The following is a 69,783-nucleotide window of genomic DNA, read 5'->3' on the forward strand; positions in this document are numbered from 1 at the left end:
TATATATATATATATATATATATATATATATATATCTGTCTATTTGCTCTGTCTTGGAAGATTAATCACCCATAAAAACTGGCACTAGAACCAATAACACGGCGGTACAGCCAGCTGCCTCTGGCCTTGGAAAACATTTATTATTTGAGTAAAGAAATTAAAATTGTCCCTGAACTGATTTATTCTCTTCTTCTTCCTGTGAAGCTGGTTCCTCGTGTCGAGTTAGAGGTTAAACCAGAGTGTATTTTAAAGGGGAGGAAGAGGGAGGAAGAGGGAGGAAGACGTCTCGGGCCGCCTGCCAGGGAGATGAAACCTTTTATTGTGTTTGAAAAATGAGTGAATTTGGCCCGGAAAGGTTTACGCGGGGTGTTCGTGCAGAATGAAAAAGAAAATACACAACACCTGGACAAGGAATGTGAAGGAAGCCCCGAAGTCGAGCCGCCGAGGTTCAAGTGTCTCGGCCACCAGAACCTCTGGGACTTGAACCCAGAAGAGACGTCCAGAACCGTTAGAGGTCAGAACCGTCACCGTTTGTGAAGCTTTAAACTCAACTTTCTGTCCAGATTTAAACCAGAAGCATCATCTGAGAAACTCATACGAGAAGAAACGTGCACTTTGTAATGTAAAGTAACACAAAGTACGGCTTCAATACACTGTGCGTACAACAATTACACAACAATACAAGCTCTCACTGATATATTGATCCACAAATCAATGTCCTCTAAACAATAGAGTGATATGTACACATTATAGTTGGTGGCTGAGGGACATTCACAGTACACATTAGGACTGAAACTAACAATGTTTTTCTTTATTGATTAATGTAATTATAAGTTTGATTAATGTATGAATGACAGATGCACATTAGTGTGTAAAACCCTGATGAACAAACACGATTCCTCTCAGCTCACAACGGTGATCGAGCTCAGAAAAACACATCTGAAGAATCTTATTCAACACAAACAGCGGAGCAGGAGACATGAACCTGTCATAGTTCAGCTTTAAACATTTGCTCACCGGCTTCTTTTTTTACTGTGTGTGCACATGATGGAGAATGAGCTCCTTGTCCAGGTGTGTATTGGTGTGTGTTCCCAGAGACGATGAAGGCAAAATGACTTCCATCCTCTACCTCGTGCCAGAGGAACTGTCTCCAGATAAAAAGAGCTCGTTCCCAGAGCTCCCATTGAAACTACTGCAAAGGACTCGAGTTAAAAGACATCACCGCCGCGTGTCTCACACAGACTGTGTGTGTGTGAGGAGGCTTGTAGGACGCTGAGGGTCTGATGCGTGGACATACATGGGCTGTCCCACTGGAGGGTGCTGCGGTGTGGACGGACACTGAATGGCTATGAGGCGTGGACCACCAGCCACGCTTTCCCAGAAGGCCGCGGGGCGGACACTGAGGCCGACTTATCAAGTCACAGGTGTTTATTTACTGGAACAAAACAAACGGAACAAACCGGTAGCTAGAAAGCGTGTTTCCTTCCACATGGTTCAAACCTCAGAGCCTGAGACACTTAAACTTCTGTGATGATGGAGGACGACACATAACTCACACGCTCGTGTGTATAAGCTCAGACACATGCACACAAACAACGCTACAGGGATGGAAAACACTTGCTCATTTAGTCACTGCCTGACACACACACACACACACACACACACACACACACACACACAGAGAGACACACACACACACACAGACACACACACACAGGCTTCTACTGTCTGCATAAGCAAAGCTACATTGCTTATGTTTAACTTGTCTGAGGTATAAAAAAAAGTCATTGGAACACATTTTAACTACTTTATAAATTGTTCATGAAATCTGTAAAAATGCCACATTTCATATGAGTTCATACATCATATGTTTTATGTGCAGTCAGTCACACAGTAATTAGGGTAAATGTAATGTGTAAGGTTACCTGAAAAAGAAATCGACGTAGTGACACTAACATTGTAACGTCACCCTAACACTGAACCACGTCTTCATCCTAAAACATCATTATTTATGTATTTATTAATGAGGATTTGTCCCCAAAAGGAAGGTGAGTCAATGTGTGTCCTCACAAGACAGTACAAATGCAATCACACACACATGGATATGCATTTCAAATCCATCATCTTTAAAAAAAAAAGTTCCTTAAACACACAATCCTGCTACAATCCCTCAAAATCCATGCAGAAGGAAAATAGTGATTTATTGGCAGTGATTTGTACTTATGTGCCCTATACTGCCCCCCAGTGGAGAGGGTCGTCAGTGCACATTTTACTCTCACAGACAAAATATATTATCTTTAAAATGACTAACAAGTCAGCAATAACTGCAATAGCAACACATTTAATGCAAAGTATTCCAAGTCAGTGATGTTGTCAATGCTGTCTGTAAAGATCATCTGCTCCTGAGGGATTATTATTGGGATTAAACCAGTGAGCGTCCCGCAGTCAGAGCTCCCTCCGGCTCTTGACCCGTCGGTCGCTGTCACAACCTCGGCTGGATTCTTTAAAGTCCGATCCTCTCTTTACAGCTGAGTGTGTTGGAATACCAATCAGGTGTCTGCTGCATCTGTTGACCTTCTCCAGCTGACCGCTCACAAACTCGCTGACACGAGAAACATTTGCTGGGAATTCCATTAATTTCTCGCAACAACAGATAATAATATATAACCTTGTGCCGTCCAGGCCTTGGTTGTGTCCTTCCAATGTGGCCACGCTGCGTCCATTTCTATGGAAAAGAGGGATTGTTTCTGACAGCGTTTCATCGTTCGACTCAAAGGTAAAGCCTGTTTTCATGTGTTAACTCATCCGAGAGCAAAGATGTTGGGATTAAATGGTAGAGATTATATAGAAGGAAAGGTGAACGAGAGCCTTTGATGTGGAAGATGTTGCAAAGCTTCTAACAGTAACTTCAGAGCCTCTTATACATAATGCATATGTGTAGTTTAAATTCTTAATATACAGAATGCTACAACATAATAGTCATGTTATTGTATGTTCAATGAACAGTGCATTTTGTTTAATATTAAATGAGGGTTGTGCATGTTTCTATACATTAATATTGCTTTGCACTAATGTTTGCTGTCCGATAAATAACTGTCATTGTACAATCAGTACCAGTTATAGCCTTTAGTCTCCATTCGTCAGTTTATTTTATTATATTGTAATTTAATATGTCTTTTATTCTATTTTAGTTTTGGCCTTTTATACTTCTTCCTGTTTGTGATCCATGTGAGGCAGCTGCTTCACTTCACTGTTCCCTTTTGCCATAATTACGTCCTGAAGGTGTTGAGATGCCCCACCTCCACAGGTACATTTGGTTGTGCCCATTGCTTCCTGTTTTTGGATCAGCAGGTACGGACATGACCTCGGCGTGTGATGACTAAGCTCCTAACCGACTGTTTTCCTCCAAAAGGTCGAGCCAAGCCTTTACCAAATCACCCGTCATGGGAAGCGACAGAAGACACTTGTTCAAACTCAACAACCGTCACTATAAACTCCACAGACAGTTTGTTGGACGTGCTAATCACTGCAACAGGAAACGACGTTGTGTGCAATGTGTGGTGTAACTTAATGATGGAGGGACAGTCGCCAACTTGGTGTAATACTGCGTGACCACCGAGGGGCTCAACCTGGTGTCTGCAGGCTTTTCTCAGAGCTTTCCAGCAGAGGTCCTCCTGCAGCAGCAGATCACAGTCTTCATGATGACAACTGCTCATCATTCAGTAGCCTGAATCATCAAATTAACCGTTCATAAATAATAGAGCAGCCCCAAAACTAAACAATGTCTTAGTCGTGGCAGACGTGTGTTAGATGATGTGAAGAAGTACTGAAGTGATGTTAAAATCCTGAGCCATCAGATCTATTCATCTGTTAATCCACAATCTAATGCAATGTTTACAGAAACCATGACGATTATTACTTTTTATAAACATCTACGTGCATAATGTTGGATATTTCCTGAAGAAACAGCACCATGTTATTGACTCCACAACACCTTAACTAAGACCACATAACCAAATGATCCTATTTACAGCTGGACAACACCTGTCCCTCATATTCTACCTCTAATCATCACTATAGCAGCTCCACAAACACATGTTTTTACACTGAAGGCATGTTTTAGAGGAACACGTGTCACATGGTGAAATAAAGGGATCTTCACCGGGCCATTAAGTCTACTTTTATAATGTCTTTAATGTTCAGTTTCTTTTGACAGTGACACAGAGGTGTTAACTCAGAATGTTTAAACGTTGAAGTCATGTATGTTCACCTTTAACTATGAGCTCATATACATTGATGTACACATTCCTGCCGATGTCCACACACAGTGAACTTTGAGTGGCATCAGGAGTCGACTGAGTGGATTTTTTTCATGCATTTATAGTCCATATAAACATGAATTATTTCCCTGTTTGGTGCAATAATGCATTAGTCACTTCTGTATTGTGTCTCCTCTACATGTGCAGGCATGTGTCAGCACTTTGATCCTGGGCTTTAATAAAGTAACACCCAAAAGACGAACACACACATTTGAATAGGAAAATACAGGTTAACTGTTTTGTTTCCTTTTATAACCTCAACCTCAATCAACGAGGACGTAAAGCAAACGTCGAGAAACACACACGTTATCAAAAACTGTCTTTGGAAATGTACAATTAGATGCCGGGATCTTCCAGTGGATTCCATCAGATTGAATAATGGTAACCTACATAATAGTATGTTATCTATATTGGACGTTTATGAGAATTTGGAAGAATGCCCCTCAGGGAGGCTTCTTCTTGATAAGCCCATCGCTGTGAATACAGTGGAGTTCCCCTTGAACCCTTGAGCAAACGTGTCATACAAGTACAGAGAGGGGTGCAGAAACAGGCGCAGGGTGTGTATTGGAGAGAATGTACAAGTGGACAGTTTCAGCATGAGAGACTATTTGGCTGCTTCTCTGAACACTTTCTTACACCCTCATGGACATCTGCCTACAGTCTGCACACAGATGTAGAAACACACACACACAGACACACACAGACACACAACTCTGGATCATCCGACACATTACTCACAGGCTACAGGCTAAAACTGTGTTTGTTGCTACGTGTTACTATTGGTTACTCTTGGCGTTTGCATCACAGTGAAGCTCTTTGCCAAGCGAGGGTGTATAGAAGAACAATAATAAGTGTCTTCACGCAAATATACTGCTCGGCTCTTTAGAAACGTGCAGCTGCAGCTTGGACATACGTGCCCGATCAGATGGAATGGCCTTACTGTCCAGTCTCACTGTAACGAGCTGCAGGTCGACCTCTAACCGCCGTGTTATAGGTTTGTTGGAGGAAGAGGCTCACAGCTGAAGGGACACACCAATGGAATAATAAAGGGCGGATGGGATAATATATGTATTAGCTCATACAGACCTTTAAAAAACAGCCAAATTCCCGGAACACACTGGAGTCATTACATAAGTCCCAGTAAATGACCAACACAATGGTTCAGTTGATTTCACTGCTTAGACATCCACTCATCCAGCAATGCATTACGACTGAAGTACTGTTTTATTTTATACTTTTACTTGTTAACATTAGAGGGGGGATGTAAAAATAACAACTTTGTATTATGTTTGCTCCTTTGCATTCATCAGATGCTTGGATATATGATATATAAGGGATATAATCCAATATCATGCACACACACTCGATATAATCACATTGGTTTTCTTTCTTTCTTTTGTTGTCTATTTTATGCATTTTTCATTTCATGTTGTAATTTTGTAAATTGTAAATGTTATACAGATAAAGGTTTCAAATAAGCCCAGTTGGCGTGTTGTCTCTTCCTGCACTGTGATATTCATTTATCTCAGTTGTGATTGTTTATTGTTTGAATTGTGCAAATCAAAATAAAAGAAGTAAGTAGTACTACTTGTAGTAGGCTACATTGTGTACTTTCACTAAAGTCACACTTTAAAAGCTTGTACTAGTACCAGAGTATTTGCACACGGTATTTATTACTGCTTTAGCTCCACAGCAGAGGAGCGAGCCGGAGCAGCGCCGGTGGATCCGGACCGTCCAGCCCGCTTGGGGGACTCGGTCTCCCGGCGCCGGATCAGGGGGCGGAGCCTCGGTGGAGGAAGTAGCTCGCACCGCTTGGACGTGTGTGTGCGTGTGTGTGTGTGTCTGTATGTGTGTGTGAGGAGCAGTTACCTCCATAGTGAGAGTGTCGCTAACCACTGGAGTGTTAAAACGACCACGCAAAAGACAACCTCGGGACGAAAACCACGCGCGGAGTCGCTCTCGAGCGTCAGGTTTTTTTTTTTTTTGACGCGTGCGCGCGTGTGTGTGTGAGAGTGTGTGTGAGTGTGTGTGTGTCCCTCCAACCCCGCGGTACAGGTTGAAGCGGTGCAGCTGGTCCAGAAGCGAGCACTACCATGCATTCGGACTGCAGGCTGCTATGGGCAGAGCGGTAATGGCGGGCCGGCAGCCGACAGGCGCCGGGGGTCTCGTCCTGTCGATCCTCGTCATCCTCACCGCGGAGCGCTGCGCGGCGCAGAAAGGTTGGTGCCCCGCAGCAGCGCTGACAACCCGGGGGGAGCGGAGCGGGGCGACCGCGGCCATGCTGGCTGTGAAATACCAACAAAAAAACAAAGTGTGAACGCGGAGCTTTTTCCTCCCCCCGTGGGGTTGTTTCGAGATGTGCTTTGAAGCAACGGCTCATCGTTTGTGTCTTCCCAAAACTTTATAAAAACAGCCCGTACCTGACATGGCCGCTGGCTTCACGCCGCCCGTCGTGGTGAAAGACGGCTGGAGAGAAACCAGGAAAACTGGTTCTGGAGAGGAACAAGAAGAGGCGTTTGTAATGTAATAAAGACTGCGGGTTGCTTGCCGAATTGACGTGTAGCTTATACTGCTTTTGTTAAACGTTTAAAATCCCTTTATTGGCTTCCCCCGATAAGCTAGCTACCTCATTTGTTGTTTAATTGCTTGTTTTTTTGATGGAGTCTGGGTGCAAGGACTCTGTGTACGAAGACAGCACGTTTAGGAGCGTGTGGCCTTGTTTCTGGTGCCAGGTAGCCCACTTTAAAGCCAGTACACCGTGATCTTTACTCCTGCTTGTGACTGTTGTGACTGCGGTCGGTTTACTCGACACTGTGTTGGACCCGAAAGAGGAATATTTAGTAGGTTTTCCCGTGAGAGCCCGCAGCCAGCCTCAGGTGGCCGGGGGATGGGGGTGGGGTGACGGTAGCAGTGTGTGGGGGTTTCTCTGCACACACGTGGACACGGTTTGTCACGACTCTGGATCTCATATGAACTTTAAAAAAAAGAGAGTAGTTCCACCTTAATCTCCTGAGTAGATGTTTTGTGATCTCTGAGCATGAGGGGTGACTTCAGGAAGGTCATCTGACCTCTTGCAGAGGGCCATGCGCACTGTGTTCAGTGTCTGGTTCAGTGTTTTGAGAGTCAGGAGTTGAGGGAAGCAGCTTTTGTTTTCGTTCATCTGGATAGTGTCCACTGAGAGGCTCTTGCATAACTCCGGGCTCACAGAACATCCACTTAGCACCACGAGGCGTGACTGAGTGTTATCACAAGAGCTCTGTTCCTGCTTTCTGACAGCTGGGAAACAAACCTGTCCTTAAAAACTCTGAAAGGCCCAAATACAATGCATCATCGCTACGTCTTAAATTGTGTGGTTTCCGTCAGTTTTTCTTTTCTGCAGGACAGCCAGATGTTTGTGATGTTGAAGAAGGGCTTTGGGAATATTCTCCATCGATTGTTAAGTCACTTAAAAGCCCCATTTTAGTGAAGGCCCACAACATTTATACTGTAATACTTGTGTTAAGCAACACAAACAAATCCCTGAATGTACAAAGCTGTGTAAATAAATGTTTGTGTTTATTACACTGCCTAATCCCGTTCTGTGTGCTGAAGGGAACGATTGCTGCTGATTTATAGACGTACAAAAACATGCAATGTGCTCTTAAGTCCTCAACTTCTGGGAGTCTCAGTGGGAAAATACAATAAAATAGATCATTTAGATGAAGGTGGTGTTTGTTATTTTTCTTATTACCAAATCCAATGAAATCTGACACATTTGCATTGAGTTTGTCTGGTTTGGGAATTCAGTGTACAAGACATGAGTTTAACATGTGGAACTGAAGGTTTACTTTATGTCCTTAACAGCTGCTCACTGTAGTGTATCAAAAGCAAACCGAAGGAGCATTTGTTGGTGGTCAGCATATCAATAATACAACATTTGAAATCCTCATCTGCTTTGAACCGATCCTCTCAGGGCGCGTGAATAACTCGTTGTTTAAATTCCCATCGGCGCAGCGCTTTGGCCTCAGAAAGACTAAATAACAACAACGTGAGGCTTCAGTTTTAAAATCAAACACGATGTCTCTTTGCTGTCATGACGTCCTGCAGACAGCGACTATTCTCAGACAATTATTTGGTTGATTTTACATTTTTTTTCTATAGATGCATGAAGCCCAAACAAAAAGAAATCTATAAGCAGATCCAGGTCATTGTTGTGCGTTCCCCCTGAACCTTGTGTTTGTGTTTGTGTGTCAGGTGATGGCTGTGGCCCCACTGTGCTGGGCCCCAGCAGCGGGACTCTGTCCTCTCTGGGTTACCCCGGGACGTACCCCAACGACACGGTGTGCGAGTGGGAGATCAGCGTGCCGCGCGGCAGCAGGGTCCACTTCCGCTTCGCCGAGCTGGACTTTGAAAACAGCAACTGCCAAGCCAACTACCTCCGCCTGTACAACGGGTTCGGAACCGAGAGGCGCGAGATCGGTGAGCATGACGTGAGGATGCCGGGCTGATTTGGGGAGGACAATAAGCAATAGTTCCTACCAAACGTTAGCTCGTAGCTAGCACTCGTTAGCTTCTTCTCTGTCTGTTTGCACGCACAGTTAAAGTGAGGCTCTGTAAATGAATAAAGAGCGATATGACTGCAGCCGGAAGAGATACTTAACATAAAGTTAAACTGTCAGCATTATTCAGTCTGCAGTTATAAACCTTTGGACGCCTCAGAGCAGGAGGACTTTTGTGTTTTCTTTTTTTTGCAGTCAAAATATTGCATACAAGGCCAGAGCTAATCTTTGCACCGTGATCCTGCAAATATCAAAGTATTTGTTTGCATAATTATCAAGACAGCAAGCTGCCACAGAAGGAGAAGAAGAAGCCAGTCGCAGGTAACTGCAGGGCGTGTAAACGTGATGAAGCCGACAGCAGCAATTGTTCTCACGCCAGAGGACTGCAGGGCTTCTAATGAAGGCTGCTGCTAATTAGATTTAAGCGAAGCAGTAGATCAATAGATGTATATTCTCTCTGGTGTGCCATTAGCTCAGCTCGTTGCATCCACTGAACACAGATTCCTGCAGCATGAACGTGTCGTATCGGGTTTTATTTGTTAAACTAAAGTTTCCTTGACTCTGTCCTGTGTTGCTCCTCAGTGAAGTACTGCGGCTTAAGTGTGAAGGTCAAAGAGCTGATCGAGTCCTCTGGGAACCAGGTCACGGTCCAGTTCATGAGCGGGACCCATCACACCGGACGGGGCTTCTACCTGTCCTACTCCACCACCGAGCACACAGGTAACGCCGTGCTGCTTGTCACCTGGAGCTCTGAGACGTTCGAGTCGACGCGCTGTTCGCTGAGTTATTCTCCTAAACGCAGGAACCCGTCGACTGGAGGCGAAACCGCCCAAAGTCTGTAAACTCAACCTCCACAACGAGGAAGAGTTGTAATTATCTGTAACCTCACAGCTCACATTCATGGATACTTTATGGCCTTTGTGCCATGTGGAGTGTTAAAAGCAGTGTAGAGGAACAAAGGTTGAATAACCTGCGAACAATTTGATTTGGCAAAGTATTGATTCAAGTGTAGATGTTTAATACTTCCTGTTTCTGAAAAATTATGTACTTGGGTGAATTCGGTTCCATTGGATTCGAGATCCTTTAGATAATTACTTTTTATGCAGTTTAGATTGCAGTTATTTTATGAATCGTTACCTGTGAGGATTTCAAACACAGTTAAGGAAACGCAACATGACGAGTCTTTTTATAAAAATGCTGTTTACTGTTTAGTTGATGTGTTGTGTCCAGGAGCTTCATCACTGGAGCAAAGGAATGATGAACGTTTCCAATCATCCTGTTGGCAAACAGTGTGCAGCTCATAAATAGAAGAGAGTGACGGTCAAAGAGTTGAATGGAGAACTGCGTCTGCAGATTTGTGTCTGCAGATTTGTGTCTGCAGCTTTGTGTCTGCATCTTTGTGTCTGCATCATTGTGTCTGCAGCGTCGCGTCTGCAGCTTTGCGTCTGCAGCTTTGCGTCTGCAGCTTTGCGTCTGCAGCGTCGCGTCTGCAGCGTCGCGTCTGCAGCGCCGCGTCTGCAGCGTCGCGTCTGCAGCGCCGCGTCTGCAGCGTCGCGTCTGCAGCGTCGCGTCTGCAGCGCCGCGTCTGCAGCTTTGTGTCTGCAGCGCCGCGTCTGCAGCTTCACAGCCCTCCAAGTGCAAACTACAGTTTTATCAGATTGTGTTTGTGGTTTTTAGTGATGGAGACGGTGGCTGAGGGGGGTGAAAGGAGAACGTGGACATGAGAGGACATTTAAGAAAACAGGAACAGGGGAAGAGGAAGTGAGAGTGATTGAGGGAAATGGAAAGCAATAATCGTTTGTGGTTTTATATTAAGACTCCCCGCTTGTTGGAAGCTGTTTAACCTTTCTCTAATGTGATGTCATTACAGAGGAAGTGTGTTAACGAGCCCCTTTCAGACCCCCCCCTTCAGCTGATCTGATGGTAATATAACGATGGTCTCGCGGCTGTCAGAGCACTTTGAAGTAGAAGTCCTGAAGCAGCGTCACCAGCTCGGGTCCAGTAATGTTTCTGTATCTTTCATCACAGTTTCTGTGTTTTGCTTTCTGAGATCACTGTGAAGCATTCACCATCTCATCTTTAGTTAACGGCAGAATGTGCAATCTGACGATGTTAAAGGATGTGATCCTGAAAAAAAGTCTTAATTAATATTTAAATCATTGTCTAAATAAATAAAAGCCTCCCCGTGATGTGTTCAAACAGCACTGACATGTGATTGAGGATCTTCTTCAACATCCAGAAGTCTGTTAGGTTCAGTAAATGTGGCGAAGATCTTTCTACTTATATTCTTATATTATATATTATACTTATATTCATATTTCAAACAAAAGAAAAAGACAATAACTGAACGAGCTGATGTTTCATGAGCTGAATAACTGAACTCTGGATAATCACGGATGTCAAAGTCGTTTCCGTCGATCCACAAATAGTTTTACAACCTTTAGCATCAATTGCAGAATAATATTTTGTGAGTTTTAGCATTAAAACAAAGCGGTGATGATGACTGGTGCTTATGATCATCTGATGGAGGAATACTGTCGCAACTCAAAGCTTTTCTCCTCCATCCCAACGCGGTCGTGACTGTACTCGTGGAAACTGCAGATAACTGAAGCCACAAGAAGATGGCCGTGTGTGTGTGTGTGTGTGTGTGTTAGGGTGTGCTAGTGTGTGTGTGTTTGGTGGCGTGGGAGGACAGCGAGCTCGGCTTTAAGTGAATCCGTCATCGTGGTGGTCGGAGGGGAACGGTCGGTCTGAGTCACCGCTCGGTTTCCCAGATAAACTGTTTTGTATTTCATCTGTTGGAGACTCACCGCGGCCGACCACCAGCGGGGGTTTGCGCGGCGCTGCGGCGTCGGCGTCCACACGCGGCGAGCCTGGTGGCTAAAGGACACTCGTCAAACACACACATCTGTTTTGTGCCGTGTCACTCCGTCGGGTTGAGCTCCACGTACGGCCGTGGACGTGGTGTTGCTTCTCTCTCGAGAAATCTCCATGTTTAGGAACTCATTGGGCTCCGAGGTTGAGGGTCGTCTCTTTGGGTTGAAATGAACCATTTCTGCAGGATGTCAGCGAGTTGTTCTGATCTGTTGTGTGAAAGCGTCGCGTTCGTTCTCCCGAGAGGATCGGGAAGAGACAGAAGGAGGTGACGGGTCAGGAGGGCACAGAAAGCCGCCATGACGCTGTGTTTGTCTTCTGCAGATCTCATCACCTGCCTGGACAAAGGGACCAATTTCCCCGAGGCAGAGTTCAGGTAAACAACGTTAGCTTTGTGTAGATGTTTGTGCTGTGACCTCCGTTCAATGTTCATCGTGTGTGTCTCTCTGCTTCTTCTTAGTAAATACTGTCCGGCTGGCTGCTTGACATCCAACGAGGAGATTTCTGGGACTATACCGAATGGATACAGAGAGGTGAGGACGTGCAGATGGGTTTTGTGTGTTTTTGTGTGTGTTTTTGTGGTGTCCAAGGCGTCACTCCTGCAGGTGAGTCACGGTGTCCTGTGGTCTCTCACAGGATCCACCAGGCTGTCCTCTGCTGACTCACAGACCCGAGGCGCTGCTCGCTGTTTGTGTGTTTGTTTTTGTCTCTTCGCCGCCGTCCATTACCGTGCTGCAGTCTGCACGCCGCTCCGTTTGATTCCCCTCTTTCTTCCCCTCTTTCTTCCCCTCTTTCTTCCCCTCTTTCTTCCCCTCTGCTCCGCGGTATGCGAGTCCTGCACTGATGACCTCACAGCACCCCCGCAGCGCGTGAGGTCATGGGCGCCGAGTCTCTGGCTGATGACTTCATGCTCGGAGCTCGGGGGTTTAGTTGAAAGGGGGAGGAGGGGGGAGGGGTGTTGCCGGCATAATGGGAGGACAGGGAGGAGCATGGGGGAGGGGGGGAGGGGGGGGGGTGCTTCAGGGAGCGAGGTGCCCCACAGGAACAGAGGAGGGGCGGGTCAGCGGGTGAAAGGGAGGTGAGATAATAGTTTGGCTGAAAATAATAAGCCTCTAATCCAGTCCAGCTGCACGAGGGCGCTGAGCTCGGCCCGGTGCGGAGTGTGTGAGACAAAACGCTGGAGAGTGAGTCAGTGTGTGTGTGTGTGTGTGTGTGTGTGTGTGTGTGTGTAATATGATAGTGACTGTGCAGGCATACTTCATTCTGCCACACCCAGACCCTGTAGCTCACTTTCTCTATTTTTCTTCTGTTTTTTTTGTAATCTGGAGTTTCTTACTGTGATCCATGTTCTGGTTTTTATATTTCCACATCCCACATATCATGTGTGTGTGTGTGTGTGTGTGTGTGTGTGTGTGTGTGTGTGTGTGTGGTTCCCTCTGTTGCAGGCAGGGTGCGGCGCTCCAGAGCGACTCTCTGTGTCTCTTAAGGACGGTTCAGCGTCTCGGGGCAGGTGTTGATTGCTTGTGGCGGCGTTTTGACTGCTGTTCATCTGTGTGTGTGTGATTATGTGCTGAGTGGGTCACAAGTGTTTTTTCCCACCGCCGCGTCAGCTGTGAATTCCAGCGCGGGTCTGTTCCCGTCATAAAATCCCACCTCGCTCGGCCGGTGCTTCCCGGTGAAGCGGCGGCAGAGAGGAATCTGAGTCCGTGCTCGTTTCCCAGTGATGTGGCGGCGGGTCGGGGCAGGAATGCAGGCGGCGGTGAATCATTACCGCGGTGACCCTCGGCATCCTCGAGCGGAGAGGTGACATCATGCTGACTCATCAGACGTTTATCTGCACGGTCTGAAGGTTCAGAGCTGTGAGACGCTGGCGGACAGCGCTGCTTTTAGTCGCTTTGACTTCCACGACGGACACAAGGTGTGATCCCTTGTCGTGCCAAATATGTTGAGGATGTACATCATTTCATAGGCAACAACATATTGTGCAATATGTGGTTTAATGTGCAGAGCGACTCTGCTTCATCCTGATGATGAGCTGCTAGCATAGCGCCGCTGCGTTGCGCTCACTCGGCCGACAGAGCGTCTGCTTCAGAGACGCTGAACTGATTGATCATCAATTTAAGTTCATTAATTGTTGTTCGACTACGGGATGGAGAGGTGGACCAACCTGGATGTGTGTTGACGTATCCAGACACGCCAGAGCTGGAAATGACGCCTTCATAGATAACTGAAGTTGACGAGTGCGAGCTCGCACATCCGACACCCGCGGGCTTCAAAAGGGGGAACGTGGCATGTTTTATGGGGATATATTTCAAATGAACACCTGCAAGAGGTGACTGGACATCGCCTCCAGTTGCTGTTTAGTTGGAGAGGTGCATCAGCATCCCTTCATCTCTCCTTCCTCTTCCTCCCTGCAGTCCTCTCCCGTGTGCGTGGCGGCCGTGCACGCCGGCGTGGTGTCCAACAGCGCGGGCGGCAGGATCAGCGCCGTCAACAGCAAAGGCATCCTGCACTACGAGGCCACGCTGGCCAACAACGTCACGTCGACCGGGTGAGGAGCGCTGAGTCGATGAAACGAGCTGGAGCTTCAACTGCCGTCTGTTCATTGTGGTACTCTCAAGGAGTCGACATCGGGTCTGTTGTTAGGTCATGCATGTGTTTAATCCTTCACTTCTCTCCTCAGAGGAACTTTGTCCAACAGCCTCTTCACCTTCAGGACCAACGGTGAGTTTCCTTTTGATTCGTGATCATCAGTAATGATTTTGTCTTCTGTAAAGTGGAACGGCGTCTAAACGCATGACCATCGTCCATGACGCTCTCCCGTGCTCGCAGGCTGCTACAGGCGACTCGGCCTGGAGTCCGTGGGCGTGGCCGACTCTCAGCTGTCGGCGTCGTCGGTGTTCGAGTGTAAAACCGGCGCCGGGCCGGACAGCGTGTGGGCGCCGTCGGGGGCGCGGCTCAAAAAGGCCGGGCTGCCCTGGGCGGCGAGCCAGCTGGACCAGCGGCAGTGGCTGCAGGTCGACCTGAAGAAGGAGAAGAGGATCACAGGTACGCAACGACACACACACACACACACACACTGAAGCCATCATCTCTTCATCTGCCCGTACGCCTTGAAGGAAGGTGAACCGTCCTGCAGGTGTTCTGCTCACTGCTCTTGTAAACGGCTCTATGAAGACGTTCATGGTCCCCAGAGGGAAGCCCTTCTGTCTCTGGTGATCAGCTGACTTTCCCTCCGGTTATTTGTGCAACATGTGAACAGCGCTTGTCTCAGGATGAACTGCGGTCGCCGCCGTCTGCTCACATTGATCCTTCGTCTTCGTACTGAACCACACGTCTCGTCCTCGCTCTCAGGCATCACGACCACCGGCTCCACCGAGAGAGAGTACCAGTACTACGTCTCGGCGTACCGCGTCCTGTTCAGCAGCGACGGGCAGCAGTGGTCCGTCTACAGGGAAGCCAACGCGTCACAGGACAAGGTAATGCAATCACCGATCAATACAGCCTGGTGCGATTACATCATGGGCTTTTAGTTTCCCTTCTTCTTCTTCAAATTACTGCAAATGGACAAAAATGTCCCTCCAGGAGGCTGCGGGGGCGCGGAGTCGCTCTGTTTCCATCGCAACTGGTATTGACTAAGAGATGTTTATGGCAGGAAGTGATCGCAGTCAGCGGTTCAAGTGAAGTGCTGTGATGGACGAGGAGGGACAGGCGGGCATTAATATTGAATGGATATGGATTCAGTGGCCGGGCTGCGAGTGTTCACATGCTCACTAATATTCCTCTATTGTTCAGGAGAGGACAATAGAGCCAGTTGGGTAAACGGCACATTCTGCATTGACGCTCCACACGTTGCGTTTTCTGAGTCAGACGTGTGCGACGTGCCGATATCGTCCATGTTTCATGAGCACGCTTTGAACGTTAGCATTCAGTTTATGCATCTTGCTCCAAAGCTGAGAAGAGATGTTTACCTGAAGGAAAGATCATTCTGCAGCCGCACGTTCCAACATTATGAAAGGCTCAGACAGGTTTCCTGTGACCCTGATGACGGTTTGTGGATGTGCATCATGGGGACATAAACATGCTGCTGCTCCCTCCGTACATGGGAATATTAGTGGACTTTCATGAGCCGTGTAAAGAGTTTACATGGCTAATGGCAACCCTGGATTATTCTGCACATGTATTCAAAGTCATTGTGTGGAGGGAAGTCGTTATTAGTTGGACAATAATCAGCTGATGGTTTATTTGTTCAGTTTTGCACAAGCAAATTCAAACAGTTCTTTCACCTAACAATACTTGTACTGTCTGCAGTTTGGTTCAAATCTCTGAAGAGTTTGTTGTCATTGTCTGTAGATCTTTCAAGGCAACATCAACTACCTGCACGAGGTGAGGAATAACTTCATTCCCCCCATCGAGGCGCGGTTCGTGAGGATCAATCCGACGCTGTGGCACCAAAGAATCGCCCTGAAGCTGGAGCTGGTCGGCTGCCAGATCACAGACACCGGTCGGTCAAGCATCACGGGTTTGTACTTAAAAAGAGATTCACAAGTTCCTGCTACTCAAATCAAAACGCTGTGTTGACAGTGAGTCGGCCGCCGGAGCAGAGGCCGAGGATGTCTCCGCCCTCTGGTCACGCTCCACCTGCCGGCACCAAACGGCCGCCTCACCTGGGAGGAACCACACACACCCCCGACATTAGAAACACCACGATGCCGCCTCACACCGGCAAAGGTGCGTCTGATTTAGCTCATTTAACAAAAAGCAGAAGCCGGTTTGATCCTGAACAGACGTTCTGCCGTTGTGTTTCTAGATGTGGCGCTGGCAGCCATCCTGGTGCCGGTGTTGGTCATGGTTCTGACCGCGCTCATCCTCATCGTGGTTTGTGCTTGGCACTGGAGGAACAGGTGTGTGTTCTCATTATCCTGCACAGAAGGATCAAAACATCCCCTTTGAGAGCTTCAGTGTGACTTTAATCTTCTGTTGGTAGGAAAAAGAGCTCTGAAGGGACGTACGACCTCCCTCACTGGGACCGCACAGGTACGTAGTCCGTCTGCAGCGCCGCGTCTGTGTTTGGTGAGAGTGAAACTCATCGCGCTTCTGCTGCAGACTGGTGGAAAAGCATGAAGCAGCTGCTGCCCTCCAAGATGGTGGAGACGGAGGATTCGGTTCGGTACAGCAGCAGCGAGGTGGGCCGGCTCACGGGGCGAGGCGCTGTACCCAGAATGCACGCCGAACCTGCAGGTAAACGCCGCTCAACACGGGCACGAGCCGCCGGGCCTTCTGATGAAAATTGTATATCTGCAAAAAAAAATCACTTTTAAAAGATATTTTGATGGTAACTATGAACATCCAGCATGATGTGAGCCAGATTCCCCAAAAAAGTCTCCTGGAGCGTCAATAAGACACCTTTATGGAAAGATTAGGACCTAAAGAATCAGAATCTGCAACAAAAATCACAATAAAACAAAGTCTTGTCCTGTTAGGAAGGCAAAAAAAACTGTCATTCGGTTCAAAATTGGAAAAAATGACGTATATTATGCCAAAAGATTGTCTGAATGGGGCATGCTGGGACTTAAAATGGACGTGGGAGGATTTTCACATTTCCAAAAGGTTAAAACCATTAGCTGGTGCACGCTAGCATCTGGTGCACGCTAGCATCTGGTGCACGCTAGCATCTGGTGCACGCTAGCATCTGGTGCACGCTAGCATCTGGTGCACGCTAGCATCTGGTGCACGCGAGCATCTGGTGCACGCGAGCAGCTGGTGCACGCTAGCATCTGGTGCACGCTAGCATCTGGTGCACGCTAGCATCTGGTGCACGCTAGCATCTGGTGCACGCGAGCAGCTTTGACCCTATCACATGCTGTATTTCCAGAATACGCTCAGCCGCTGGTGAGCGGCGTCACGACGCTCGGCGCCCGGTCGACCTTTAAACCGGACGAGGGGCCCGACCCGGGATACTCGGATCCCGACCTGTACGACGCTCCCATCTCGCCGGACGTGTACCACGCCTACGCCGAGCCCCTGCCCGCCTCGGGGTCGGAGTACGCCACGCCCATCGTGGTGGACATGGGCTGCCACCCGGCGGGCGGCTCCTCTCTGGGCCAGCCCGCCGCCGCCGCCGCCGCGTGCGGCTTCATGGGCGCCGGGCCGGCCTCCCTGCTCCCGCGGCCGGACGGCGGCCAATCGGAGCGGTCGGCTTACGACACGCCCAAAAATGCCACTGGACAGGCCACGCCCACTGAGGATCTGACCTATCAGGTGCCTCAGAGTAGCACTCAGAAGCCGACGGGGAAGGGCTGAGGAGGCACGCCACCTAGAGGCGGAGGAGAGGACCTGTGCGGCCCGGAGGCGGGCGGAGTCTTGAATGAACACTACCTTTAGCTTCAGGGTCATCTGGAGATGTCTGTATCGCCTAAATGTTCCTGCATGGCCACGACCTGCTCGTGTCATTACAGTCCTATCACTGAAACCACAGAGATGAATGTGTGTGTGTGTGTGTGTGAGCGGCGTGGACGGGGAGAGGATGAAAAAGGAGAAAGCCGACTACTGTTTGATAAAGACTTTGTCCCTGTCCTGTGATCTTTAGTAGTTCTTGCATTTTGTGAAACTGTGATTTCCTTCATTCTTCTGTTACATGCTGAACTGAAATGTACCTTGATGAGTCGCATCACACCTGAAGCTTCTCCTCGTGAATGAACTGCATGTTGCTTTAATGCCCCGCGTCCACGGCCACGGACCTCCTCCAGAGAGCGTTTCCACGGTACGTCGGTCTTACTTTGTTTAAAAAGCATGACTTGAAATTGTGTACAGTTCTAGTGATCCCGTTACTGCAAACCTGTTCGGACTCTCGGATGATTTACTGATATTTATTTTTTATTTTCACATCCTGCTGATGAGGAGGAACAGCCCACCGCCATCACCGATTAGTCCAGGAGTTGTTTGCACTGCGGACGACGAGCTGGTTTTAAATTGTTTTCAACGAACCTCGTCAGAGACGTCGCGCTAACTTGAAGGCTAATCGATCCAAACGAGATTTACAAAGTGAAGATGCTGTCGCAAAAAGACCAAATGTTGCCTTTTTCTGTGTTCATGCAACAGAAACACCTTAAATGTGCCAACAGCGCAGAGTTTAGCCGAACAAACAGTAAAGCAGTCTTAATGTGTGGAGAAGTGTTTAATAGTTAGTTTATGTCCTAGTAAAGAATAAAAAGGTACAGAAGAGCGAGTCTGTTACAGATGATAGTTTCCTGAACTTTTCTAGATTGTATTCGTGCCTCACGGTGATCGTCTCGTGTTTGATTTGTCCTTTATATCCGAGTGTTTCCTCGTGTGTGTGTGTGTGTGAGCTGTTTCCATGTTTCAGACCTGTGTTCAGTTCCTTTACTGCCGTTCGATGAGGTCGTGTTCCTCCTCACCTGTGGTACGACTCTGACCCGACTCTCTGAGGCAGACGGAGGAAACCAGAACAAGCTGCTTTAGAACTTTACAGAACAGCAACCTGAGGAGGAGGCGTTGTTCACAGCTGTGCCACCGACCCGGCTCCGCTTACGTTCAATAACCACGACCAATATTACAAGAGGAGCTGCGGCCACAGAGGGATTGTTTATGTGGCTCTCACTGATTTGTACAAAGAGAAATAAAGAGTTTTAAAAGAAGATGTTTTATTGCAATCTTCAGCCATAACGGATCGTACACATGTTGTTATGCTAACATGCTAACCATCGCTAACGAACAGGATGCAGACAAACCTTAATGCAAGGCCTGGTTTCAGCATTTGCACTTTAACCACTAATTAAACTAAATTACACCTCACAAATTAGCATAATGAGCTTTCTCCGACAGCTGGTGTTGTGCGTTATTTAAGTAGTTCTTTTTCACATTGAATTTTCTGGGACATAAAACCCAGTTTAAACACCTCGTTGAATAGTTTTAGTAAATTCTTAATGTAATATTTAGAATAAATATGTTAACATTGACAGTGCATGACAAAACAACATGTAAAGACGTCCTTCAGCTGGTCAGAGGTCACGATCAAAGATACGATTCATTTAGCCGGCAAAGCAATTTCCCTCACGTCAAACTGAATTAGTTTCTCCTTCGCCATCATTCTCGTGCATAAAGTCTTTCATTTCACATTTGTTGTCTCTAAACGGCTCGACGGTCGTCACTTGTGAGTTGTTTCCACGCGTTCCCGTCATGCCTCATTCCTCCATGTTCTTCCCGTTCTTCCCGAACTTGCACCAGGCCACCGTGAGGACGACGGCCACGAGCAGCACCAGGCAGCTGGTCACCAGGTAAGCCACCGGCAGGAAGTGGTTCTGACCTCCGAACCAGGTCAGCGTGGTCAACACCACTTCCTTCCTGCCTCGGAAGTACTGCACAGGGAAGTCTGGGAAGCCGGAGGTCAAGGACGCACACAGGTGATCACAAAGGAGACTCAATGGATGAACTAGCCCCTCCCCTCCCCGTCCAGGTGTCTAGCCGGAGACCCGGCAGGTGAAAGGATACTGTAGGAGATGTCCACGCTGTAGTTGCCCGCAGGCAGCCCGTTAGTGAAGGGCTTGTTGTCTCGGTATAAAACCCCGTAGAGCTTCTTGAAGTTGGGGAAGGCCGCCTCCCTCATCCAGACGATGAGGTCGTCGTTGATGAAGCCGTTGTTGGTCGGGTCCAGGACGTTCAGGTCGAACGCCGGCCTCTGCCAGTACAGCGGCTGCGCCGTACCTGATGGGAAACACACACAGTGAGCCGCGACGGAGGACTCTGGTTCCAGCGCGTCGCCCGTCGCGTCCCCGTTTACCTTCAAACACCTGAGCCAGCGTCATGTTGCCGTCTTTGGGGTTGCGGTACTTGATGTTTTTGTCGGTGTACCAGGTGATGCCCTGTCGTAACAGAGGGACCGGCACCGAGCGGCCGCTGGAGCCCAGGAAGCTCAGGGAGAAGGAGTCTGGAGGAACCGATGGGAGGTCAGAGAGGACATCATGGAGGATGTGAAGAAGATGATGATGGTGAGTGTGTGTTACCGTTGAAGAGGCTGTTGGCCACAGCACCACAGGGGGCGAGGGGGAGTCCATTTTGGTCTGTTCTGAACGGCTTGCAGTACGTACTCGGGTTCTAGTCGGGAAACAACGTCAATGGTGAAAATAAGTCATGTCCTTCAGGCATTTTATTATACTTATGAATAATGACATACAACATGACTTAGTACCTTCAGGTTGGTCTTCCTGCCGACCATCTGTGCGTCGTCTCTGGAGTCCATGTACCTGCGGAGGTTCTGGTGGAAGTTCTGGAGTCCGTAGTAGAAGAAGACGTCTCCCTGCAGCAGCAGAGAGCTCGTGAAGATGAATTACGTCTTTCACGTTCAGATGAACAGCGTTACACAAGAAATGTCGGCACCGGGGACGAAGCGACCGCCTTCACTGCGGTTCTCTCACAAGCAGTTTTACGGCTTTTCAACGTGGGCGTCTAGAAAAGCTCGCCAGTGGACCTGAAGTTGAGATCGTTACCTTGAAAGCTTTCTGGATGTGAAACTCCAGCCGGCAATTGCAGGTTTTCGCTGCGTTGCTCACATTTTTACGCATTTCAAAACATTGAGCGCACGTCCCGGCCTCGGTGTAGTCCATCTGAACGGACGAGCAGAGCAAAGGGAAACGGTAGAATAGCAAATAAACTTCCTGTTTATGAAACTGAAAACATGACCGTGGATCTAAACTCTTATCACACCTTTGCTTTTTGCTCCTGCCCACATGCACACACTTTGACATGTAGAACATATTTGTTTGTAAAATGCATAAAGCGCTGGACGTGAGCACATTGCGGCGCGCTCACCTTGACCTCCTGCGTGCTCTGCACGGTGAGCAGCAGCCACACTCCCAGCAGCATGCACAGCAGAGCCATGAAGTAGAAGAAGGGCAGCACGGTGTTGGCCGTGAGCATGGGCGACCAGGCCGGCAGCCGCTGCTGCTTGAAGGCGGAGTTGTCCGGCCGGCGGGCCAGAGGCCCCGGCCTCGCCTTCACGTCGGCCATGACGGTCTTCACCTGGACGGCGGAGCGACGAGACAGCCGGAGACCCAGAGAGCGTGTCAGAGATGGCGCCGCTCGGTCTTCTCTTCCTGGTCTTTGTGCAGGAAGATAACGCTGCAATAGACACACACACACACACACACACTCTCTCTGCTTGCCAAGAATGTTTCCCAGCAGGCCTTGCAGGGCAGGGCGGGGGTTGCAGCCTGTTACTTATTAACCACAATCCTTTACCTCACTACTCTTTTCTGTTTTCTTTTACTTCCATGTTTCTTTGAAGCAACGTGTCGACAGCTTCCTGTTTGTTCACCTCAAACAGCCTCAGACGTGAAGTTATTGTGCAATATGTCTTTATTCTAACTGTCCGTCAGACAATCTGCTGGTTCTTCCTTTGCGCTGCTTCAAAATGCTTTAACAAAAGGATGTTTTGATAAACGGGACTTCCTCGTGGAGGAGTAAACTCATGACCTCACGCTCGGTGGGCGGGGCTTCCCAAGGTCAGACTGAACAAACACGAGGACGCCGGTTTCATTCTGAGTCCGTTTATTCAAAGTGTCCCACTGGGACGCCTCGCTGGACAACAGAGAACAAACAACACGCTGGATTTCAGCTCTGAAGACTGAAAGCACAGCGGCGCCGTCACACCGACACAAACAGGAAGCGGCGTCCGCACGGAGGGAGCAGCAGCGTGCAGCGTCAAACACAGAGGCGACCTTTAACCCGTCAACGATGTTAAAATAGTCCAATTTTGACTTTCTCTTCTTTGCAGGCAGACAGGATGCCGTTCTCCAGCAGCCGCAAGAGCTCCAGTTTGACCTGAAGGAGACGAATGACACAGAAATGTAGAGAAAAACTCTTAAGATTATTAAAACAGATACTTTAAATAATAAATAATGACTTTTCTGATACAAGTTGACCAAAAAACATAAATAACTTTGTACATTTTTATTAAAAAAAACAAACATTTTAGCTCCTCCCTCATTGACTAATCCAGATTATATGAAAATGTAAATATTGTTCTTATTAAAAATGTCACAGCTGGACAGAAGACGTCTCCTTCACTGTGAAGTCCAGTGTGTGTGTGTGTGTGTGTGTGTGTGGTGGAGCACGACACAGTGTAATAATACTCAGTTACAAGTAGAAGTCCTGCATTTATATTCTTATACATTCATGGCCTCGAGATATAATTTATGTGCAAATGTTGTCACTCCAGGGTTTTAATTACTGATGTATTAATGTGTACATCACGTTAATGTTGCAGCTGTACATCGCCAGCTGACTGAACCTAGAACAATGCATCAGGATCTATTAGTTTCATATTTTGTCTTGACAATCTGAATCTGCAGGTAATTAGTTTAGTCAAATTAACGTAGTGAGGTAAAAAGTACAACATTTGCCTTCCTAACATAGTGGCGTAGAAGTATAAAGTACTCTAACATGTACTATCAGTGAGTAAATGCATTCAGTGATTCTCCAGCAGGTGAAACAGGAAACGCTCTCCTTGCAGTAACGGAGCGGCCTGCAGGTCCTTCAGGCCAGCAGGGGGCAGCAGCTCACCTCGGGAACGTCCACCATGCGCCTCTGCTTCTGGTCCCTCCAGTTCCAGTCCAGGACCACGTACCTGAGCGCCTTCAAGCTCAAACCCTCTGGACAGACACAAGAGTTCACACAGGTGAGCTTCAACCGGACGTCTCCTCCAACCGGCAGCGCCGCTTTGACCACGCCCACCTTTCTCCACCAGAGCGCCGATCCTGCCGGGCGTCCCGACGCCGATGTGTGTGACGCCTTTCTGCAGCAGCTTCACCTGCTCCTCCATCTGCAGAACAAATACATGAAACAAGTTTGTTTCCTGACAAACAAATTGTACACAAATAATAATAATAACTTTATTTATAGAGCACTTTTTAAAACAGTTTACAAAGTGCTTTCACAGATAAACAAAACAAACACACCCAAATGGCTGCAAACAAAAAAGACCATAAAAGCATTGAACACAAACAAACAAATATACTAAATATACAAACAAAACCACGAGGACAATAGAACTGCAGAACAGATAATAAAATAAAAACATAAAAGGACGACGTCACTGAAAAGCAATCCTATAAAACTGGGTTTTAAGAAGTGATTCAAGTAGGAAATGATGCGTTTCCTCTGCTACCTTGATGTGTTTTGCAAAAAGTTTCACGGCTCTGGCTTCACCCTTGAAGGCCGTCGTCTGCCTGCGAGGAAGCAGAAGAAACCGTGTGAGTGGAAATAACAAAAGGTTAAGAAGAAGAAGAGGAAGATGAAGGGCGGCGCGGGCTACTTGATGAGCTCGATGGTCCGCAGGGCGGAGCTGCAGACGACCAGCAGGACCACGCTGCTCTTCTCCGCGTGCTGCTTCTGGACCTTGGACCACTTTGGACAAACTAGCAGAAGAAGAGAGCGAATGAAAGCCGGCGTCTAAAAGTCAACGTCCAACAGGAGACTTCAACGCTCAGAGCCGCTCACCGTGCTTCAGGTAGGAGGAGAGCGAGTGCGTCAGGTCGTTACTGGACAGGAAGCCGCCGTCTGGAGACGCAGACGGGACCTCAGTGAATCAATACATCAGCTGATATTGATCGAGCCTCACAGCTCAAGGAGGGGGGGGTAAACTCACCCTGCAGTCTGAGCTCCTCCTGCTCGATCACAGAGAGCTTCCCCGATAAGTGATGCGTCACCAGGGCCTGCAGGTCAGCCGGAGAGCCGGGTTTGGGCTCCGAAGAGGACAAGACGTCGGTGATGGTCTTCTTCTGGGGACCGAGACAAAGACGCGTACTGAAACGTTCACAGTGGCTGACGCCCCCTAGTGGTTTGTTTTAAACGCGTCAGCAGACTCACCTTCCTCCTCCTCTTGGGTTTGGTTTGGTTGTCGTCCTCCGTGTCTTTCTTCTGAGGAATAATACACTCCTTCTGTGAAAACACACATTAATAAAGTTATTTATCCATCTGAACATGCATGAGATAATCCTGCATAATCCATTTAATCCATTCCATCACATTGGTGTGTTCAAAGTGTTGTGTTACTTCTCAAGAAAGAGCTTTGTGCCATTAATTTGACACATGACCTGATATCTAAATCTCACAGAGTGACAATTGATCATTTTACTTGTGATGATAATACCTGTTGCGTCTTCTTCTTCTTGGGCTGAACCGTTTCCTCCGTTAAACTCTTCCTCTTCTCAGCTTTTGTCTTTTTCTTTGTTCGGTCTGTCGGTGGTTTCTCTCGCTGCGTCTCGTCCTCCGCTTCGGACGCAGCTGAAGGAAAAGGAGGAAGACGATTCCTCGTTACACTTCATGGATACGAGGATTAACTTGTGACCGCAATAAGAATTAACTATTGAGATCGCCATCAAAATCTGCAAAGTATGTGAAACCAATGAAGGACTTTGTTTCTCTCAAAGTACGCACAGAAAGAGACAGACGGCTAAAACAAAAGCAAAGAGCTGATCCAGGTTTATGTTGCACAGATATGTACACAGACACAGAGCTGAGAACACCTCACGAGTTATTTAGCTTCTGCACATCGTGTCGTGAACGGCTCTGGTTGCTCCTCAGGTGAACGCGTTCTCACACATTTCAGCCTCCAGAGGAAACAAACCCGAGATAACCATGCAGCTCAATCCGAGCATGTGGTTACAATGAGCTTCTCCATCGCTACCACGTCTCTGTGCATCCCTCTCGTCTCATGCCGTGAGGTCACTCAGACCCTCTGGCGTATATATAAATATATAAAATATATGTGCAGGTTGTGTTCAGAGTTCTTTAGAAGAAACAGACGTCAGAGCCGAGCTGAGCAGTAAACATGTGGCTTCAGTGCAGAATCCTTCCTGAGGGCGCTTTTATAAAACTCCCACTTTTTCTACAACGCCTCCGTCTTCTGGAAGTGGACACGCGTCAAAGTGTGTGTAAGAGCTCGGGTTGACTTGTGGTGGCGTGATGTCGGACGACCGGCCGTCTGCTCGTGTGTGTCGGCACCGTGTCGATGAAGCATGAAACCTCATCAGAGGCACCAAAACAGGTATTTTACTCGCCTCCATTCATACGGATGGGAGGTCTCTGATTTGGTGAGTGGAGCACCTGACGCCAGGTGTGCTGCCTTCGGTCTGTCCTCCTGATTTACCGTCGCACAATCGATTCGTCCAGTCTTCACTCCCTCACCTCTGTATTGTTGGTGGTGTTGTTTCCACTACAACAGAGCATACAAAAGGAAGGACAACGTGAAGGATGGCTCAGGGATCTTAGTGCACTCTCACTAAGCAGTTCTTTTTAATCCATCGTTCGATAACCACGCCCGTTCTCCCCGTCATCGCTCACTCCAACCTTTGTCGTTATTTGTTCGTCATCTGTCCGGCACACACTCCTCCTGCTGAAAGACCACGCCCACTATTGACGGGTCAAAGCGATCCATTTCTCCTCTCTTACTGTGCGAGAGCTCATCCCTTCCTCCCACTATCTCACGCTGAAGGAAAGGAGGACAAACAGGTGCCAAAGACCAGGAACCAGGACCAGCAGAAGAAGACCAGTCACAGGGGAGGACTTGAAGATATTGGAGATGAATGCATTAATGAAACAGAGTCCAGGCCTGTGAGCAGGAGGAGGTCCACCTGCAGCAGGTAAGTGTACATTTCTCTGCTGGTGCCGACGTGTACCAGGAGGATCTGGCTTTGGTTTACATGCGTGTGGTTGCAGCTGAGAGTTTGAGAGGTGCAAAAAGATTAAAACCGATGAGCAGATATTTTAAAGAACGCACCGAGGCAGCAAATTAGAAATGTAAACGTAGAAAGTTCACCTCTCTAATGTGATCGTCATCCTCCTGACACGGCCGTGTTGGACCCAACGAGCTGTGAAGCATCAACACAAAGAGCCTGAGGGTTCAGATGTGAACCAGAACCCTCTGATGAGGACGCTGACGTCAAGCCCGACGCACACTTTTAATCTCTCCATCAGCACCACAACAGAGCTAACACAAGGCGCCGTTCAGCAACGCTCCAGAGGTGATGAGCTGCTTCAACACACATTTTAATTTGGCTTAATGTCGGGAATGACTCCGACATATTCAGCAATTACATACATCTGCACGTATTTGTACAGATGTGCGTCAACAACGTAACATCACAGAGGTGATACAGCGTGAAAAGGTTCAACACAATAACCGATGACCAAAACAACCAAGTAGTCCTAAAGCTGCACACTTTAAGAACAACCTGGAGGATATTCATGTTTCTAAACTCATTCATGCAGGTATTTATGTTGCATGATGGCTTCAGTAGTAAGGGGAGAGGGGAGAGAAAAGCCTTCTTCTGTACTTTTTAATCCTTACTGCATGATTTTGCATTCAGACTGAAGCCAACGCAACACCCAGGGCAATACGCAAATTAATAGACTACACTGCAATACAAAATGATGATTAAAGGGCTTAAAGAATCCGAGGAAGCACAAAAAGAACCAACAAATGAATGTTTTAAACAAGAAGGACAGGCTGGTGACTGAGTCTGAGACGACAGTGACACTGACAACTAAATGCAAACAGATGAATAAAGCAGAGAGGAACCCGGCTACTTCTTAAAGAGAGAAAAAGAACGAGAGAACACTGATTGCACTCGTGTCTTTGTCCATTTGGACTCTGATGAGGACACAAACAGACCAATGTGTCCACTCCACTGTTAAAAGCTGCAAATCAATCAGCGCTCCAGTCTTTCCTTTCCTTTGAACGCTCGCTGTCCTGGAAAGTCAAAAGCAAAACATTCAGCAGATTGCTGCGTGGTGAAGGTGCGTTTCAAGTGTTGCCTGCGGAGCGATAGATAATCCATGAGAAGGTCAATACCTCCAACGTGCCGTCGGCCTCGCCGCCGACATCCTGCACGCCACACCGGCTCCAGATGGAGCAGGAGGAGGAAACCAGGACGCTTCCAGTCGCCTCCGAGGCAACGAGCTCGCAGCTCACCACAGATCAATGACAGCCAACGGCAGAGGAGACGGCGCAGACGCAGGGAAACGGGGCAGCGCGGCCATCTTTGATGGGTGATCAATAGAGGTGACTGGTTTTAATGGCCGGTCAACGTCGCTGACTGGATGTAAAGGGGATCCAATCGACTGGTGCCAGGAAGCGGTTTCAGTTTCAGACAAACGGCACTCCGATCTGGTTATTAGCTTCAAGGGCGATTGGCCGTGTAAACTGGCACAGAGCCGACACAACTGATTAAAACCGTCGGAAAAACTCAATCGTCAACACAGTTTAGTCCATTGGTGCGATTAAAGACACCACTTTGTGTTGCGGGAGGATAAAGGGTCACTTATCCCCAAAAAAAACAGGCCAAACGGGGAAAAAAACTATACTGTCGTGTGGTTCTATAAAAACAATACGATACTTCCCATGAAATCAATTCAGCGGTTGTTTAAAACAATCAATAACTCATCTGGAGACATGCTGATCGACTGACTTGGGGAGGGGTCTGCTGCGCCAGTGGGTGCAGCAGTTATTGGTTTTGGAGGCCTGCAGCTTCCTTTCCAAAGCCACAGTTTGAGCATGTGTTATTGTTAAATCAATGGGGACTTCAGGCTGCATGCGCGACATTAACAAGCAGCAGAGACCAACGCCGCTCTGCTTACAAATGCGTTGGCTCCCGACCCGGTCCCGTCCAACCCGCTCAGTCCGTTGTCATTTTGACTTTGCGTCCAATTATTTAGTTCCCTGCAGAGCGTGGCGTCGCTAATCCAGGGGATTTGTTTCCACGCCGGCTGACCGAAGTTGAAATAAAGATGGAGGTTGAATCCACAGAGGATTCACGCGGTCTCGCCCGAATATAAAAGCTTGCTCAGCGAGGGATGGAAGTAATTGTTATTTGGTTATCCTTGTTCTTGTTAGGCGTCATCAGGACACTTAAGCAGAGCGTGAACATGAGCGAGTGCAGGGAGGGAGTGTGACCGGCAGGAGGAGTACTGGATGCTCAGCAGACACTGATGGACTATTTAAGATTCAAACATTTTGGAGCCGCAGAGCAGGACATCCTGTCCAACTGTTGTGAGAGACGTAGTGTGCTACACACACACACACACACACACACACACACACACAGACTCAAACCGTAATAATAAATGGAATCTGGATCAAACTATTTCCCCATTCATTGTCTTACATGAAAGTTTACAGTAAAGAGTTTGTGCTCATCAACCCGACGTCTTGTGTGGATGCATGAGAGTATCGTCACACATCAACGGGTCTTTTTCCTTCTACAGTTAAGCTCATCTATGATCTGACCTCTGATGCCTCTCAGCATCGTTATCTCACAGCAGTGGCAACTCAGGAGAAAGTTAAGCTCGGCTTGTTTCCGTGCCGGTCTTCATGTCCTTTAAATCATTCATTTTCTTAGTTGGTGAAGTCGCTGAACATGAATTGGGTCAGCGGCGTTCAGGGTGGATGCTCGGTGGCAGCGTGTGATAGGAGCTCCTGATGATGTCACACAGGAGGTGCTAATCAGAGACATGAGGTTATGTAAATAACCCAAAGCTCTTAAGCTTCCACAAGAGCCCGATGTGGAAACCCTTTTCTCGCCTCGCCAGCATATTGAAACGTATGTAATGGGAATAAAGGCCGTTACCTCGTGCTCATCACTGCATCCATTCCTCGCTTGTTCTTTTCTTTGATGCAATAAATGTGGAATCTAACATCCGATCCAACAGGTTTAAAGTGTTTGTGTGTTTCGGGCACGTCTGACCCAAAGCAGACAAAATCAACCATCAACAAATGGGAGAATTTCACATCTTCGTTCCTTAACGAGCTCTTGTTCCACATACGTATATGTTAAAAAGTCCCGGTGGACACAAACACATCATTACAACACAATGCTGACCTGATTTCCCGACAACACTGATGTAAAAACGTCTGTTTTGCTTTCCACGGTTATGAGTGTCATTTGATTTACAGGCGTTAGTCACTATAATGTAGAACACTGAAGAGTCATTTAAAACATATGTTCACATCCAGTTGGAAAGACTGCAAGAAAAACTACATTCATTGAGATGAAGGTCTAATTTCATCTGTCTCGTTACTATAAATAAATGAAATGTTATGTTTCATAGCGGCAGCACAGTACTGCATCACCTTATACTAGAATATTCTCAGCCTCACTTTTATTTTAGATCAACACCATTATCTAAACTTCAAAGATCACTTGAATCCTGACAGAGGAGGAAAATATTGAGTCGGGTTCAGATCACAGGAATCTGTTTCATAACAAAATGTTTGTGTTCTTCCATCAACCCCACGCTCAGCCTTTAGTACTGGTGTAAACCACCAGCGTGTGAAAGCAGTGCAGGAACACATCTACCACCTACAACTGATCCAATGAAAGTGGAGCCGTACTTAAACATTTAACATCTTCTGTCATGCGCATCAAACACAACAACACCTGAATAATGAAAGAGAACGCCGTTTAAGGCCGAAAATAATGTTCATGAATCATCCGTGCACTTTGTGAGGCATGCACAGCCTTCTTGAGTTTCTTAATGCTTCTCCTGGAGCGTTAATGAGCGTTAACAGTCAAGACGAGTCAAAACTAACCGGCTGAAAACGATGCTGACATAAAAATTCAATATTGTGGCGCTTTAAAACAGAGCGACAAAGCAGTGATTGGTGGTCGATCGTCACCTGAAGTCAACGGCGTATGAAGCATTGTGCAATACGTGCAGCCTGGACGCACTGAACAGCAGCTTTCTCGCTGACAAAATGAATTCAGGGGCTGTTGAACATCTCCAGCTCTTCTCTCCAGTTAGCTGCATCATTTCTCTGTTGCAGCGCTCTCACCAGCGACGCCCGCAGTGCTGCGCTCGCGCCAAAGCATGCATCAGCCACGCAGCAGAGTGCGTATCGCAGCGTGCACAGCCAACTTGACCCTGGAAAACTGGAAGCCGGAGAGGACTCGGGGGCACAGACTGAGCCGGCGTCCCGTGACAGGTGGACATAAAGTGGAAATGAGCCGCTCGCGGAGAAGGAACCCGGCCGCGGTTTCAAACCTAACAGCACCGGAGGGCCACGGGCCGGGTTGTTTGCTCAAGTTGCTCACTTGTTCTGCGAAGACACAAACTGTGTGCGCGTGCAGACCAGTTGTGGGTTCGCCGGAGAGTCAAGCGAGTTTTCTTTTCGGTGATTGTTAATGTTTTATTCTGAGGGCGGCAGCCGGTGCCCTTTTGAGCGAGACAGGAGGGATGCCGGCACGCTGCCCCGGGTGCTGCTGGGATGAATAAACAGAGGTGGCAGCAACATGTCCGACTGCCAACCGGCCTGCCAGCGGACGGTCCTCAGTGGAGGCGACCCCTGCAACCATTACTAAGGCAGAGTCTGGCTCTGAGCCAGCGCTTAGATTTAGAGGTATTTGCACATGCCTGGCATCATGTGGGAGTGAGTGTGTGTGCATGTCTAGACACTGAGCACGCTAAAGACGAACACAGTCTGACTAATGCCATCTGTGTGTGTGTGTGTGTGTGTGTGTGTGAGAGAAAGAGTGAGCATAGTGAGGTGTTCAGACACCATCACCATTAGTCAGCTGAAGGCCAAGAGCAAGGACACGGAGGCATGCGTCTTGGCTTGACTGCTCACATTAACGGCACCTTCAGACGGGCAAAAGGAAAGAAATAGAAATGGCCGCGGGCCACTAAGGAAAATACATAACCTGCCAAAGATCACCAGCTCACATCCGCTCCACCACGTCATGCCGTTCTGCACCAAACCGGGACTAAACCTGTTTAAGCTCACCGATGAAGGCTCTCGTTAATTCTAAAGCTCAACCACTTTATTTCCTTTTAAACCTGTAAATAATAACCAATAAAATATATGATAATTTGAGTTAATGTAGTCGATTGTGTGAGGGAGTGGTCTGGTGCCGGAGGGTGTGGGGAAGAGAAATTCCTGAGTGCTGCAAGTTTTGATGGTTTAAAAGTGACCTCATGAAAACTCCTCAGCAATTGTGTTAAGAGCTTTCATCATCCCTTCCTGTCGCTGGAAACAAGCGGAGTAAAAGGAACGCAGGGACAGCTGAGACAGCTTCATCCGTCTCCCTGATTGATACCGAGAGGGCGAGAGGAAGGGAGGGAGGCCGAGATCGTCGCTCTCCTTCCTCACACGGAGGCCAAGAGAAAATACTTCCATGCAAACACAATCTATTAAGGAAGCCAACACTCTCACATGGATCCAATAGCCGAGGAAGAGGATTGGCTGCAGTTTGAAGCAGCTCAAAAAAGGCTGGCTTGCCGTTTGTTTTTCTTACACAATGTGTGTCCCTCATGCACGAGGAGTGTTGTTCGTCTTGTTTAAAGGAAACTCAAGGTTCGTCTCGAAGCGTGTTGACAACAAGCAGATGCCGCCTGTGTGCTCGTGTAAAGGAGAGAACGACAGAGACAAATAGAGCGGCGGAGAGAAGGAAATAGTCACATCGCTTTTTCCAGAATTTCTCCGAGGAGGTCTTAATCACAGCCTTAAAACAACTGCAGAGCCATGACAGACCTCCAGGCATTTTTATTTAAATACTTCACTTAATTGCTTTTTGCAAATGTCCAAAAGAGTGGAAAAAAACAAGGGCCTAACTTATCCAAACAAACCAACAACTCGGGAATCAGAGGTGTTGCCAGACGATGAGAGAGCTGGGACGAGAGGAGCAGAGCGATGACATCATCCTCCACCAATATGAACTCCTTTCTGTCTCTAAATATGGGATGAGAACACCGGGGCGGAAAAAAAGCTGGCTAGCTAACAATGTTAAAATCCTACGTGACACACACACAAACACATGCACGCACACACGCACACACAACTGACCTGCCAGTGATTGTTGTAAATGTGCAAAGAGGAAGACTACGAGATGACATCAGCCTCCAGTGATGCCAGGCGCAGGCCGATCCATTTCAGTAACACTAACAGTGATGATAAGACGCCTTCTGACTGGATTAACCCGCAAAAGGTTTATAATCTGCAGACGTTCACTGAGGAAAGCCTCAAAATGACCAATTGTACGGTCAAGAAATTATTGTGTATATTAATTCGAGAGATGTTATGTCGAGCACAGTATTTTATAACGGAAAATAAATAAAGGAACACGTACAGACAGTAATATTGGATTGTAAAGACAGTAGAAAATACAATGAGGATCCTTTGATCTAAAGCACGTGTCCGTTTGTGTTCAGCTGCCACCTCCAATAACGCAACCCTCTCCACTTCCTCCCACGTGAAGTTAAAGCCGTGCAGCCACTTGGTAAAAGCGTCAAAATGGTTTCTTGGAATCAAGATGATCAAAGGAAACACTGGACGCTTCCCTTCCACCCCGACACGAGGGCGCGGCGGGAGGAAGACCTGACCGTGACGACCTGCTGCTCCTGCTCAGCGTCCTGCAGGGATGCAGGTGGGATCTTGTTCATCTCACCCCGCACACACACACCTTCATTCTGCAGCTCACGTGACGCACAAAAAGTGACGTGAACAGTTTTGAGAGCTGCTGCTGCAGCCGGCGCGAGGTACTGAAATGAAAACCAGTCGTCCCGCTGGAATGTTTGACCCTGCAGGCCAGAGATGAGGTAATCGCCCTGTTGAAAGCAGAGAGGACTGATGCGGCTCCACCGGGGGCCCGATATGGTTCCAGCAGACCGGAGAAGGTGCTCCGCGCCCTGCAGAGAGACTCCCTCCGGGCCCAGCAGGACCACCAGCAGGACCACCTGCAGGACGTGTACAGAAAGCCCATCGCTGAGGTACCAACAGAGAGACACCAGACACCATATGGAGCGGGTGATCAAACTTAATGAGGGGAATGCATTACTGTCCGACATAAGAGCATCTATTACGCCTGCATCGCTGCACGGTTGCACACATTTGTTACCTTGCTGTACTGCAGGTGTTGCGTGTGCTGGGTCTATTAGAAAATCTGAAAATGTGTTTAGACTCATTCTTTAGGACGGGAGAACAAGCTTCAAAAATAAAGTAAAGTCTTGGATTATCCAAAGTAACATGTACATTGTTTAAATAACATTTAATCACCGCACAGAGGGAATCTAAGCGTTCTGATTGGCTAATTGGGAAAAATGCATCTTAAGTCTAGTTTGGGTCACATGATCTTTAAAAGTTTACGCTTTACAGTGACAGGAGCTTCACACACTATGTACGTGGTGAAGAAGTTGTGCTACGTCAACTTCTTCCTCTGCACATCCCTTTGTTCTCCCCTCAGCTCCACAACATAGTGGAGGCCCTGCAGCGCTCCTCTGTGAGGATGCAGGAGCGCCTCCTGGAGGTGTGTTGCTCTCACGCCGGAGCCCTGCACCGGCTCGAGGAGCAAGAGATGAGCCACCGGGCTTCAAACCACAAGAGCAACTGCCTCGCCGTCCTCCTGCAGGAGGACAGAGAGAGGTCGGTGCACCGAACCCGAGAGCTTCAGGTCAACGCCGAAGCAAAGACGGCAAACATTGACATATATCCCGGCTGACTTGGTAGCCAGCGTTGCAGCTACACTTGTAGAAGTGTAGTTTAAAAGAGGTGAGGATTTACAGCTGCTGGAGAAGAGGCTAAGGGATTAAAGTATTTCAGCACATTGGAACGAGCCAGATCGGAGCTGTGTGATGTACACTTGTGGAGGCTTAAATTCTTTCCGTCTGTGTCGGTCCGTGATGCTCTCCATGGCGGAGTCGGAGGGCAAAGCCTCTCTGGTGCATGTGACCTCAAGACTGGACTTCACTCCACTAGGACACCGTCCCGTACGCTCTGGCCTCGGTCAGACCTCGCGGCCGGCCTGGCTCTGTTCACTCCGGCTTGTAAAACACATAAACATACACTCGCGTGCAATTACATGTACGGTCTAAAGTGGCACTGTGCTGCCCAATCCAACAACACCACACACACAACAGGATGAGAGCTAATTCGAAACCAAGTAAATGGGCTGGTGGTTCACTTGTGGGTACAAAAAAGAAATAAATACATTCCCTTCAGAAATAGAGAGCACATTCAGATGTGGCTACGGGTTTAGCTTGAAGGAGGTCGCTGGTTCTCGCTCTGCAATTTGAGGCCCACAACGGGGCCGCTGTGTCGGTGTCGCCGCTCGTCTCGGCTCGTGTACCGCCAGAGTCCAGTCTGTAATCTGGCTGCACAGAGGCCGGACCCGCACTGGGCTTGCAGCCTTGGGAGGAGACTAGTTGTCTGCATCTGTGTGCCAAAGTGAGAAGGTTTACTGATCCACCACAAGCACACACACACAATTAAAAGACTGAAAATAGCCAAGCCAGTGGAGTGATTTAGTTTACTAGAATTTGTCTATTCCAAAAAACAATGTGGAAACCCACAACGTGCACACATGAAGGCTCTGCGGTTCATCTCGTCCTAATGATGATTCATACATGAGTAGACGGCGTGTCTGTGGCGCAGTGTGAACCCTGTGTGGCTCACACATTCCTGACGGTTCAACAAAGAGGATTTTCATCTCCTTCATTGATTCCTTTGTCTTGTGGAAAACATCACACTTGAATTCGTCACATGACCCGAAGCTGCAACGCTGGATTAGCCTTTGTGGTGCATTTACATTTTTGTGTTTGTCAGACCAATGTTGATGAGAGGATGTCACCTTGGACTTTAGAAAATGACAATTTTCTGTCATCGTATCGAGCAAACAATTACATTTAGGGAAATAATCTGCAGATGAATTGATGATGAAAGTAACCGAAAGTCCCTGAAAGCACAAACACATTATCTCCTCCTCTCTGCAGCTCTTTTGCCTGTACGCATTTATTTGCGTTCTCACACTTGAAGACGAGTTTACATTGCACGTGTGTGTTCCCAACTGCATTTCAGCTTCTTTGAGCTTGGCACCAGAAGCTTTGAGCTGAGTCAATGCTTGCATTCATCCACAGGGTAAACAACATGAGGCACATGGCGATACAGCCCGTCCCTTTCATCTCGCGCTCCATCCTGTCTTTCTTACATTTTGCTCTGCAGTAGCCTAAATATTTAACTGAAATAATTTCCACCCCTACTCCAAATCCACTTGAACTATCTTTCAATCTCCCTCCCTGTTTCTTTTCAAAGCGTTCGCTCTGAGCTAAGCGAGCCACTCCGCCCGGCTTAAAATCAGCACCGCGCTCTCTTTTTCATTTCCCCACCAGACGACTTTCCACAAGGTGCCATGTGCACAGCAGATGAACTATAAGGCAAATTCCAGTCACGGCATATAATCACTTTATGCCATAGCATGATCCCCGTTGCGTGTCAGAGGATGATTACATCGTGCACATCACAATGCGGCGATCCGCTTGTTCCGACCTCAGCCATCAGAACAAGTTCTGCGTCCGTGTGCGTTTCCTATGAACCGCCAATGGGCCGACAGCATCTCGGCATTAACCGCACACATATGTTCGGCACGCCAAAGACACCCGCGCTCCCATCGGTTCACTCCGGCTCTCCATCATACACTTTTCACAGGCTTTCCCCTCAAGCCGCAAACTACTTTTAAACTAGTTCTTGTTTTCCTCTCCAACTGATGTGGCCTTCTGAGCAATACATCATCGCCAGTAAGTGCTACAGATGTAGGAGAGGAGCGAGTGAGAAATATGATTCAAAGAGTCCGCAGCCATGCCAGTGGCTCCATGAGGCTGTGCTCTGGGCACACGAGTTATTTGGGATGAATGCTAAAAAGAAAATAATGTTAAAATGTTCAGCAAGAATGCTAACACGCTCCATAAGGCGTAGCGTTTAGCTTGTTCAGCTAATACTAAATGCAAAGTACAGCTGGGACTGATGAAAATGACATTATCGCAAGAATTTAGTCATAAACAAACATATTAAAATGTTCATGAATTTATGTTTTGCTCCACTGATGAAAGGCCAGGGGATCGACAAAGTTATCACAATTCATTCTGAGGGGAACACGAACGTCTGAGCCAAAGTTTGCGGCAATCCATCATAGTTGAATTACAGATGCCGACCTCATGGTGTGGCTAGAGGACCGCCAGCATCATTCAAACGTCGTCCTCTGTGGACCATGAAAGAATAAATAGCCGACATAATTTCATGGCAATTGATTCGATAACGGTCAACCTGCTGGTGGTGCCGGAGGGCCGGCACGGGCAGCCCGACCCCCGCAGCCCCGCCTATAACATGGCTAACAAGCAATCAATCAAAATAAAAGCTCTCTGGCTCGCTTCAACGTTAAACATGGTGGAGGAAACATTTTTTGAAAAATTGCTCGAAGGGAAAAAAGGACAAAGTAAACTTGGCTGCGTCGGAGCGGAAACCGGCAGCTGTTCTGAATCTGTCCATCCCTTACACTCGACACACACATCCACCATCTGCCGGGCCGGCCAATAATATGCCAGAAGAAGGGCTTAAATCACCGCGAGAGCCTGGCGGCGCATCACTTCAGAGCGGAGCTGATCACGAGCCGCCGGGCCTCTTTATTAGCGATACAAAGCACACGAGGTCGCGCTTGTCGTGGCTTCATTTTTATTGAACGTGCTGTTAAATGAAGAGAAAGAAATCTGAGGGGAAGACCGCCTCAGCCGCTTTCTCCCTTTCTTTAATATGCCTTTTCTGTGACCTTATACAGCATTAAGCTTCGTACATCTGGAGGATTTGTCAGAGGCAGCAGCTACAAAAATTCAATATTGCCAAATTACACCCCTGGATGAAAATAGGAGCTATGACAACGGCTCAGAGAGCGCTCCTCTCATGTGAGGGGCGATGTTTGAGGGTTTTCTTGGAAATGCCTTTGAGGGATCGGATCATACTTGTAATTGAGGAAAGGCGCTGTTGATTGCCAAGCCCTCCTCTAAGCAAAAACAGGACCTCGTGAACTCTGGGTTGGGAGTCGCTCTGCGGGGATTGGAAGTGTAAGGAATGAGGAGGATTTCTCCCTCACATTCCACCACCAGAGAGCTATCTCATCTCCCTGAGACCGTCCCTTACCAAAGAGTGCTAGCCGAGGAGATTTAATAATCATACCGTCATCTAATCTGCACCGAGCTGATCATCAATTTGCAAGAGCGAAAGCAGGGTGAAGAGCTCCAAGACCAATTACCTAATTATTCAACAAAACATTGAAACATTCCCCAACAATAGCCGAGCGATGAACAGCGACTGAGTCCATCCATCAGCGTTAGCGCTGCTGCAAACAGAAACAAGTCTCAGGGAAAGGTTATCAACCTCTGTGATCTCTGACTTTGAAACAGGCAGCCACAGCTGTAATCAATCAATTAAGAGATTAACGAGAGCGCCAAGGAGCAGAATGCAGGCCGTACATCATGAACTTATATAACTGCCGTGGTCAGCGACGCCGTCAAAGCTGCAGAGAGTTCATGTTCGACTACGACGCAGTTGGTTTGGGACACATGCTGTGGAGATTATATATATATTTATATATATATATATATGTGTGTGTGTGTGTGGCTTAACAAACCATGAAGGGCTTTGCGATTAAGAAAAACACAAACGTGTGAAAGTTAAACGCGATCAAGCGACGCGATAAGATGACATCATGCGGCAAATATTTAGAAACTATTGTCCGAGAAAATGTGTTGGTGTGAACCAGAGCTGCCGGATCTGAAGCGGTAAAAAAAGACATTGTGTGCCGGTTCATCCACTATGACCGGACTTTCCTGAGGCACAAGCGTCGGTCAGTGTTGCGCAACCTCTCATGGCGTTCCCTTGAACCCTTGAGCAACCGTCCCTCGTCCTGTTGTGAAAGAGCTGGAAGACAAAAAGTGTCTAAAAGCTGAAGTTTAAGTGAGTCTTTGGGGCTGTTTTGTGAATTCTTGTGCGATGACGACATGACTCAGAGGTCACAGCCTGCAGTTGGACGCTCGATGGGTTTGATTGACAGCGAGAAATCCTCCAGACGTTTCCAGTGAAAGCAGAGGAACCTGCACCACATTCAGATGTTTAGTTTCTCCTGCAGCGCTGGAGGCAGCGTCTCATGTTGTGAGATCAAATATCATTTATTTTCCCATTATGACGTTTGGTGTTCATGTTGTGACCAGCTTTTGACTTTGACTAACACCATGAGGCGGGGATACATTTGTAATTGCAGTTACAATTCATAACTAAACGCAGTGAGAGAGATCTGTATTGTGATGCCTTGGCAACATGTTTATGCCAATAAAAGCCCTTTTGAATTGAAAAAGAGAGCGAGAGCTTAAAAGAGACAGATTTTATTAATTGCACAATGTTCTTTCTCTTTATAATCTCATTAACTTGATGCTTTGGCAATATTGTTTGTGTTACATTTATGCCAATGAATCATAAAGAATGGGAAAAAATGGAATTGAAAGAGAGAGAGAAAGAGAGAGAGACATATGGATGTAATTGAGGGTGAACTGATGATGTCATCTCACAGTCAGGTTATCGGCCCCAGGCAAAGCAAAACTCACAAAACATGTTTTTCTTCTTAAAACACATGGGAACAGCACACACACACACACACACACACACACACACACACACACACACACACACACACACACACACAGCGTCGTTAGCATGTTAGCTCAGGCTAATCCTGCAGAGTGTTAGCGTTCCAGTTTGAATTGTGATTAAAGCTTTAGTTTTCTCCGCACGCTGACACACATATACACAAATACATTCTGCCCTTCCCATTAGCCTCTTTGGCATCGCTACACAATGACCTCATCTGGAATGGGCTGAACTCCACACACACGCGCACACACACACACACACACACACACACACACACACACACACACACACACAGTCCCATATAAGGACTTGCTGATGATGTAATGGGCGCCAAGGACTGCGAGTGAGACTCCGTGTGCAGCGCACTTCTCATAATGTTTGGTTTTCCGGATGGAATGTCCACATCACTGGGATCTCCGGGAAAGGGAGAAGTAAAAGAGCAGAGCTGATTTATTCTCTCAGGATTTTTTAAAAAAGGACAGAAGCCAACGTCACAGCACAGGTAGGACCCTCCAGACCGGCAGAAAAGTTATGTGTATTTAACAAACTTATTAACAGATTAACTTCTAGATGAGCTACGGGCAAATTAAGTCCAGCAGAGTTTTGATCTTTAATTTGTCATGTTGGCATCAAATAACAAGAGAGCGATTCAAAAGGTGTTTAAGATGTGTATTGAAAACAAACAAGGAAACACTGAAAACTTTACACTGAACGTGTCATTTTTAAGTTTACGATTTAAGCATTATTGACAAGACAACTAAAAAGTGAGACTGTTAAATAGGAACCTTGAGATTAGGCCGTGTGACCTATTAAACTTATTCAGACCAGTGAGCAGATGCTCGAAATGTAAAATGTATAAATCCATAAACACAATGTGCAGACTCATATTTTACACTTTATATTAGTTGCTCTAAACATCTCGACCACAAATCTCCACGCGCGTTTCATTAAATGCTATAATCCCACATGGACATAGGTTATACATGTTGGATAAGTTTCCCTATCTGCACTGTGGATACCTCCAGCAGCCCCGTCCCCACACTTCAATGTCATTGATTCCAAATAGTGAAAATGGAGCGATCACTTTGAAGTGTGCCTCTCTTGTACAGTGTGTATTAAATGCGTTTGTACATTGCTGGCATGCATCTGGGGAAATGTGGGGAGTGTCAGCACTTGCAAATGTAACCGGTCTGTAATTACTTATGGAACAGGGGGGAATTCCTGCTTCTCTCTGGAAACGGGGCAGCGTTGGAGGGGCACAGAAGGAGGGTGATTGGGTGCAGTGTTGAGGGTACTGAAGGGTAGAGGAACTTCTTAATTAACAAACACTCTCTGCCAAGGGACCATCTGCTGTAATAGTCCAAACATCCGAGAGAAGTGCAACACGACATGGCATTACGTGGACGTATCTACATGTTTTAGGGTTTACAAGTATGGAACAAACACAGATGCATGCATGAAAAGGATAATTTCATGTATCACTAGCTTCTGTACACGTTTGAGTCAGGAGGGAATTGCTTTCCAAATTCTTCTGAAAAACATAAATAAATGTTTGTGTCTGAAAAACACAATTGAAGAAACTATTTGTGTTTAAAAGTTGTGGTTAAGAGGTTAAGTATAATCACCACAAAGCGTCCTTGGAGGCTATTACACAATGAAACCATGCCAAACATTCAGTTTGACATCAGCATCGTGTGGTTTTTTCTCTCTGCAGACTCAAGCTCCTGATTGTGAAGGAGAGAGAATACCAGGAAATTAAGGAGAAGCAAAGTGAAGAGGAAGTGTCGACTCTGAAGGATGAGCTCACGGCACTGAAGGCCTTCGCCCTGCTGGTCGTGAAGGAGCAACAGCGTCTGGAGGAGCAGAGACTCGCCACGGACCGGATCAAGCTGGAGATCAGTGCCGCTTACCAGAGAAAGAAAGAGCTCAAATCACTGGACCACAATCAAGTTCCCGTCATCCACCAGAGCCAGAACGCCATGACCGCCCCAAGCCTGCTGTCGGAGGTGGAGCTACTGAGGAGAAGGGTGGTGGAGATGGAGGGAAAGGACGAGGAGCTGATACGCATGTGGGACCAGTGTCGAGACCTGGACCGCAGCCTGTCCAGGGAAACCAGCTACTGCCGCAGCCTGAAGGTCGAGGTGGATAAACTCAACGGCAGGATCAGCAAATTGGACCGGATAGAGGAGGCTTTAGGTAAGAGCAAACAGGAGTGTGGCGTTCTGAAGGGCAGCCTGGAGCGAGAGCGAGAGGTCAGCAAGGTGCTGTCCGGCGAGCTCGACATGCTGAAAGTCAGGATGAGAGAGCTGGAGGCCGTTGAAAGCCAACTGGGAAAGAGCGAGGCGGTGATTAGACAGGACCTGGCCAAGCTCAGGTCACTGACTGTAGCTCTGGTGGAGGACAGAAAGACCACGGCCGAGAGGCTCCGACAGGCCGAGGAAAAACTCAACAGGAAGGAGGGCAAGAGAAACGAGCAAAGCAATTTGGCAACGATGACAGAGGGACCGAGAGAGGAGAGGCAGCAGGCGCTGAGGTCGAAGGCAGATTTAGAGGAGAGGATTAAGGGCATAGCAAAGGAAAAATATGAGCTCCAAGACAGACTCAAAACCGAAGAGGAGAGGAATGCAGAGCTGCAGGGTAGGATCACTGCAATGAAGAAGAAATTACAGATTTTAGAAAACAGGAAAGAGAGAGAGAAGTACAATGCTGGCCACTGCCACTCAGACGACAACAAGGTCAAGGAATTGACCCTGGAGCTGGAGAGGTTGCAAAAGAGACTACGGGACAAGGAGGTCTTGGAGGAGGAACTGATGAAGGTGGAACATGACTTTAAGTCCCTGCAAAAGAGGTTCAAGGACGAACAGAAGAGGTCCCAGGCTCTGACGGAGGAGCTGGAGGTGGCAAAGGGGGAGCTATCCAGGTATGAGCAGGCAGAGAAGCAAGAGGTCAACCAGGAGCACCTCCTCCTCTGCCGCCTTCAGAAGGAGCAGGTCAAGTCCAGGCTGTTGGGCAGAGAGGTCGACGCGCTGAAGCAGAAACTCCAGAAGCTGATGGGAACCGAGGAGTCCATCTGCAGGGTTCAGACGGACCACTCCACGCTGCAGAAGAAGCTGACCCAGCAGGAGGCCAGTAACAGAGAGCTGGCCAGAGAGATGAAGGAACTGTGCAGTGAGCTCGACCGGCACGGGCAAATCAAGAACCGGACACTTGGTGCCAACCAACAGCGCCACGCGGACCTTCACCAGACCACCAAGGAGGTTCAGACCGAGCCGGCAGATAGCCCGCCGCCCGACTTCAGCGAGCCGGGCGAGGCCCTCGATGAAGAAAACGAGGACGAGGAACCAAACCACGACGCAGAAGTCATACACCGACGTAGCTCTGTGGTCAGCAACCTGAACAATACAAATAACAACATGAGCCAATACAGCAGCCGGTCGGCCAACGGCATAGATCTGCACCAAGCGGCCAACGGAGAGGTGATGATGTTAACGCACACGCCGGGGCAGCCATTGCAGATTAAAGTGACGCCCCATCACATCCTCAACACGGCCACGCTCGAGATAAGCAGCCCCAACGGAGACGCCGCCACCTCCTTCACCAGCACCGCCCTCATCCCTACAAGCGGCGCTTCACCCAAACAGAGAATTACAATCATCCAAAACTCGGCTCTGTCCGCAGTCAACGCTAAATCCCCGCCGTCGAGCCCCGACGGCACCGTCTCCGCGTTCGACGGCGCGCCCGTCGCCCGGGCGCTGAATCCGAATCCGCCGCGCTCTGCCACGCCCGACCACGGCGGCTCCCCCATTCAGATCGTCACGGTGAGGACTTGTTCTCCAGAGCCCACCGACGCGGCTCATCCGGCGGTCCACGGCAAGACGCCGGAGCGGCAGAGCAGCCGGCAACCTCAAAGGTCCGGCGGCACCGAGGCGAGTCCCAGTATCATCGCCACCGAGGACAACCAGATCCACATCCACCTGGGGAGCCCGTACGGCCAGTCTCTGAACGGGATGGCTCACAGCCTCCCGCAGCCGGTCGGGCCTTACTACCTCCGACACGAGCAGAGGACTCAAGTGCTCGCTAATGGCTGTCACGTCAAAGGCGTTGGCACCATTACAAGTAGCATCACTATTTCCCCCGCTGCCTCTCCAGCGGCACATTCCTCAAACATTACAGTAAGTGGCCTTTTTGATTAGGTGAACATGGATTCTCAACGTACATTATAGTGTTTTCAGTCACATTCGGAGACCAGCTAAATAAAACAATTCACTTTCTCTCATGACAATCGAAAGTTTCTTTGTATTTTGTAACATTCATGACATAAATGCTTTGTGGTATTTGTCTAAAAAGAGCCTTTTGTATATCACATTTGGTCTATTTGGTGTGTAGACTGACTTTAACAACCATTTGTTGACTGTGTGACGTGTGTGTGTGTGAGAGCTAAGAGACGCAGCATCGCTACCACATGTGTGATGTGCTTTTTTCAATTTTCTGTTTCATCATTGTTTATTTTCTGTTTATTAAAAATGTTTTGTGTTGATTTGATTCTTTCACCTTGAATACTTTTGAGAGCGGGTTGGCATCAACACAGCTGGCAGGTTGCCAGACAGTTTGAAAGCAAAACAGTTGGTTTTAGAAAACACCAAAACCTGGTTGGATGTTTTTCCTGCAGGGTCAACTAAACACTACAAACGCACAACAAATCAAACACACACCCGTTCACATGACATGTTAAATGTGAACTATGAACTACTGGAGAACAGGAAGAGTTGAATTCATTATGTAGATATTCTTTATTGTCTAAATCATGTCTGTTTGTACAGTTTAAATAAAGATTAGGCCACTTTTATAATATAAAATTTAAATGGAGGCTGCGTGAATTGTTTGACTTGTGAGAGTCAAACAACTTCAATATCTCCCGAGCATTGTAAATTCTAAAAGTCTAAATTGATTTAGAAAAAGATAGATGTAATTAAATTTTTTTACTGCAAAACATTCAGAAACCAGTTTGCTCTCAATTGCCCAAACGCAGCTGAATTACCAGCACCCACAATTAATCTCTTTTTTTAGGGCGATAACGTCATGTATTATGTATTTTAGACTTTTTTCTAAAATCTCAAGACAAGCTTTGAATATAAAAAGAGCATTCTGTGCAGCTCTGTTTGTGTTTTCCATGTTTGCGTCAACAGTTGAGTCACCAGCTATTTCAACCACAGAGAATTCTTCACACAGTAAACCTCCTTCAAACAGCACTGGAAAACTGAGCTCATGTGTTTTCTGAAACAATTAAACTTGGAACACCTAGTGGTGGCTGGACTGTTAACATTTTATGGTGGATGGACTATTAAAAGCCTTTTTCTATTTGTAACCAACATGATAAAAAGTCATTTATAATTACCATCGTCTTAACACATCAAACTGACAACAACATACGTTTAAAAACCTTTTCAAACTTTTGCAGAGACCTTAAAACATTTTCTCAGTTTGTCATAATTTACTAGCCATTAGCATCTTATTGTGTTAGCGTTGTATGTTGCCACAGCAAGCAAAGCGTTCTGCACAGTCGTCTCCTGCCATTGCAGAGTTTATTTCATGGTTGCATTGATTTGCTTACATTATACATATTTCCTGGGTCCTTTATCAGATTTTCCTGTTTGGTACTTTCATGTTTTACAGAGGCAAAACTCGTCTGTGGTCGGAGTCACTTAAAAGATAATCCAATAAGAATACAAACGAGTATTCAACCGTTTTACCACGTTGCTGTTGTAAAAGAAAAAACCTTCAATTGAGCAAACTGCACAGCGAGGCACGCACGGGAAGGATCCAGAATATTAAACGGTAAGGTGGATTTGGCAAAAATATGTAGCACACTAATGAGCAGCATGAATAATCTATTTTTGAGAAATACATTAATAACAGTATCCAACTTCCAGAATACCTCATACCCTAAACTTTAAGTACAACATTCATGGTTTCTAGTTGGTCAACTTCTGAAAAGGTCAAAACCACAAAATATACGGTTAAGTGTGGTTTCATAGAGTGGCAGAAATAAATGGCCTGTTATTCAGTTTGAATAAAAGCTGTGATGAGCTGTGTCATCTAAATAAGAAACCAGCTGACAGTTGGAGGGAGGGGGGCAAACATGGAGGAACATTCACCGCATTGACATCACCGGTTGGCAAGGTAGAAGCCAGATGAGGCATTTGATGAGAGTTCAGGGCAGACTGAAGCGTGACAGGAGCCTCATGAGAAATGTTGTCATTGCTGTGGGCAGAGAGTCATCACCATGAAAGTCAGGCTGCTTCTTACAAATCTCTTTCTCACTCTTATGACTTCAAAGTCGGTGCTGCAAACTAATAGACTTCAACTCTCCCTGTCAGTCAGCCTCTCAGCCTTTAGTGTCGAGCAGCTCCGAGAGACAAATGTAACGCTGCCGGGACGCCAACCTAGAAAAAACCAGAGCTGTGGACATCTCTCCATGGAGACCGTGGATTTATATGGTGATGATGGATATAAATGAGCTTTTTAAAGGTCAAAATGCATGTGATGCATGACAGCGTGGTGCTGCCAGTGTCTCCGCTGGCACTAGAAGTCTATATTCCACTGTGCAAAGTGTGACATTATGACATCTTTACACACAAACAGCTCCGTCACAAAAAAAGAAAATTAATCCAACATGAAGTGAACAACTAATAGATGTGTATACCTAATAATTGATTCATTGAATGTTAACATATAAGATTTATTTAGTTTTTTTAGGCATCATTTGATGCTGAAAGACTTATTGTGACTTTCAGATAACAGTACCAGCAGTACTATGTATGTACACTGTCTGATTCCCTGTAATAGTTAAGCTGGAACATATTATATTAATACGATTGTATTTCACAGAATCAATTTCCTCCTCTGAATAAATGTAAATAAATAAAGTAATTGGCTTGGTGAGTATTGTCTGTGCATGCATTTGTATCAGTGCAGTGGTGAAAATATTGTAATATTTTTCTGAAGTAAAAAGTTTACCATTTGGAAACGTGTGTAACTAAACATGTCAAGTACATGAAGTGTAGCCAGAAACACAACATTTCCCTGTGAAATGAAGTAGAAGCATACTTTTAAGAAGTTTTAAACGGAAATACTCAAAGATCGTCCTCAAGTACGTGACTCAACTTGGTCACATTCTGCTCGGCGACGCAGCAACACAGCAACACGTTGCCGTGTTTATTGAAGCAATCAGGCCGATGGTCGCGGGCGCATCGCAGGACTGCCCTCTATTGGTATGCAGGGCGCATGAAGCTGCAGGGCTCCATTACCGTGTGGACACGAGGTGTGCACAACACAATACACACAAGAAAGTTACGTTTGGCAACTAACACAACTGTGAGATAAACACCAGGACACGACAGACAACGCGAGGCCCAAGCGTCACGTTACCTTCATGATTTGTTATCATGACGCTCACAGACACACACGTGTTTGCACATCCTCTCCTCGGAGCAACTCCTGCTGCCAACCTCAACTCCCTTTCTCCTCACAAACCACAGGTAAACTACACAAACAACACACAGCGTGTTCGCTACAATAACTTTACCCAGCATGCAGCGAATGTGAACACACCGCTAGCTAGCTAACGTTAGCTTACAGTTAGCAACCCGGCTTCACTCGCGACCGCTACAAGTTAATATTGTCAACAGATCGCTTTAAAACAACACCTTCCGGACCACGCGTGTTTTACAAATACTACAACACAAAGATGTTAAAGTAACGCAAGTTACCTGAGTTTTCCTCGTGTGCCCACCACTCGTCACCCAGGTCGTCTCCCATTTTCCTGAAAGCTAGTAAAGACCCGCGAGTCTGTCCAATCCGAATCTACCGCTGAGAGCGAGAGCGCACGTGAGGCTGCGTTCAAAAGCAGCACGTTCAAAACGTTGAAGTGTGTTGCGTAAAAACATTAACGGGACACCATGGGAATGAAACCAAGTTATCCCATATTTATTAGTGATGATGGTATGATGGATTCATGTTGGGTTTAACAGAGATACTTTATATGAATACACTCTAAGTCAAGACACAGGAACAGCTTCTTCTTTTTGTCTTTTATATTCATCTTTTGTATATAAGTACAAAGAGCAAAGAGAAACCAGATTCAAATTCCATGTATGTGCAAATTTACATGGCCTTTAAAGCTGATTCTGATTCTATACTGTAACGTTTTCCATTTACAAATTCAATAGTCTCAGAGATGCTGTGACTCTCCTTTGAACTTGCCAATATAGTTGCCTTGATATAGCAGATATGTATGTAACGTTATATAGTTGTCGTGACTGTTAGGTCCAGGTCATCATTTCAGTTGTTTGCCTGCATCGCCCCCTCTCCACCACGTAGTACTGTACCATGAAGCATTGTCTGCCAGTGAAAGAGGATCAAAGGCAGATCCTCTTGTTTCAGTTACTTTTGTTGTCTCTGACGCTTAATTAGATTTCAAATATAGGATCTCCATAATTATATTTAGCCTTTAAAACTCAAACGCTAACCTTTTCACACGTGACATATGCAATTATAGGATAAATCCTCATTATTCATCATGAGGGGACGTTTCCAGAGAGAAGAGCATCGACCTCCTGTTCCACTGAGCGTTTCTCCATGGAGGACATTACAATACACGTCTTTACATCTTCTGCCATTATGGTTTGGCCTGGGTGGTCTTATTTCGCAATACACAGCAGAAAGAAAGACAAGAGAACAGAGGAGGAGGAGGAGGAGGAGGAGGAGGAGGAGGACGTGTTTGGAATAATGCCCTCTTCTCTGCAGCTGTAGCGAGGAGGAAGGACGAGTCCTTTGGGAATAATTGCATGCTTTTTTGTGTTTCTGACGGAATAACACGTTTCTGGCTCGTGGAGGCTGTAAGATGTTTGATTAAAGCTTTGCCACAAAAAAAAGAACAGACTGATTACTCGGGAAATTATAACGGGTTCAGAACGGGTACGCTGTATGACCCTCAAAATGGGGGGAGAAAACAAATCAAGAAAGAGAGGAAAAGGAAGGATGTAGTCAACACATTGTGCTGAGGTCTGCCAACATCCAGCGAGGACAATGGATTCTAAATGGCAGCTTTGTATGTAATTAAGCATCGTCCCTGTAAAACACAGGCCTCTTCCTCATTTGCCATTCTCTCTGTTCATCGTTTGGCTGCATTTTCACTCCGAACAATATGCTGCTCAAAAGCACATTCCTCCTCTGCAGACCCCAGGGGAACTTGTGAAACTTTAAAATCAGCATACCCTGCGTTAATCAGCCAACCTGCATTTGAAAGAGAGAGAGAGAGAGAAAGAGAGCGCTTTAAAACGAGTAAAGTTGTACAAGGAGGTTCACGATCTGGAAACACGCTTTATATAATCTCATAGGACATTTTGTAAAACGTTAAGACAAGATGGAAACAACCCTCTTTCTTTGGAAAAGATACTTTATATTCATCTAAAGGGAGATTGCTGTTGGAGCAGAAAAGCTTTAGGGACAGATTGTGATGATGAGCGTTTGCTGATGGGAAGTAAAATATCAATGTTTTAAAATATTGTTTTACACTTAAGGACACACAAACCTCATTTTTTGACACCTTTTCTACCTTATTGGCCCACGTATGTTTGCTTAATTTAATACAATCAGAAGGCCGCTGATATCTGAAAAAGAGGTGAACAAAAATACTGTTTTAAATAAATATTATTCCTCTGTCAGCTGTAATAATCAGAATACATATTCTGCTATCTACATAGCCCATTATTGTCTGCCATTTGGAAACCAAGTGTAAAGTACAGGTCACATGCTTTGGAGCGTTTCCTGGCACAGCGTTGTCTCCTTTTGTTGTTTAAAAACCACTTTGAGTCACTGAGCGAACGTCAGCTTGTCTCTCTCATGATGTCGAGATACTTAAACACAGACGAACTGGTCACTAAGATTAAGCTTCGCTTGAAATTTGAAAGTTATTTCCTCCGTCTCAAGTGGTTATGCTAAGCTAAGCAGCTGCTAATGTAAGTCTGTAGCTTCAAATGCAACAGGCAGCCTGTGAGCGCGGTATTGATCTTCACAGTTTGAGACACAGGATTAAAAAAAAATGAAGAGGCAACGAGATCTAAACTGAGACAAAAAAAGAAAGTTGTGAGAAAGCAGAAGACGAGTGGAGGAGAAGATGAGCATCGGTGTAATTACAGGCAGACAGCTGTCTCCTCTGGCCTCTGTGATTGCACACTGTGGAGCAGTGGTGTTAATGTGTTTGTTTTGTTGTAAGCAGCTGTTCCTCCACTTTCTTTTTCATTTTAATGATGACAAGAAGATGTTTATTCTTGGTTTCATTCTCCTTTTATTGTGCCTTCTTGTTCTGCTGAATGAGGAGGAAGCGAGGGATGAAGAGAGAGAACGGACACAGTTTAATTACGGCTTTGAAGAAGTTCAGTGCTGATTACCACACGTCCAAAAAGGCTTCTGTCTCCGTCTCTTGCCATGGATTTCCTCTGGTGTGAACGTACACCTCCTCTTCTTTATCTCACATCATTGACTCTTTTGAGTTCTTCTCCTTTGTTTTACTCATTGAAGAACATATAATTCATCACGTGATATTATTGATCGTATCTAAAAAGGCTCAATGATGAGTTGGACGGCAACAGATTATTTTATTACCTGCCTTATTGTGGTATAACCTTGTCAAACTGGCAAACAATGATCCAAGGAGAACAAAGTATACTATGTTTTGCTAAGAAAGCCCCCTCAAGTCTAATGAGGGGTGAAAAACAAAAAATGATGATTCAAATGAATATCGAATGAAATACAGGAAGTGCCATGTTGAAATGCCACGGCTGCAGCCGGGGGTCAGCGCGGTGCTCAGCGGCCTGACAGCAGGTGTGCCACCAGGTGCAAACAAACAGGAAGCGACCTTGAGCTTTCCAAAACTTCACCACACATACACGCCTCCCATCCAGGTCTCCAACTTGCAACTGTATTCATGAGCATCTGGCCGCTGACCTGCATGATGCGCCGCATTCTAAACACCAACATATATTTGTTTTAGCGCTGGCCGTCGGTTTGGTTGTCGTCTTGTTTTAAAGGCAATGAGCAGCATTTCGATGCAAACGAACATACATTATGTACATCGGTGTGTCTCTGCAGTTTGTGGTCACGTGCACGCTGCAGGCAAACTGCAGCTCAGCTGAGACCAACATGCCGTCCCGTGGTCGTGTCAGGGCGGTTAGAGGTAAGACAGACGGTATCTCGTCGTTATGGCGAAGGTCCCAGTTACTGTCAACCTCGCCAACTGTCTGACCACATGGGCCTGAACGCACCTGATGGAAGTTTTAAGGCCACGCTTTGCAAAGTGCGCCGGAGGAGAAACGACAGCTCAGAAGTTACACGGTGACATGTTGTCCGCTCCAATCTTCTGGTTCCGTGCAACCGGGTCGGTCTTATTGGAGTGCTGCTCCTGATGTTGTCTCATGTTTCTGCAGCCGAGCTGTTGCCGATGTGACGTATCGTGCAAGCGCAGCTCCAGGCCGCGAGTTCATGTTTTATTGCCCGGGGACGTACAGCCAGACCTGCTACAGGAGCAGAGCGTCGGCTTTAAGAGGATTTATTGGCGGAAATGTAATATCATATTTATAACGATGTGTTTTCATTAGTGTGTAATCTCCTGAAGATAAGAGTTGTTGTGTTTTTGCTCCTGAGAATGAGACCTGAAGCTCTGATCGACTTGTCGGCGCCATTGTTGGTAATCTAGACGCCAAGAAAATATAATCAATGGAAAAAAATAGCCTTTTTTTATGTAGCTGACAAATGCATGTTATTCAATGTACTTCCATGAAAGAACCCCTTTTAAGAAACTTTTACAAGTTTAAGTTTTTCTTCAGTATCTGAAAGAAAACACACATTTTTGCATTTACATTAAACAGCTAATGTATATTTTCTGTAAATGTTATCTTCCAGAATTGTGTTGTAAAGTCATTTCATCCCCTCTCCTCTGTCATGTATGCATTTAAAAACATTATCCATCAGCTTTCAAAGGCTCAACATGTGTGAGCTGATGCCAGAGAAAAGAGCCAAATTGTAATCCTGAAATTTGGTTCAAAACCTTTCCGAGAATAAATATCGGTGCTGCTGAAGCTCCAACAGTCCTGCACAATTATTTCCAATTAAATGATTTCGTTCTCAAGAGGTCGCTCATCCTGACTCGTACTCTTTGTTTCCCGCAGATGGAGCAGAATAGAAGTTTGTGTGCGAGACCTCTGAAAGTCCGGACGCAGCTTGTTGACGGCACAGATTCTGCTCTGCGGGTCGAGCGACACGACATCTTGCCCCCTCTGTAATTATGGTAAGTGATGAGAGTGATTGTTGTTCGCTGCAGAAGTGACAGCGTTAAAGGGCGGAGGGCCGCCCACACAGCTGCGAGCTCAGACACACAAACATACCTCAACACGCACGTCACCCGAAGAGACACGGTGGCACAAAACAAGGTGAGAGGGGGATTCTGGGTAATGCACCTGTCAGATAGGACCTTGCTGCCTGTGTGCGGTGATGTGACCCAGCAGAGGCCACGACAGTTGGACAATGAAAAAAATACCTGTGTTGTTGTCTAAATGAGATGTGACTTCTGGTATGAATCGCTTACTTACTTAGAAAGTTAGCGTGATGGGATTTAGATCTCATTTCATGACAAATCTGAAAACACGATATTATTTGGACCTTTTGAACATCAATCACAATTCATTATAACCATAAGAAGGAGGTTTTTGTTTGTTTTTCTGTTGTGCAAATTGTGTCAAAAGTTAGGGCACAAACACACAATCACCTCCACATTAAAGTCGTGTTCTGTAGACAAACTGAAAAGTCACTTCATACACTTCAGAATCTGTAATGACGAGTCATGTTTTTTACTGGCGCAGTGTTTGTTTTTGTTTTGTTTTGTTGTCACTGCATCAGAAGGAATGTTTGTTTTTCCTGATGTGAATTCTTGAAGCCGTTGAGATATGAAAATAACCAGTTTCATAAACTACCACAGATTCTTATTTTTGATATCACATCGGTAGCATTTTGATTCACTGGCAACGGCTTTCCACCAACAGCGCTGACAGAGCTAACAGCGCTAACAGAGCTAACAGCGCTAACATTGCTAGCTTGGATTAACACACAGAGAGGGAGAGACTTTATTCTCTTCTCAGGTAAACGTGGTTCTATTGTTCATCTACATATCAAACGGTTGTTTCCTGCTTTATTGCTATTTCTATTGCACCTCTAACTGGCAGCATTGTCAGTACCTCCGCGGCCACTAGATGGCGCTTCAGGTGATCGCCGGTAAAGATGCTGTGGTTCCAAGTGAACGCAGTGAAATGCATAAATTCATGTTTGAATGATCAGTTTGTAAAGAACGTTGAGATTTTACAAAACCTCTTCTCAAGCTTTCCTGTGGAATCCATCCTCAGCGTCCATTAAAACATCAGTAACCTTCCGATATAATGCAGTTTGATCTAATTGCCTTTATGTAATGTAATGCAACCCATTTACTTCAAATATCTGCATATTTCATTTCTCAAAGGGACATTACTTACATGCATATATTATACCAGTAATCATAATCATAGAGAAACATACATGTTAAAGCTCACAGGGTTTCAATACTGCACTATATACTTTATGCTTTATGGAAAGCACTTATGAATGCATGAGCTCAGTGAGAGGATGAGACACAAGAGGAGATGGGAATGAAGGGATGAGGAGAGAGGGAGAGGAGCAGAGGGAGAGAGGGAGAGATAAATGGAGAAGGAAAGACAGAGAGGGAGATAGAGAAGAATATATATATAGAGAGAGAGAGAGGGAGAGAGAGAGAGGGACAGAGAGGACGATAAATGGAGAGAGAGGAGAGAGAGAGGAGAGAGGGAGCTTGTGGAGGGAGAGCGAGCGTTAGAGAGAGGCGAGGAGAGAGAGAGGGAGGATGGAGGTAGAGTTTAGCTCCCAGCAGTCAGCGGGTCGGTCAGGATGTCCTGCAGGTTATGAATAAAAGACGAACAGAATAATTTGGGCGATTCTCTGGTACAGAACGTCACAGTGTGGAAATCAAAGAGATTAGTAACATTGAATCATATCGCTCCCCCTTTGTTCTCCGTCTTCTTCTTATTAGTCTCTCTCTCTCCTCTCTCTCGTCCCTGAAAGCAACATACGTGTTCTGTACGTTCTCCCATGACGCCTCAGACGCTGATGAGCTCATCTCGAGGTGCAGCCACACGGGGAACTTACATCCTGCAAATTAGGTTGGATCTCATCCTTAGAGAAGCTATTAGCCCCTCATTCCACTGTGTGTGTGCGTGTGTGTGTGTGTGTGTGTGCGTGTGCGTGTGTGTGTCTGATGTTATCAAGGAAATCTCTGCTCTATCATGTTTTCTTCATCAAAAAGAAGAAGACTCTCATGTGCTCGCAAATGAACAAACCTTCCGGATGAAAACAGAATCCTGGCTTGAATGATGTCATCATCTTGTTGTGTTGCTCTTGTGAAGACGCCCGTTGTGTTGCTGAAGGACTGTTGGACAACAGGGAATCCTTTACAGCAGCATTTCATTGTGTGATGGAGGTGGAGATAGTCTACAAAGATGTTCCTGAGAGGAGGCTTTGTCTTGTTGTCGTTCCCTGCAGGCCGTCGCTGCTCGTTTCCATTTCACGTTCACTTCTGCAGCAGCTGTTTCCATCGATAACAAATAGATGTATTTGTCTGTAATAGTCGGATGATGGGAGGACCTGCAGACACGCACAGACTCACAACCGCTGTATGCTGATGCAGAGAGACGTTACCTGTGGAGACATGTTAACTCCTGCAACATCTATTATTATAAAAACTTCATCTCAGGAAATGTCCCAGCAGTTCTTGCAGCCACGCAGTAGATTTATATTATTTTTGCTGTTCTGCTGTCGTCTGCGATGAGAATAGAAACACCGCCAGTAGAATCTACTGGAATAGAACTACAGCTACATTGTTTTGTCAGAACAATAGAAACAGCAGCTTGAAGCCTCCCCCAGTGTCTCATGTGCATTTACAGCAAGTCAATCATTTCTGAATATGTCCTCAGATTTAAAGATCTCTTTTAAGAAGTTAACCATCGGGAAGAAATGCATTGTGGGATCAAGCTAATGATGTAAATGGGTCGTGTTTGCAAACATTACAAAATGACCTAAAAGCAGATGTGATGGGATTCATCCCACTGGGATCTTTACTTATTTATGATTGCATCTTTATGTATATTAAAGAGGCGCTGCAGCAATATCATTGCAGTTTAATATGTCACAAAAAATACCACTGAATATTGAGTAGTATAAATAGTAGTATAATATAGTACTACTATGAATATTTATCATAGCAATACTATTATCATATGTTTGTGCAATACTGTTATATAATTTATATTTTATGCCTTATTTTATATTTAATCTAAGAGCAAAATAAGCTTTTTATTGTACAGAATAACTGTTATCTGTGCTTATGAGCAGACTAACAGGTGAACACAGTGGAGCAATGAGCGGCTTCAGGAGCTGCTGGAGACCAAACTCAGAGCCCAAAGAGAGGCACCAGCGTACATGCAACAGGTGACACGACGAGGTTTCCAGAGCCACGCAGGCGGGTGGAGGAGAGGCAGCTGCTGTGTCGCTGTTCTTTACTGCGGGAAGATGGAAAGTAAACCTTGACATTTTGTCGAGGATATATTGACCTCCCACGACGGCGACGCTCAAACTGAGGGTCATATTTTGAAGCTTATTGCACTGATACGCACGTTGACCAGAACCAGGACTCCAACCTCGAAGGTGATGCCACTGTTGTGTCCACGTCTTGCTTCTTCTGCTGCAGCCCACACAATCAGTTCCTGCAGGTTTTAGTCTTCTACTCCTTCACAGATAAGGCATGACTCATATTTGGGGGGCATTTTGTGCTGTTATCAAGTGTTGGATCAAATCTAATTTAAAACTATCTTCCTCCTCCTTTGATATAAAAGAAGGTCTTTATGGATGATAAAAGAAACCATACTGCTGCACTGGCAAAGTGTAACTAATCATGTCAGATTAGTTTCTTGGCTTGGAGGAGGTGTAAACGGGAAGAGGGAGGCTTGGCAAAGACGGTGGAGAAAATGATTTGAGGGAACTGAGTTGCTGTTTATTTCCCCTCAGCCACGGAGGAGCAACTTGTTCGCGATGTCACCAGCAGATGGAGCCGAGATCCTCTCCCTGCTCCGGGGGAAGTGTTGCAGCGTGTGCGTTAGAGTGGGTGGTACATGCGTGTGCGCGCGGTTATGAACATTGATGTTGTTGAAAGCTATTTTCAAAGGGTCGATGAGCATCTAGATTCCAGGATGTGTGTGGTCTGTGTGGTTGTGCAGCGTTGCTCGAGGCCACTCCCCCATGAGGTCAGACTCACTGCAGAAGTTTTCCTCTTTCAGCTGTTTACTTTTATGAAGGTCAGAGGAGGACAGAAGCTCATGCTCAGAGGCAACAACTCCTAAAGCAGCGTCTCTGCAGGCGCCTGTGGTCATCCGGCACTTCAGGCGCCGAGTTCGGGGGTTGCTTCTGCACGGTGGGACCAGAGTTGGCTTTTGACGCAGGGCGAGCACGCTCTCCTCCTCTGCCTCGTGTTCCATCTTCATCTCTCGTGCTCGCCCCAGCGTCTCCTCTTTCCTCTCCCCTCTCCGTGGCCCTCTTTGGTTTGCCTCCCGGCCCCGTGGCCCCGAGGAGCATCTGTGCCCCTCCTCGTTCCCCATATGCCCCGTGCCTTTAAGCCTGGCCCCCAACGCTGCAGCCGATCACTTATTCATCGGCAACATGAATTAACAATCGTCTATTTTCCATCACACCAACAACCTGATGGTGGATTTCACTCGTGACCTGCTTCTGGTTGTACTTGTTCATCACGCAAACACACAGATGGCTCATGGGAAGTGGGAACGCAAACATGGCGGACAAAGAGGGAGAAGTTTTCAACGGGCAACACGAAGAGCTGGGCGGCCCAGACTGCAGCACGTTACCATATTCTGAGTATTAATATTCAGTTGAGTACCTGATGGGAGAATGAAGTCGCTCTTCCTCTGTGTGTGTCTGTATCTGAGCTTCTCTGTGCCATGCAGGCCTTTAACGCATGCACGTGCACGTGCACGTGAGCCCAGCTGGCTAGCCGATGGCCGCTGCTCTGCGCTGCGCTCGTACAGCGGTTACAGCTCATAACGCCGTTCTGACCGACGCAAAAGCTTTTCACCTCCCCTCCGATTCCCTCCCAGGCTAACACTGTTAGCCCTGTTAGCATTGTTAGCTTCTAGCCACCGCGTTGAGAGCCGCGTGGAGAGATCTGAATTTCATATTGAGCGCCGCTGACAGTCCCAGACTTTATACCGACATCCATAATTCACCAACCGAGGATTCAAATTGAATTATTGGCGTACAAGTCGGCCCTAGCCAAAAGTTTGACGAAGAAGCCAAAGAGTTGATGAAGGTTGGCGTACCGCATTAAAGGGGCCTTGGCCTCTGTGAGCCGGCCACCATGTTGCTGGAAGCCTTCACCACTGCTCCTCGTGCTGCCGCTTCACGGCCACGTTCATGCGGCCGAGCTCCAGGGTCCATAAGAAGCAGCTGGCGAGTCCAGCGAGCGCATCGGGTATCTGTCGTGCATCTGTGAAATGATGATGTCATAATGGAGTCAAATCAACCAAGACTCACCTGTTTGTGAAGGTTTTCCTGCTGTGCACGAGCTGACAAATGTGTTTATTTTATTTCACTTTTATTAAATGAAATATGTGATTGTCTTCAGCAGGAGAAGACAACTGACTGAGAGGTTAAAGTTCTGATATTAACAATGAGAAACACACATAAAGGCATTGTGTTAGCTTTGAACAGAATGCTAAACTTAGCTTCTGGTGATAGCTTTACATTCATACTGCAGGTGAATGAGCTTCACAGGATAAAGACTCACTGAACTCCAAGAGAAACCTCTCACCTCCACACACAGAGCATCTCTGAGTTGTGTGTTGCATCAGAGGTGAAGCGAGCAGACACACAGCGCCATGAAACACGTGCCTGAAAATGAAGCCAAGAACAATGTGGTGATGGTGTGATTGCCCTCCTTTGTTCCTCCAATGGTTCTGTAGACATCTGCAACATGTTGCCTGTGGGAAGTCATCGCTCACGTGGAGGAAAGTAAGATGCTTGTTACATCAGTCTCTCACTGGAGCTGAAGAAGAGAATACCCAGTGTGTGTGTGTGTGTGTGTGTGTGTGTGTGTGTGTGTGTGTGTGTGTGTGTGTGTGTGTGTGTGTGTGTGTGTGTACATGTGACAGCCTGAAAATGAGGCAATGATGTCTGTACTATCGTAGTACATCTGTCTTGATACCTGACGTTTGTAAGTGGGTGATTAAAGGGAGTGTCTGTCTTTCCACATGACAGTCCAAGGACGTAGTTCAAAGCTTTGCAGGTGTCAGTGGAGCCTTTGAAGCCTCCCCTCTCACCCTTCTCAAAGGGTACATGAAGGAGAAGAGGAGGAGCTAGCTGGCGTGTTCTCCCATCCCGCCATGCAGCGGCCAGCGTTCACCTCGCTGCTCCGTAAGAGGACCTGCTCCCTGAACGAGAACTATCTTCACATCCTCTGAACCTTCCTCCTGCGTTGTGCTATTTAGCTTCTCCAAACAGCCCATCCCTTCCCTCCGTCACCCACAAAACACTCACACACACACACACACACACACACACACACACACACCTCCATCACAGCATTTTAAGGGCAGGCCGGTGGCGCCCGGAGCCACATTAGCATGGCAAACTCGGCGTGACAGCAGTTTTGCTACAGCGCCGTTATGATGGAGTGAATGTGCTCACAGTTGGGGCCGCTCTGGGGGGAAAGCGGTTCCCTCCAAAGTGTGTTATCGTGTAGCCCAGAGAGGAGCTGGAGGGAAGGAAGAGGGCGCGGGGTATGAGATGGGGAGGAGGGCGGGGACGGGAAGAGGCTGCAGGTGAGCTAAACTCAAGTTCAAAGCCGCAGAACGTGACGAGCGAGCGAGAGAGAGAGAGAGATGCAGACGGAGTTGGGATGGAGTGTGTGCCGGAGCGAATGGGCCTTGGCGGGTTGACAGTCACTCCACACCGGAGTTAGAGTCAAAGAGACGGAGCCCAGCTTGTTGAGAAAGACGGGACAGAACGCTGCGATCAGCTCTTCCCCTCCTGCGAGGAAGGAGTGTGATGTCACAGGAAGTAAAAGCACACAGAACGTTCAGATGTTCCCCCGATGCATCGTTACTGATCTTATCTCCTGATCCACGACAACGGACTCATCGGTGCTCATCAAAGAGCACGAGGAGGGCGACGATCAAAGATCCAGAATTAAGAATGAACGTGATGGATGGATGAATAGATACAAGACACATAACCATAGTTTACTTAACTGTGTCAATGTTTTTTGTTGTCATTTTTAATCTCACTGGATGTAATTTAATGTTTGCATAATCTTAGTCTGATCAGTAAACGTGGCTGTCTGATGCACGTGGAGTTGAAAGTACAGTTGTCCTCTTCAAATGTAATCCAGTTGAAGTATTGAAGTACCATGAAGTAAATTAAAAGTACCTCAAAATGTGACTTAAATAAAGTACTCGAGTACTCGATGACGCTGTGCATCTAGAGAACGTTCTTCTGGAAAGATCTGTGACGTTTTCTCTCTGAAGTTAATTCAATATTCCACTAGATTAATAAGCTGAATGTGTATATTTCTGTACACACTGTATGCAAAACACACACACGCCATTTACATACAAATGCAATTCATTGTGTCTCGTTTGTTCTCCGTATTTTGTTTTCTAATTCTCTTTTCCAGTGTCATCCCCGACATCTCCACACCGTCGTAGGAGTAGGTGTTTGTAATTATCACTTAAAATATATTCTGTATAATATGATGGAGATGAATATCATGCAGGAGATTTAGATCCCAAAGGGTTGTGATGAATATGAACTGGACCCATGTTCTGTAAACGGTCCATATTCATATTTACTGCCAGCATTCGTTTAGTTTTTCTCACCGTTCTGTAATTATTAATGGAGAAGTGAAGGAAAAGAAAATTACATCTTCTCACAGATGGAGAGGAGGAAGGAGACGCATCGGATAAAACGTCTAATCAGTTCCAGCAATTAAAGGCCGTTGTGTCCTGTAGAAAATACTTATTAATATACGGGCTAAATACAACTATAGCACAGCTGCAGTGGTTTGATTATTATAGCAGGTGTTCAGTCTTCACAGCAACACAGAACAATTACCAGCAGCTCAACTTCTGTCATAAAAACAGGAGCTGCAACCTGTAACAGGAGATGAACCTCATCGTATCTTCAGTTTCCATCAGCGGACCCCAAAAAATGAAACCTCAAAGCCGGTTTCAACTCGGTTATGGATTCAAATCAAGACGGAGGACACTGAGATGTGTAGAGGTAAAGATGGCCGACGTGGTTTGGTGCTGCAGCTCCTTGAGACTCATCGTCCTCGTCCGTGACGCCGAGGCTTCAGCTTGTCTTTCAGTCGGCGTTCGGCTCGTAGGCCCCGCCCCCTCGCACGCCGCCTGAAGCACTGGTTTCCATGGCAGCGCTCGATGCACTTCCTGCAGGTCCTGCAGAGTTCACTGAGCTGCAATCGGACGTCTTTCACCTTTCAGACAACGTGCGATGTTGATTATTTCATAGAGCCGTCACTTTTTCCAGAGTCAACATCCAGACCCTCGACGGAGGAATCAAACCATCTCAAGCGTGGAGTTAAATTCCAGTGAATTATGCATTGCAGATAATCTGTAACTAAACGTAATCCTTTCTTTACAGATTAAAGTGTGTTGTGTTTGTGCACATTCAATATTGTTCATGTGGACGTGGAGGAGAGGGAATGAAGAACTTTGAGAATATCACCCACGTTTCCTCGTCACGGTTGTGAACTCGTGTCCTTGCAGAAAGTATAACCGAGGTTTAAAGGTCGAAACGTCTCGCCGGGTATCAAAAGTGTGCATTTTGGGGATTTTTATATGATAGTAAAGTATAATAAACCATTTATACAAGAGTTCACCTTCAACACCGTCGTCATGTGGCTTTGTCTCTGGGAGATATAAATAGTGGTGCTGATGAGACATAAAATGACAATAAAGGATTATTGATGAAGATCGATGGTGTGTTCCTTCTCTCTCCGTCCCCGTGGACCCACAACACACACACACACACACACACACACACACACACACACACACACACACACACACACAACACACACACACACACACACACACATTCGCTCTCCTGCAGTCGGGAAGTCGTCTTCTGGGGTCACATCATCTGTCCTTCAATACATATTGTATTTGTTTATTGGAGCCGTTGATGCGAAAAGGAAAATAAACTCGTAAAGTACCAGACGGATGAAAAGAGAAATACAAAGTTTAGATTGCTCAAATCTGAAACATCAAAGACCTTTATTTTTTTTTCCATCGGCAGATTTAATGAAGCCTCCTCAGAAGGGAGCAGCTGCGAGACTTTCTTTATTAAAGCACTGAGGCCCACGGAGCCACGGCACAAAGTGTGTCATCAAACATTAACTTTGGGTGGAAGAGTCTCAGTCACAGAGGAGAGAAGTGCAACCAGTAGAGACCAGCGAGCACGCTGTGGCATGAGCAACGCTGGCATGAGCAACGCTGTGGCATGAGCAACGCTGTGGCATGAGCAACGCTGTGGCATGAGCAACGCTGTGGCATGAGCAACACTCACTGTGGCATGAGCAACACTCACTGTGGCATGAGCAACGCTGTGGCATGAGCAGCACTGTGGCATGAGCAACGCTGTGGCATGAGCAACGCTGTGGCATGAGCAACGCTGTGGCATGAGCAACGCTGTGGCATGAGCAACACTGTGACAAGAGCAACGCTGTGGCATGAGCAACACTGTGGCATGAGCAACGCTGTGGCATGAGCAACGCTGTGGCATGAGCAACGCTGTGCCATGAGCAACGCTGTGCCATGAGCAACACTGTGACAAGAGCAACGCTGTGGCATGAGCAACGCTGTGGCATGAGCAACACTGTGCCATGAGCAACGCTGTGCCATGAGCAACACTGTGACAAGAGCAACGCTGTGGCATGAGCAACGCTGTGGCATGAGCAACGCTGTGGCATGAGCAACGCTGTGGCATGAGCAACGCTGTGGCATGAGCAGCGCTGTGGCATGAGCAATGCTGTGGCATGAGCAACGCTGTGGCATGAGCAACGCTGTGGCATGAGCAACGCTGTGGCATGAGCAGCGCTGTGGCATGAGCAACGCTGTGGCATGAGCAACGCTGTGGCATGAGCAGCGCTGTGGCATGAGCAATGCTGTGGCATGAGCAGCGCTGTGGCATGAGCAACACTCACTGTGGCATGAGCAACGCTGTGGCATGAGCAACACTGTGGCATGAGCAACGCTGTGGCATGAGCAACACTCACTGTGGCATGAGCAACGCTGTGGCATGAGCAACACTGTGGCATGAGCAACGCTGTGGCATGAGCAACGCTGTGGCATGAGCAGCACTGTGGCATGAGCAACGCTGTGGCATGAGCAACACTGTGGCATGAGCAACACTGTGGCATGAGCAACGCTGTGGCATGAGCAACACTCACTGTGGCATGAGCAACGCTGTGGCATAAGCAACACTGTGGCATGAGCAACGCTGTGGCATGAGCAACGCTGTGGCATGAGCAACACTGTGGCATGAGAAACACTGTGGCATGAGCAACACTCACTGTGGCATGAGCAGCACTTTGGCATGAGCAACACTGTGGCATGAGCAACACTGTGGCATGAGCAACACTGTGGCATGAGCAACGCTGTGGCATGAGCAACACTGTGGCATGAGCAACGCTGTGGCATGAGCAACACTGTGGCATGAGCAACGCTGTGGCATGAGCAACACTGTGGCATGAGCAGCACTTTGGCATGAGCAACACTGTGGCATGAGCAACGCTGTGGCATGAGCAACGCTGTGGCATGAGCAACACTGTGGCATGAGCAACGCTGTGGCATGAGCAACACTGTGGCATGAGCAACGCTGTGGCATGAGCAACACTGTGGCATGAGCAACGCTGTGGCATGAGCAACGCTCTGGAACAACTATTTGCCGTATTTATATATTTTGATATTACTTCAAAGTGTCAGGAAAAAGTTGAACATTCAAAGTCTGACATTAGAGACAGAAGCTGACGAGTGACGTGTTCTCAGTATGTTCAACATCAACGAGACTGATCTGGAATCAGTTGAACTCCACTAACGTTGCAACTCATTGTGGAAGCCGTGTTGCTGCTCGCAGGCGGCTCCTCCTCTTCCTCCTCGTTGCTCCTACTCTTCCTCCTCGTTGCTCCTCCTCTTCCTCCTCGTTGCTCCTACTCTTCCTCCTCGTTGCTCCTACTCTTCCTCCTCGTTGCTCCTCCTCTTCCTCCTCGTTGCTCCTACTCTTCCTCCTCGTTGCTCCTCCTCTTCCTCCTCGTTGCTCCTACTCTTCCTCCTCGTTGCTCCCACTCTTCCTCCTCGTTGCTCCTCCTCTTCCTCCTCGGCGCTCGGGTCTTTCATATCATGGCTTTAAGAAGCTCCTTCAACTGCAGGCGCCGGCCCGAGGCAGAAACACAGCCTCCTGCGGCTACTCGCTGTAGGTACACGGTTACCACAGATCTGGAATCAGCTCTTTCTCTCTGACGCAGGATACAGACTGTGGGAAGCTTTCATGGAGCGGCAGCATCGTGTGTTCACCTCAATGCATTGACTTCTGTGGTTTAGCTGAGTGGCTTTAACTTCACAGAAAAGGATCGCTCCTTTCTTTTGTTTTCAACCAATCAGCAACAAGTGACGGATCCCTCCCGCCTCCTTCAGTTCAGCTGACCCAGATGCTCTGCATGCAATTACTAGGAGTACTTAAAGCAGCCCTCATAAATATGCATTTTATGATAACAGAATATTTTTTTATGTGAGTTTGTAATTGCAGATTTGACAACTTTTTTATATTTATGAAAGAAAATGCTTTAAATGTTGCTGGTATGGCTTTACAATGTCATCCCTTTCCTGTCACTATCACGTAGAAGGATGTCCCAATTTTAAATGTGGTGAACTCATCGCTGCTTGTGTCTCTAACCAACGAGAACACGCACAACATTAACCCTTTGAGTCGCGGCTCATGGGTCCACTGGGCGGTCTTGATGACACCATGAGGCGTCGTCACCGGCGGATGATCTGCTCTTTGGTTTATACATAGACTGAGACGGCACTCCGGCGAGCAAACATGCCACCTCCAACAAATCACAGTCAGTCACGGCTTCTTATTCTGTCACTTCAGACGGGCCGCGGACGTCTGCAGAGGACTGGAGGAGCGGCGCTCCGCTGGATGGAGGCCACGCCGACGTAAAGGATGGTTATAATCTGCTCGCTCTCTCTCCGCTGTCATCTTCTGACATTTCTCTTCTGCACAATGACCACGAGGAGGACAGTTGGAACACCCGTCACCCTAATGTCTCCCTGCCTTATCATGAAGAGCTCATAAAGATCCACTCTCTTCCCCTCAAGTAGGCCAATCTCTGTGTCAGCCACATGCGGGAACACACACACACACACACACACACACACACACACACACTGTGCAGCCTCACCGGCGGATCACCAAAGCTCAAGTTACAGAGCGCTTCAACCCCCAAACTTCTTCAACCGTGATGGATGAAAACGTTGCCGCCGAGGGTCATTTTTCACGGCTCCTTGCGTGCATATTTGCAAACATTATATCCTTTTTTTTTTTTTTATTTAAAATGGATTTTTACTCCTCTCAAAGAAAGCCATCCGAGCTGTTGGAGTGATGACGTGCGTCAGAGAAAAGCTGCAGAGATTTCATTTCTAAACAAACTATGAGGATGAAAATGATCCTCTGTGATGTTAAATGAAGGCGAGAGTTGAAAGGTCATCATTTAACCCTTCGCTGACCTGTGACCTCTGCAGTCTAACACACAGAGATCATCCTGACGTCACCAGACTGATGAGCTCAGCAACATGGGAGCTTTTTCTTTCCTTCTTCTTCTTCTTCTTCTTTCCATGAGACACACTCCTCTGGATCGCTCCATATTTTCAACCGCAGTCAAATAAAAAACAGATTTTATGTGCAGAATTCGGGCCGATGAAGCAAGAAACCATGAACTTAAGGTTCAAGCCGTCGGGATGCACCTGAGCCGAGCGCAGAGCGTGAATGGGCTTCAGCTGTGCGGCTCTTCAGCAGACAGAGGCAGCGTTGGCTCGTCACAAACACATGATGTGAATGGGAGAGAAAGAGGCAATTTGGATCCTCATTAAATTTTCAAAAGTCCTGATGGTCCTCTGAAAATTGAACCAACTGTTCAAACGCAACCTCAATTTTATGCTACAGCAAGTGCAAATTAGTTTCACGAAAATTATTTTTAATCACACTCTGCCAAGTTAATTTGCTGTGTGGTAATTTTCCGTGCCGCCTCTTAGCATCACACTTAGTCATGAACCACGATGGCTCCAGTGATCTGAGCTCGCCCGTAAGCCCCGCCCCCTTTACAAGACGCGCGTTATTGATCATTCTGTGTACATGAACGCAACATAACGCACGCCCTTGAGCAACACTGTCGGCCGCAGAAGGCAAATGAATGACCTTTTGCTTTCTGGTCACACGGCGCTCTTCTCTCATCACACATGACCTTCATTTGCATCAAACTTTAGGACAAACTACTTCTTTACAGAGTGTGTGTTCCTCTGATGGAGATGCATCCGCCACATTAAACTGTTCGTATGGGACATTTTATTTGCTCACACAGTTGACGCACATTTAAAAGCAGCATTCACCTGAAGGCGCTTCTGTAACGCTGAACAGCTTTACTTCTGTTTTATTTTGCATCGCTGTGGATTCACACGCTGCTGTTTATGACTCAGTGCTTATCTTAATATTCATGTTGTAACACAGTTTTATATCTACAGTTATACGTTGGATCTGGTATGAGCCTGTTTAGTTATCACCAAGTATTCAAACACAAGTATTGACATCAATACAATCAATATCAGTATGATTATTAACATGCGTTATTAGTAACGGGGCACCTCCCTGAGATCACAGTCTAATAACCAAACTATGAATTAAGTCTCAAAATTGGTGATAACATGAATTTCACCACTTTAACATGTTCACAGACTCTCAGCCTTCATGAAGGTCATGCATGTGCAGGTTGACCTTCACATGACGAACAATATGCACATTTATCATATTTAACTAGTCTGGCCTGAAAGTTTTGTTGCTGCTCATGAAGGACACAATTTCAAATGCCATGCTTTTAGTTTTTAATAATTATTGACTTAAAGCTTGTATGATATTTACAGCTTCTTACTGCATTGTGAAGCTCATCTTCCAGTTGTTATGATCAAAAGATCTCAATTGGTTTGCAAACGGTGAATTAAATATAGTTTTCCTGCTGATGTGAGCAAAGCCTCCTGATGCGTATGAACGGCCTCTCTGACACAAGACAATCTACTTCAGGGAATTTCCAAAAGACAGAAAGAATAAAGCACAATGACAACTGTATAAAACCCAAAAGTCAATGCCAGGTTGACTTAATTATTGAGTTTAAATGTGCAACTGGGTAATCTCTCACGTTCGGTCTTTTATTCTCCTGCAGGAAAATGAAATGAAGAGCTGATTGTGGCGTGGCAGAGGTGGAGCTGTTTAATAGCCCACGACCTGAATGGAAATCTCATTTAATCATCCTCAGCCGTTCTAAAAGTGAAAGGAATATTGGATGAGGTAATTGCCTTTCAACAGCAATCCGAAAGGGCCGACAAGTTGCAGGATGCTCACCGAGCTCAACACTGTTGCCTCGTGTGCTGACGTGACCCTAACATGTATAATATACGTTCCCCTGGCGCCCGGCGCCGCAGAGGAGCTCTCGCTGAGCCCTCCCTGTGCCACTTTGGGCACCGAGTCCAACCCTGTCCATCAAAACAGAAGGTCCGACAGAACAATAAAAATCCCCTCGGGAAATATGCCAGATCTCAAATTTGGCCGGCGAGCGAGATTCTGCACTTCCTCCTAGAAGCAGCACATATGTTCCCGCGGGCGGGATGAGCGGCGCCGCCTGGGAGAATGAAGGGGGGAGGGGGGGACGAGTGTCTCCATCTGTGTGTGGATCTGGGGGCTCACAGAAGGTTAGGGAGTCTTGGGCAGATACCATCGAACACAGACTCCGACTCGTTGTTTTCCAAGCGATGGAATAGAAACAAAACCGCGTTGTGCCACAGAACGCTCACGCGGATTAAACGCCTTTATGCTTTTTGCTGACGCAGAGCTTTCCTTATTTTTGGCTTCATGGAGGCTCCAATCTGCAGGAGTGCAGTCAAAACGATCAAAGTGTTGATAATCTGCCAACACTGATGATCTTTAACAGGTGTGAGACTCATTTTGCACAGGTGTGGACATACGCACCACTTTTCATCTTTTAATAAAAATGTAATGTCCTCGAATTGTTTCAAATATTGTAATTTTTCAAGGTATTGTATCAAAGTTAGAATTTACATAATTGTGACAGCACTGTTCTGAAGATATTGTGCAACGACTTGACTTTAGCGGTTTAGCATTAGCATTAGCATCGCAGTGCTAATCTGAGCTGCCAGGTGGTTTGTTACTCAAAACTATCTGAGAAGTCATCGACGGGAAAAAAAACACTTGGCAGGTGATCGTGTGAACCATCTGTCAATCAAAGTCTCGCCAAGGCCAGTCGGTTAGAAGAGCGAGAAAAATCACAGCTTACTGAGCCCTGATTGGTCCGCGCAGAGGTTTGCCGAACACGTGAAGCCTGACGAGATGGATTTTCATGTGATATTCGGTCCCTCACACGATAACGATGCATTGCAAGGTATATTTATTGGCTGTGTGTGTGTGTGTGTGTGTGTGTGTGTATTCATGAAACAGGGGGTTTGGCCATCTCCCTGGCAGACAGCGGCCATCTGGCCTCGGGGTTTGGGGCAGACACTGTCTGTTGAGCACTACAACCCTTATCTCCATGGCGCGTCCCGGATGCCCCCGCCACTCTCTCGGGTCTCCTTCCACACCGGAAGAGACGCTCTGAAACAGATGAGAGACGACAGACGGGAGGTCTGGCATGGTGGAGACTGAAGAGGCTGCAGACTGAGAGGAGTAAAAAAAAAAAAAAAAAAAGTATAAAAAACCCTGCTTTTGTCAGCTGGCCAAACCAAGCAGACACATATCATCATCCTATTGGGCACGGAGCCAAATCAATATCTTGTTACTGACAGAGCTGGTAGGTTTGATGCATGCTGCTGTTTGGCCTCAGGTTGATCACACACATCATCACTCCTGAGGCGTGAGCGTCTGCACAGACAGTGTTGTGATGGCGTGAGCCGGCAGCTCGCGGTCAGGACGGCGTGTCGCTTCTCTGACGGCTCATCACGGGTTCTCGTGTCATGACAGGCCTTTGAACGGTGAGTCGGAGCATGCAGGATTTAACAGAACCGCCTCTGAACCCCAGAAACCCCAAAAATGGAGGCTCAGCTCTCTGTCGAACGTCTCCATCGATCTCCCAAACGGGCCTGTGGTTTGATGCAGCAAAAGAAAGGAAACATGCTGACCTTACGAGTCAAGATAAGTACATTTTACGACATTATTCCACAATAAATATTCGCATAAACAATAAGTATGACTCAAAGGGACTCGAGAGTGACTCGGGCGAGCACCCCAATGTTAGAAGATATGACTTTTCATATTGATAGCATCCTTAAAGCTCCTGAATCCTCCAATAACAACAAATGCAGCTGAGAAACAAACAGCATCGCCATTTATGTCCAGCAAAAAAAAGAAAATGTACTGATGGCTGAAAAATGACTCATGGGTCTTTCTTCCTGTCTGCCTGCAGCAGAAATCTACTAAAATATTTAAAAAAAATACTTAGTCACTCAATCAAAGCCAAACATATATCCTAGCATATAGAACCATGTTATATAGCACATTTGTAGCTTTTAATAATACTTTTAGTTGTTTTTTTTGACAAATATCTTTTATTTTTTCCGTTTCTGTGTATCATAAACTAATATATATGTGAACTTATTATCTACAGTATGTTCACAAGGGTGTTTTCTGTATATTATAACTGTTTCGTATTCATAACTGTAGTCAGTATTTCGTTCGGCATTCAGCAGCTGAAGTGAATCAGACACACGGAGCGAGACGTGGAGACAAACCTGAGACGACAAGAGCCGCTCTGAAAGTTTGCGAGAACCAAAGTTGTAATCAGATAAGTGTTGGAAGTACAAGGGTACAGGAGCATGTCGTAATGAAGTGAGAAAGAAAGTGCTCATAAAAGCCATAAAAGCAGAGGTCACACAATTAAAATGAATTCCATCTCGCGGTGATGATGCTGCGTATTCTCTCAGTGAAACCTGGGAGCTGCTGTGAAGACGACTCGAGTCGCACCGCCACACACTTTTACCCCCAATGGTGCCGGTGAAGGAAGCCGGCGTTGGATGAGACTGAACCTTTTTGACGCCGGGGAGGAAACCAGGAACCCCGAGCGCAGCATCACACAGGACCCGCAGGAAGAGAGGCAGCGACGTGGGGGTCACACACTGTTTTTGTCCATAGATCACATAGAGCAGTGTGTGAGGCAACCTGCACGATGATGCATTGACATGATGCCAGAAGGTTACCGCAAACCCACCTGACACTTTCTAGAACAATCAAGCTCTTCTGTTCCCCACAGCTCTGTGTCCTGATATCCTTTGAAACGCATCCAATTTGCTGGAACCCTCTCGTGGTTAATGGCTAAACATGATGGCTGCCATGCTTACTGCCGGTAGCTCGCTCTGCACCTCCTTCACTTTCTCGAACTCAGAAATAGACTTCGACGCGGTTGTTCTTCTGCTCTGAAGCCGATGAGTCGACTTTAAAACAGAGCAGTGTTTACAAAAGATCACGGAGGACGTCAACAGCTGACATCGCTTATGCATCCTTTACATATCCTTCTGCTCCCCACACACACACACGAACACACACACACACATCGATCTCATTGTCATGCTCTTCTTCTTTTCCTCTCACCTTCTGTTTCTGTCTCGTTGTCGTGAGGAATCAGAAAAAGCTCAAAGCGTCCACCTCCACGTTTTCCCTCAACGCAGCAGAATTATTACGTTTTAATTCAGAAAGAGGGTCACATTATCACAATATTGTAAACTTAATTCTATAAGTGCAGACAGCGCCCTCTACTGGACTCTAGCAGTACTGCTCTTGATCGTTCACAAGCAAATGGTTTGTCCACTCAAAGTTATTAATGAGCGATTGCCAATCAGGTAATGCCCACTGGAATATGTGCAAAACTTACTGTGTATATATATATATATATATATATATATATATATATATATATATATATATATATATATATATATATATATATATTATACCTACGCCTTCAGATTGAGTCAATCAGCTGTTACCAGCTCTTCGCCCTCCTCAAGCAGATTGAAGGATGCCTGTTGATGGAGTCCACCAT

The 69,783-nt window shown here is 46.8% G+C and overlaps 4 protein-coding genes across 8 annotated transcripts; 2 read left to right on the forward strand and 2 right to left on the reverse strand.

The window, feature by feature from the left end:
- Window positions 1-6,131: 6,131 nt before the first annotated feature.
- Window positions 6,132-19,389, forward strand: dcbld2 (discoidin, CUB and LCCL domain containing 2). The gene is made up of 15 exons (XM_068572232.1): window positions 6,132-6,538; window positions 8,553-8,777; window positions 9,440-9,577; window positions 12,056-12,107; window positions 12,192-12,264; window positions 14,149-14,282; window positions 14,415-14,455; window positions 14,564-14,779; window positions 15,086-15,210; window positions 16,085-16,235; window positions 16,316-16,462; window positions 16,542-16,635; window positions 16,719-16,768; window positions 16,838-16,972; window positions 17,607-19,389. Exons 1-15 carry the CDS (start codon window positions 6,436-6,438, stop codon window positions 18,032-18,034), a joined length of 2,112 nt encoding a protein of 703 aa, XP_068428333.1. The 5' UTR covers window positions 6,132-6,435; the 3' UTR covers window positions 18,035-19,389.
- A 17-nt stretch (window positions 19,390-19,406) lies between these two features.
- tmem30c (transmembrane protein 30C) lies at window positions 19,407-22,171 on the reverse strand. The gene is made up of 7 exons (XM_068572233.1): window positions 21,560-22,171; window positions 21,238-21,354; window positions 20,940-21,047; window positions 20,755-20,845; window positions 20,532-20,678; window positions 20,243-20,455; window positions 19,407-20,123 (listed from the first exon to the last, which is right to left on the reverse strand). The coding sequence occupies exons 1-7, from the start codon at window positions 21,755-21,757 to the stop codon at window positions 19,936-19,938; spliced, it is 1,062 nt and encodes a 353-aa protein (XP_068428334.1). The 5' UTR covers window positions 21,758-22,171; the 3' UTR covers window positions 19,407-19,935.
- A 109-nt stretch (window positions 22,172-22,280) lies between these two features.
- Window positions 22,281-47,060, reverse strand: cmss1 (cms1 ribosomal small subunit homolog). Of its 5 annotated transcripts, none has more exons than XM_068572238.1 (11): window positions 46,979-47,052; window positions 25,810-25,964; window positions 24,900-25,033; window positions 24,617-24,688; window positions 24,396-24,528; window positions 24,248-24,307; window positions 24,063-24,165; window positions 23,916-23,976; window positions 23,483-23,570; window positions 23,312-23,400; window positions 22,281-22,570 (listed from the first exon to the last, which is right to left on the reverse strand). In XM_068572238.1, the coding sequence occupies exons 2-11, from the start codon at window positions 25,817-25,819 to the stop codon at window positions 22,487-22,489; spliced, it is 834 nt and encodes a 277-aa protein (XP_068428339.1). In that variant the 5' UTR covers window positions 25,820-25,964; window positions 46,979-47,052; the 3' UTR covers window positions 22,281-22,486. The 5 variants fall into 5 exon arrangements, with proteins under 5 accessions (XP_068428339.1, XP_068428340.1, XP_068428338.1 ...); XM_068572239.1 differs by lacking the exon at window positions 46,979-47,052 and adding an exon at window positions 26,099-26,209; XM_068572237.1 differs by lacking the exon at window positions 25,810-25,964 and having other exon boundaries at window positions 24,617-24,685; window positions 46,979-47,060.
- Window positions 40,934-43,746, forward strand: LOC137782851 (filamin A-interacting protein 1-like). Its single transcript, XM_068572524.1, has one exon. The coding sequence runs from the start codon at window positions 41,189-41,191 to the stop codon at window positions 43,400-43,402; it is 2,214 nt and encodes a 737-aa protein (XP_068428625.1). The 5' UTR covers window positions 40,934-41,188; the 3' UTR covers window positions 43,403-43,746.
- Window positions 47,061-69,783: the final 22,723 nt, after the last annotated feature.

The sequence above is a fragment of the Clinocottus analis genome, unplaced genomic scaffold, assembly GCF_023055335.1.
Source record: "Clinocottus analis isolate CAN_PGR_092001 unplaced genomic scaffold, fCliAna1.0.p SCAF_12, whole genome shotgun sequence".
NCBI classification, from domain to species: Eukaryota; Metazoa; Chordata; class Actinopteri; order Perciformes; family Cottidae; genus Clinocottus; species Clinocottus analis.

Excerpts from the sequence above, each read along its gene's own strand:
- dcbld2 (XM_068572232.1), top strand. The coding sequence starts at position 6,436 with ATGGGCAGAGCGGTAATGGCGGGCCGGCAGCCGACAGGCGCCGGGGGT. Across the intron at positions 8,778-9,439 it reads AACCGAGAGGCGCGAGATCG|TGAAGTACTGCGGCTTAAGT; the intron begins GTGAGCATGACG and ends GTTGCTCCTCAG. Across the intron at positions 16,463-16,541 it reads GCCGCCTCACACCGGCAAAG|ATGTGGCGCTGGCAGCCATC; the intron begins GTGCGTCTGATT and ends TTGTGTTTCTAG.
- tmem30c (XM_068572233.1), bottom strand. The coding sequence starts at position 21,757 with ATGGCCGACGTGAAGGCGAGGCCGGGGCCTCTGGCCCGCCGGCCGGAC. Across the intron at positions 20,679-20,754 it reads GGCCAACAGCCTCTTCAACG|ACTCCTTCTCCCTGAGCTTC; the intron begins GTAACACACACT and ends CGGTTCCTCCAG. Across the intron at positions 20,124-20,242 it reads CAGCGTGGACATCTCCTACA|ACTTCCCTGTGCAGTACTTC; the intron begins GTATCCTTTCAC and ends CCGGCTTCCCAG.
- LOC137782851 (XM_068572524.1), top strand. The coding sequence starts at position 41,189 with ATGACCGCCCCAAGCCTGCTGTCGGAGGTGGAGCTACTGAGGAGAAGG.
- cmss1 (XM_068572235.1), bottom strand. The coding sequence starts at position 47,027 with ATGGGAGACGACCTGGGTGACGAGTGGTGGGCACACGAGGAAAACTCA. Across the intron at positions 24,166-24,247 it reads CTCCTCCTACCTGAAGCACG|TTTGTCCAAAGTGGTCCAAG; the intron begins GTGAGCGGCTCT and ends TTCTTCTGCTAG. Across the intron at positions 23,977-24,062 it reads CGGACCATCGAGCTCATCAA|GCAGACGACGGCCTTCAAGG; the intron begins GTAGCCCGCGCC and ends GCTTCCTCGCAG.